Source organism: Mytilus trossulus, chromosome 10, assembly GCF_036588685.1.
Source record: "Mytilus trossulus isolate FHL-02 chromosome 10, PNRI_Mtr1.1.1.hap1, whole genome shotgun sequence".
NCBI lineage: Eukaryota > Metazoa > Mollusca > Bivalvia > Mytilida > Mytilidae > Mytilus > Mytilus trossulus.
The window spans coordinates 20726483-20798571 of NC_086382.1; the positions used below are offsets into that span (position 1 = coordinate 20726483).

At 31.4% G+C, this 72089-nt stretch overlaps 3 protein-coding genes and 1 long non-coding RNA gene across 4 annotated transcripts; 3 read left to right on the plus strand and 1 right to left on the minus strand.

The window, feature by feature from the left end:
- The first annotated feature begins 2523 nt into the window (after nt 1–2523).
- Nucleotides 2524–37570, plus strand: LOC134687035 (single-minded homolog 2-like). The gene is made up of 10 exons (XM_063546978.1): nt 2524–3208; nt 8663–8844; nt 22340–22416; nt 26291–26380; nt 28119–28227; nt 28891–28976; nt 30590–30789; nt 31816–31922; nt 34623–34770; nt 35577–37570. The coding sequence occupies exons 2-10, from the start codon at nt 8670–8672 to the stop codon at nt 36724–36726; spliced, it is 2142 nt and encodes a 713-aa protein (XP_063403048.1). The 5' UTR covers nt 2524–3208; nt 8663–8669; the 3' UTR covers nt 36727–37570.
- A 9328-nt stretch (nt 37571–46898) lies between these two features.
- LOC134686062 (ectonucleotide pyrophosphatase/phosphodiesterase family member 5-like) lies at nt 46899–52303 on the plus strand. Its single transcript, XM_063545754.1, has 4 exons — nt 46899–47885; nt 48456–48638; nt 49095–49340; nt 51265–52303. Exons 1-4 carry the CDS (start codon nt 46976–46978, stop codon nt 51438–51440), a joined length of 1515 nt encoding a protein of 504 aa, XP_063401824.1. The 5' UTR covers nt 46899–46975; the 3' UTR covers nt 51441–52303.
- A 6603-nt stretch (nt 52304–58906) lies between these two features.
- LOC134687036 (ectonucleotide pyrophosphatase/phosphodiesterase family member 5-like) lies at nt 58907–68953 on the plus strand. Its single transcript, XM_063546979.1, has 4 exons — nt 58907–60110; nt 60733–60924; nt 62654–62899; nt 67244–68953. Exons 1-4 carry the CDS (start codon nt 59195–59197, stop codon nt 67402–67404), a joined length of 1515 nt encoding a protein of 504 aa, XP_063403049.1. The 5' UTR covers nt 58907–59194; the 3' UTR covers nt 67405–68953.
- LOC134686063 (uncharacterized) lies at nt 64476–65660 on the minus strand. The gene is made up of 3 exons (XR_010101523.1): nt 65558–65660; nt 65138–65216; nt 64476–64576 (listed from the first exon to the last, which is right to left on the minus strand). It is a non-coding gene; the product is annotated as an uncharacterized LOC134686063 (long non-coding RNA).
- Nucleotides 68954–72089: the final 3136 nt, after the last annotated feature.

The window sequence follows — 72089 nt, forward strand, 5'->3', positions numbered from 1 at the left end:
GTCGTGGTTTGTAAAATCTATTTTTTTCTACCTATTAATAAGTGTGGTGAATTAAGGTGTTTATCCAATATAACGATTAAAGAATTTATAGAAGTCAGTGTACAAACCCATACATTGCGTTACACTGACCATATGCATATAATTTCGAATAAACTTTCTTTTTAGAAAATTAGAAAATTGTATCAATTTATTTTTGTTTATTCTGAATTCCCAACAAGAAACAATAAGAAAAATAAACCAAATAAAAATTAAACGACTACAAATACTATATACTTGGATTTTCTTTCAAAATTAAAATAATTAATAGATAAATAAGAAATGATAATGTCACATTATTCATGTTGAACCTTCAAAATTGATACATTTTTTTTTATAAATCATTGAATTGGGAAGATAACCTATGTATTATTGGTAATTTATGCAAATATCATAACTGAATAATACATTACATTTATTTAAATAAAACACCAAAGCTGTTTGTTAATTGCTGATGTCTTGCCAGTTTTAAGATAAAATGGTTTTAATTGTTTTGTACATTTTGTGGCGAATATAGAAGAAAAATATAATCAAAACAACAGAAAAATCAGTGTCGCAAAAAGCGAATTTGGGTAAATCAATTCATGCTAATTTGGTAGGAATTTGAAGATTTTTTTTAGCAATGAAAACCGTTCCTAAAAAAATAATATTATTCAAATCTTGAACTTACCATTTACAATATGTTAAAATTGAAAATGGCACACATTGTTGATCCTAAACAAGACAAAATGACAGTCACGTTAATATTTTTTTAAATTCTACAATGCGACATCTTGACAGATTTTAAAAGCAGAAAAGCAAACACTTTGAGTATGAAAGGATGTCTAACCTCAACTACCGTCTGGAAAGATAGACTTCTAGTTTGAACAATTCCCAATCGAAATAGGTCTGTTTACAAATGGTAATTTCACTTCCAGGTTTTGTTGACAAGACAACCAAAATGTCTTGTTTCTTCAAATTAATCTGTTATGTCATGGCTAAAAAATTATCTCCGTTAAATAACACTCTTGAAGGGAGAAAGATGTTTTTACGCATTTGTAAAGAAAGGAAACCATCTGCTGAGACATGATACATTGTTATTAGTAAATAATCGTCGTTAAATTTACTTTCAAATTGTCAAAAATGAATATTACAAGAAACGAAATACCCTGAAGACCAGTAGTCTCACGCAGTGACAACATTAGGGTAATACTTCATTTGGAGTGTGCTACTACCGGCAATGGAATAAAATCAACAACCTTCCAATTCAAATGAACATGGCTGAGCATTGTTACCAACTAATGAAGCGCACAACGGCCTTCCATAGTTGATACAGTCCTTCAAAGTGTGAAGGCTCGCTACATGTCCATATGAATTTGGTTTCTTGTTTGCTAATGAGGGATGAAATTAACAAATCAACTGGATAAATTCTCGTATTTATTTAATAATTATTAAAGATTAATGAAGTCGGAGTTAACTTAATGATTTTCTAAATGATCATTATTCAGTTTCCCGCCAAGATGCGTATTTCATGTCGATAATGGTAAATTGCGGTTTGTTGTCTGCTGCGAGAAAAAATAATAATGTTTGTTTACAGCATGCATGTATTGTCATAATTGTCATATTTCAGAAACGATGATTCTAAATAGCGTTACGAAAAAGGACGAATTTAAATCAGTTTCTTATTTTGTTCAAGAAGGAGATGGTATTTATTATAGAACAGTTCTGTATCAAAATGTCCCAACTTTTTTTTTTTCACAGGAAAGTGAAATAAAAAAAGTTTGAAAAAGGGAATCGTGATACCAGAGTCATATACTACAATTTTAATACAATTAAATGTCTCTGGTGATACATTTTCCGTAAAATTTACTTGGAATTTTTAAGATAAAACCCTCTTTTAAGGATGAACCCTTTTTATTTTATCGACAAAAGATATACAGGTATAAATTACAGCTTAAGAAAATTTCAAAATAAAATAAATTTCACAAAGATTGGTATAAAAAATCAAGACAAAATTGAAAATGAGAACAAAAAGTTTCCCGTAGTATAATTATGCAGTTACGCCTTTCCAAAACATACAAATTGTGACGATTTCCTTCTCTATCATTTCGGTCAAAACGTTCATTTAAAATTATAAAATATTCATTTGTTAAAATCATTGATAGTTGTTAATGGTCTATTGAAATGTCATCTTGACCGTATCTTAATGCTCGTTAAAAACAAAAGAGATATTATTTAATGCAACTTTTTTTACTCAATTTCTTAATCAGCTATGTCTTTTGAGTTTTCATTACATATCAAAATAAAACGTACGACAGTCTATGTAAAAGAAAATAAACAAAAAGGAAAACGAAATAATGTTTTAATCAGTTTAAAAATATCCATATGAAAATTGAAGCGTAAATACCTTTAAAGAATTAAAGACGACCCTATGTCAATGTTAAACTCCTATCGTCCAATGAAAACACAGATAACAACGATATCATATAATTTGATTGATGGGTGTTCGGTTAGTTAGATCCATTTCATTTGTCGTAAACTTTCTTAAGCCAATTAGAAGGTGTGACCGATCCCACTGTTTTAAAATTATGACCAATTTGTAAAAACTGTTGTTAAAATTAGTATCCATTTCGATAAAATTTGGCTCACATAAATATCAAACTTTGCTCGTAAATCCGTGATTTAAAACAAAACGAACTTAATGAACGACGCACCTTTTCACAGTTGCCATAGAATATTAAAATCCTAAAACCACTAAATTCAGTTTTATTTGGGACGTTAAGACACAGTTCCTAAGATCCGGAATAGCCTGTAATTCCTCATTCTCTGTTGTAATTTCGAATGTGACTACGAGTGAAAGTTGAAACATTTAAATACAAGCGGCGCGTGCTTAATCAAGGATACTTTGAATTCGACTTTTTGACACGAATTTGCTAAGAGCTGTAAAGAGGGGTTTTGGTGGAATAAAGCACGTCAAGACGAAAGTGTATATATCAATCTTACTGAAATTTGATATCAGGAAGAAAACGTGCTGAAGACGGAGAAATTTCAAACGTTCTATTCTAACTTATCCAGTTGTTTTATTCATAAGGGAACTTTATCAGTGCTTCCCAAATACTTAGACAAGTCGTGGTACAACCGTGAAGCCGAATAAGTCACGATTCTTCAGACAAGAAAACAATGCTGTTTAGAGGTAAGAGATTTCCTTAATTGATAGTGGAAAATAGATTGGTGTTTATTAATGAGCTAACATGCTGTCAAATGTATTTAATTAATATTCATTTTATCAGCTTCATACAATAGATTATTTGAATTTACTTTGATAAATTTGATCGTTATTTCTCCTCTATAAGAAAAGAGATCTCATACTGCCGTGTTATTGTAAATCTTTTGGTTGTATGCAATAAATTCCTTTAATAAATTTTTCCATAAGTATTTTAACAATGGGTGTATCAATAGGGATTTTTTTGCTTTAGTATTTTTTAGGAAACTTGCATGAGCTATTTTGTTAAATATCATCATTAAGGGGGAGGCTGGTCTCGTATATTTTGGCTGTTGAAGAAACAATTTTGTTCTGAAAAATAGAATTTTACAAAGTAAATACAAATACCTGTAATAATAAATTTACGCATTCTTATATCACCAACACAATTTTTCAAATAGAAATTTTGACACACTTTAAACATTATAAAAACCAAATTTAGCTTCGTATATTTCATTAAGTTTTCAAACACCTGTGCTATCGCTCATCACAGGTGTGAATTTTGACAACATCAAAATATACCGATGTAAAATTTCAATCAGTTTTAATTTTAATCGGACGGAAATTTGATGCGGCAGTTTGATATCTTGGGGTTCTTTTTGTAAAAACTTATATTTTCAATACATTTTTGTCAAAAGTTTAAAATAACATGAATTCTATACATGAATACTATCATCTTTTAAACTTTCAACTTTTAAATTCTTTCCGACAAAAAAGAAATATACATGTAATTTAACCATAAGCCACAAACTCCTATTTCAAGAAAAAATAAATACATCACAAAATACTGGTTGCAATTGTTCATGTTTGCATGAAGCATGAAAATAAAGAAACCGCAAAAGCGAATTCCATTCTATACATTTATTTCCAGAACTTTGTCGGTTTTCTATCGCACACATCATAGAAATCTTCCACTTTTATGAAAATGAATATAAAAAATCATTATATAGAAATAAATGATACCTAGAAGTTCGATATTCAATCAATTAGTTTCCACAACAGTTGATACACACACGGAAACACACACGCCAACGTGTTTTATATACTAGATACACATTAAGAATTATGCATCCAGACAGTGTTTCTCTCAAAGACTTCGCTGATAATTTCTCATGCATGTATAATTAATTTTCAATGTTTCAAATTGAAAAAAGACAAAGAAACTGCAGTCGTACTGAACAAAAATTCAAACAAATTTGTAATGTGTAGAAAAAATATTTTTCCTTATTAGTATTGTTCTTAGAACGCCATTTCCTATTTATTTTTTGCATTTAATGTATGACCATTCATACACTTCGTTCTTTATTCTTTTACATTCTTTATATCTTTCTTATATAAATGAACATTTTTTACTCACTAAATAGTTTGGAAGATATTGGTTAAATTAAGTAAAAGGTTCGGACTTAATTTATTTCTGGATTTACCTTCATCATTTTCGCCAAGAAAATATATATATCGGAAATAAAAAGGTGTCGAATAAAAGACTGAGACAGCAATTATAACAAAGGAAATGTTAAAACCCCAAGTTACAAAACTAACTAAAAAAGAACAATAACGTAAATGCATGCAGCAAATACTGTCTTAGATCGACTTTGGAAGTCAGAAGTTGTATTCTTATTTTATTTCAATATTTCTTAAATGTCACCTCACTTGCGGAACTCATATGCATTCAAAGCTATTAAAAAAAAATAGCGTTTTGGTTTACAAACTTTTAGCTCGTGCTCACCTGAACAAGTATTGTGGGAACTTTTAAAAACGTCATCATATACGTACTTACTATAGATATCTTTTTATTTTGATGGTGAATCAAAATGTCAAGATTTTCAGTTTGAAAGACTTTTAAAAAATGTGTCAATTTTCGTGGGAAATATTATTTCTTTAAGTACTTAAAGCTTAAAAATATATATTAGATATGCATAAAATTGTCAAAAGATACACACAAAGAGGTCGAACCGATGGCCGTGATTAAATTTACACGAAAATATATTATTTTTTTCTGGAAAAAATACATTTCATAATTGATTAACTTCATCAATATAATTTTTTAAAATTGTTATTTTTGAATCATATTTACTTAACCATGGGAAAAGTCAAATAAATCCGTTTACTTTTCTTTGTAAAAACATACCCGTATAAAAATGGTACACAGTTGTGAATTACTCTTTTTTTTTTATAAAAATATAATTGTTTTATGATCCGATTTTTGGCGCGACGGAACGAGCATCAACCATGAAACTTTGATATATTCGAAAAAGCTATTTATTTTTATGAATGATGATGTAATACCCATTCAAAATCATGTTAGTTTTATGTTCATTCAACTAGGATTTAAATAAACTATTATAATAATGAGCAGAGGGGTTTCTTCATACTTAAAAATTAAAATTTTACATAAAATTGAAACTTTTAGAACCCAGTGATTTTTTTTAATCTTCTATAGTTACAAAAGACGTCAATAACTTAAACAAATTGAAATTATGCAGTTTTATGCAGACAGGATTCGCAGTTATGATTTCATTTTTTATATAATTAATGTTAAACTTGCCAGCAAAATAATAAAAATATGCTCTTGTGTAACAAGTCTATTTATATAATTTATATAATTTTCTAACCTAAAATTCAATTATCTACTTATTATTTTAATTTATTCTATGATATTTCTGATGACATATTGAAATTACAGCAATACAGTTCATTATCCAACAAACGAACAACAAAGCATGTTAATTAATTAGTCAAATGACGCGTGTCAGACTCCCAATACACTAATTCAAATGCATTTATGGCATTACACAGCTTCATAACAATTCATTCATAGGATACAAATCATTCGTCTGGCTTTTGTAGAACATGACTGAAGAGAAAATAAAATTATATAATGACAGTATCAATTAGAATATAAGAATCTAAATAAATTATGTTGAAAATATTCATATTATAATTCTACATGAAATTGGTACAGAGGAATTGTTTGAATATATTATTTTCATTTGATCAAGCAAATACTTTCACATAAATCTCCGTTCTTTTTTATAAGTTATATGCCTGTTCAATTCTTCGACATTGTTTTGGTGAACAAATATATCTTATTTATTTTCCAAAATAATATATTTTGCTATCTTCAACATTGATCCCCGATGCATTTTTTTTATTTATTTTTGAACAATTCGACCACCAAGAGTAGTCCTCTAATTTTATTTTATGTGTAATACCGAACTTAATCCGTTTAAAATGACCACTTGAAATCGGATTGAGAGAGCTATTATAACACTTCAAGTTGATCTTCCGGACACAAGACCACTCTAGACTGGCCATCATCATTATTGGAAAACTAGCCAGTATTGTTCCGGACAGTTATATAACACCCGACTCAATAACGGGTAGATATTGTTTATCCGGTTGACAATACGTTAATCTTTTTATAGCGTGAAATTCTAAACTTTTGATATTTTCTAGATAATTTAGCTTAGGCTACTTCAAAGGAAAGATGAATAAAGGTGAAAATGATGTCTTAATAAAGATTTTGTTTACTTATCCGTTATCGTTAACATAAACAAATATTCAATAAAAGCTCATCGGCAGCGAAACTCAAATCAAATTCTAAAATTTAAACTACACAAGAAAATAATTTAATTACCGAAAGGATATTGTCCAGTTATTTACAGGTGGCAATGAGTGTCCTTCAAACTGAAATCTTAAAGTAATACACTTAAGTTCAACCTATCTTGAAATTTTAGTTAGTTTTTGAAAAATAATTGAAACATACTCATGTATTTTTTAACAAAAAGTTAAAGGCATTTATATATATATTTAATACACACATCAAACATATGTATTTGTTTTGATTTTTTAGAAAACACCTTTTAAAATATATATCTGATTAAAAATTTCAAGTATGACGGCACTTGTCAATTTCTAATAAAATTGGTGAGAAAATTTAGATCAGTTATGAATTTTTCACAATAGATCATATGTATCAACAGAATAGAACTGTCAAACTGGGACAAACCTGCCTACCTAATTTATAAATACAGGATTTCATTTCAATTGACAAATGCGTACATCTCTTAGACGTAGCTTTCCAATTCATTTCAATTCATCGAGTGTCAGTTTTACGGCAGAATAAAATACGCTAATTTTCGCTCGATTTGTTACATTGGATATGCACTCCAGGCCACGAATACATTATGAACAGGACAGAAAATTTGAATTAATGAAACAACTTTATCTAAATTTCACGCAGTCGGTTCTCAGGTAAATACATAGAGCCAAGGATGATGTCGGTGAATGGCTTAGGTGCACATTCGAAAACATATGATTAAAATTTAATAATTATAAAACTATTTTTAAATAGCATGCCAAAAGAAAAAAAAATATAGTATTTGATAAAGTTTCAGTCCAAAAGTACATAGCAGTCTTTTTGATATCTTGGAAGATGATAGGATTCATTTGAAAAAGTTGATGTAAATTATTATTTTTTAATTTAAAAATGACGTTGAAGAAACGAGTCTAATGACTTAGTGTTTGATATTCGTATGAAGCTACATATTTATTATAACCAAATTATGACCTTCGTCATTGTTTTATTCTTTGCTGCTGATTTGAATTTATTTTTCAATAGCCTATGTATTTAAATACATCATTCTTTAATACACTTTTCCTTTTGATTCGTAAGTCATTGTTTTTTTCCGGCACCGTTAGATAACACGGGTGAACACAAGAAAACACTATTCTCAATACAAGGGCGGATTCAGGCTTTATAAATGCGCGAGAAGCCTTATTTTTTTCCCTATTTTCTTAGGGTTGAGGTTAAGAAAAAGGGAGGTGTACGCCCTAGACGATTTCCTTGATCCGATCCTGATTTATATACCCACCGTTATGCTATTTCCGTTTTTTTTCTTGGGTTTTCTTATTAATTATTCACCAATTTATTCCTATTGTCCATCCTTTTGTGAGTCTTAAATGATTTAATAATTTATTCTATCAATAAACCAAATTGTGAAATTAAGCTGAAATCAAGTCAAACCACAACAAAACTAAACACGACTGAGTCAGTTTACTTCCGTTTTCTTTGGGACGAAACAGATTTAAAATTCTTACGCCTTTTGAGGACATTTTTAACGTGGAAATATTTATAAGATTTACAAGTAAAAGGCAAACGTATTTGTCAAGACTTCTAACGCTTATACCATTAAATATTCGAAATTTAAAAAACGAGATGTTTACAAAAGAGAAGTGCTTTCATTTAAGCAAATATCAGTAGAAATATTTTGAAATTGACATGAAAGTGTTTATTGCATGTACGTTTCACCTTTCCTCGATTACAAGACAAAGATATAGATAACTGGACTGATAAATATGTTGGAATTATAATGTATATTTCAGTGGAGTTATGAAAGACAAATCCAAGACGGCGGCAAGATCAAGAAGAGAAAAAGAAAATGCAGAGTTCTATGAACTCGCCAAATTATTACCTCTACCATCGGCTATTACGAGCCAGTTGGACAAAGCCTCCATAATAAGGCTATGTACCAGTTATTTGAAGATGAGGAGCGTTTTCCCAGATGGTAAGTCAATATTTTACCTTTTTCTTATTTGTTGAATCAACTTGATTGAATTTAGTTTTAATTCTCGTCCAGTGACAAACATTACAATGCATTTATGACAATGGTCCATTAAAAGATAAAATAAAACGATAACGGCCAGGAATAAAATAAAGACTTTTCAAAATGTCTTCGGATAAATAAGAACCTGTTGTGTAGTGTAAACACGTGTAAGGTTTCTGGCAAAGGAGATGTTGATTTCTTTGTCGCAGACAATATAATATGTGTTTATGGCAATGCTGATATTAGGAGTTAATATTCCATTTTTAGATACAGCGTTAAGTAATTTACTCATTTCTAAAAATAATTTATACCATTGTATCCGTTATTCATTTTTATCATGGTTCGTTATATTCTAAGTTAAGGTTGTTTATTGTAGCAGTTAAACACCTCTTGTCAAAAACACTATATATAATTATTTAAAAAAAATAAGAGCAATTTATATAATTGATATCCGTAAGAAATTCAAACTTGAACACTACAAAAAATATTCTCATCGAAATAAATGTTTTCGAATGTATACGGAAAGAAATTCAAATATGAACGAAATACATGTGAAGTATCGGCTTAGCATATTTTAATTCTGTTTACAACAAAAAAAAAAGTATGCAATACTAATATATTTTAAAGGTAAGAAGACGACTAAAACAGTATGTTATTTTATAAGATATATATGCATGTTCAAAAACTTTATTCTGAACATCTAAATCACTAGTATATATCTGATGTCACAACGACCTCGACCTTCAATCTCAACACAATTCTGTTTATAGTTCATTCGTACCATATCCTAGCAAGATAAAACATGAAAATAAAACTTTGATTCCATTTATTTACAAGTCGTCAAGTAAATGTCAAAGTACTCTGGTCTCTTGTTCTTTTTGAAATTTTAAAATTTGTATTTGAATTAACATTAAAAAAAATCTGCTTTAATGAGGACATATAAGTTTAACCAGTTTCAATCCCCTTCATGATATTCAAATAATTTTTGAAATAGATTCCCTATTAAATGTCATTCATCCTATATGATTTTTGTAAAAGCTAATATTTACCAACAGAACGAGGCTTCGGAACTAAAAATACAGTAGTCAATTAGACGATGGGCAAAGAAATAAAGAGCAAATATCATCGACAAATATAGAGAACGTTGGAACGGAAACATAGCATTCAATTTCAGTTCTGTCAACAGACATTGAGAGTAAAATTCACACCTATGAAAAATCACTTTCAGATCAATGTTTATTACGATAAGATGATGAATTTCGTGGGTCACTGACAGATGGGACTAAAGGTCGTTGGTCCGAAGTCGGTCACCAACAGATAAAGGTCTACGACACATGTGGCTATACCCACGCTTCTTATACTGACCCTTCTATTTATATCAGTACATGATACCCCAGTACCAGTACCTACTGGTCCCGCTACTGGTATAGAGTAAATGCATGTTCCTATATAAATGTTATATAAGAAAAAGACTGCCACAAACAGAGTGCTGTTTGGTACTATACATCAATTGTTTCTCCTGGTCAGATATTTTATATATTGCCCTTCGAGTCTATAGTGGAGAGTTATATCTCTTGCATCAAAACAAAACTTATCCTGCATCCCGGATTGCATAGTGTAATATCAGCCTAGCTCCCTGAAGTAATTTGTTTAACCAGGATTTCTAAATTTTCAAATAATTAGAATTTTAAAATTTATCTGGTTAATAATAAGTTACTGCCCTAACATACAAAAAAGGCACATAAGGGTGTAGCCATTTTCAATGTCGTATATCTATCGCTCTAACTGTTGACCCTGGAACTATGACGCGGAAATCTAAGTCGTGACAGAATGCTAGAGAGTCTTTGTTTATAATCCAACAGTTACGTCATTCCTGTCTCAGTAAACAAGGCTTACAGGAGAATATTTGGAAATAAACAAACTAAACAACCGTACATACTTTCGAAAGTTTCTCTATTTTATTTTTTAACAAATAGTTGAATATCATTAATGTGGTCATTTATATAAATTTCCTGCTTACAAAACTTAGATTTTTTCGAAAAACTAAGGCTTTTCTTATTCCAGGCATAAATTACCTAAGCCGCATTTGGCACAATTTATTGGAATTTTGGATCCTCAATGCTCTTCAAATTTGTACTTGTTTGGCTTTATAAATATTTTGATATGAGCGTCACTGATGAGTCTTGTGTAGACGAAACGCGAGTCTGGCGTACTAAATTATAATCCTGGTACCTTTGATAACTATTTACACCACTGGGTCGATGCCACTGCTGGTGGACGTTTCGTCCCCGAGGGTATCACCAGCCCAGTAGTCAACACTTCGGTATTAACATGAATATCATTAATGTGGTCATTTATATAAATTTCCTGCTTACAATCTTTGATTTTTTCGAAAAACTAAGGATTTTCTTATCCCAGGCATAGATTACCTTAGCCGTATTTGGCACAACTTTTTGGAATTTTGGGTCCCCAATGCTCTTCAACTTTGTACTTGTTTGGCATTATAAATATTTTGATATGAGCGTCACTGATGAGTCTTGTGTAGAATAAACTTTAATAATAATCCTGGTACCTTTGATAACTATTGTCTATGATGCGTGTATTTGAAGAAAAAAATATTTATGATTTGACAAAGGAAAAAAGGGGCCACAAGTGGGACATTTCTACACTATTTAAAAACTTGGCATTTGTAAAACTGTGTTTCTTCACCTCTATTTTTGCAGTCAGAAATAATAAGAAGATGAATCATCATAAAATTATAAACTAAATAGAAACAAGGTTGTAAAATTATTTCCCCCTCTCCTCCTCAACCAATAAACAGTATTTGTTGTTGTATTTACTAGGGAATAGGTTAGGGTATAAAAGATAAATCAACATTAAAAGAATTAAAAAATAATTGGCCATTTTCAAAAAGAAATAAATTAATTCAAATGGTTTATTATTCATTTCTTTTTATATACGTGTATATAGGTGTAAACCACATACCATCACGTTGATTGTGTGGTAACTGTCAACTGTTGACCTTTATTGATATTGTGGGCATCTTAGTAAATTAAAAATGAAATGCACCAACGGTTCATCTTGTTCATTTGTCCGTTTTGTCTTCCCCTTTCTTCTCTTGCGGTTAACTAATATTTTTTTCATTGCATCGTATTTTATTAGAATTTGATTTGCCGATACCAATCATGTGGTGTTTTAAAATGATGTTTTATGTCCCAGTAAAACGCAAGATCTGTGAAGGTAAAATAAAAATATAAGCACTTAGTATACAAATTAACAAGAAATATATACGAACATTGTGAACAAGAATACTGTTCAAGAAGAGAACTTTTAAGAAAAAGAATTATCGAATCAGTATAATTATAAAAGTAACATTGATGGAAAAACAAAATGTGTTTTTTTTTAGTCTCGGGTGTTCTTGAAAAAGGTTGTAATCAGAACCAATCATTTAGATATTCATGATAACATATAAGAACCAAATTTTTTAAGATGTGGGGGAGGGTCATTAAAATTGTTTAAATTTTCAAAAAGTCATCAAAAGTCAGGTCGTTTGTCGTTTTATTTATGCACGTTAAACGTATCGACCTTTAACCTGTATATGTAATACTTTCTCAATGTTGTATGCTGTTTCCGCTTCACCAGCGTGAATCTACAGTTGCGCAATGAACCACATAAAATACAGCTTTTAATAAATGTGCATACAAATTGTATTTAGTTCTGCATGGTCACCACAATTAATTAATATATGTAGATAATATCAAAAATCAGAAAAGTGGAAAAAAAAACCAATTAAGGACAATCTCGCAACTCGTCACCAACCACAGAGCTGTTACGTCCTAATCGAAGGGATACCTGCCCTTTACAAAAGGGGCGCTCTTTGGTTAGCACTAATATTATCTCATTGACTGCCTACACAGGGAGGAGACTTGTTTATGTGTTTAGCCTGGTAACAGATGGAATTCTGTTCAATTTATTATTATCTTTATATTTAACCTTTTAAACTTTCACTTTAAATCTTGAGAACCGAATGCACATTTTGTTTTCACATAATTTTATTACCTGCATCTTCATCCTTGTATTGAAAGTGATTAACTTCAAAAGTCCATGTACGTTTTTGTATTTTATCCTACCCGTTGATACATGGTGCTGAGTTCTAAAGTTTCATCGCCTTTGATGACAATCTACAGGAGCTTATAGCTTGTTGTTAATTCTTATGCTGGTACAAGGTTTTGTTCATTAAACGATGCTTTCACTTCTGTAATAGAAAGTAATCGAGGCTTCCTATTTTAATAACCACTTGTTGACTGCAGGTATTGATTTGTGTTCAAAGAAAATGGGCCACCCTCTAGCTACATGTAATATTTGTAAAAAAGTAATATGATGCAATTCTCACTGAAACAAACACTCCAGCCCACCCAGAAACGTGATATGCAAACCAACATATAAAACAGTAAAGACCCAATCAGCGAGAAAAGAAAAAAAAAACAAATCAACATGTTTTTTAAAAAATGCGTTTGTATCTGAAATTCCGAATAGCTGTATATATAAAGCATCGTCCTTCTTTGACAAAAACAAAAGAAATCAAAAATATACATGTATACCAATTTGGTTTTTATCAACTACAAGTAATATCAGAATCCCTGCAGGTTTATTATCTATATACACGTATTTTCATTTAAAATCTGTTTTTTTGGATTGATGAATGTGTGCATTCAGTTTTGAAATCTATTGATGTGGATTGTCTTATTTGTAACATGCTTTAAATCTCTTTTGTGGATTGAATATAATGTTTCTTTGTTTGAATACTATTTTGTGGATTGACTAATAATTTTTCTTGCTTGGAATCTCTTTTAAGGATTAACTACTTTGTACCTTGACTGAAATCTCTCCTGTGGGTTGACCAATTTGTCTTGTTTGAAAACTCGTTATTTGGACTGCCCAAATCTTGTTAAGTGAATTTGAGATTTTCAAACTAACTGAGGCCTTGTTGTACTTTCTTCTTGCTTAAATTGTGTGACCATAACATTCTTAATGGGATTTCATATTATCTTGTTTGTTTCCTATTTAAAGCATTGTACAAAAATCTCATTTGCGGGTTTTATTCCGTCTTTGGTTCTTTTATCTAATCCTAATTAACGAGAACATTGAAATTTGCATTTTGTTTTTGTTTATTAATGCCCTATAAGAATATAATTATTATAAATGACGTCTTACTTTTTACATATATTGCGCGTTTGTAAAGCAAACGGAAGAATGATATTAACTATCCAGAAGTTGCATTGCCTAAGATCTATATTGTTACTGAAATTTTATGCTGGATACAAAATGTAAGGTTTCATGTCGATTTTGAACAGAATATGATGATGGCAATTGGTACTTAAAATGAGCCATGAAATAAATAATTCTCGGCTCATAATGTTCAGAAAAAAGAAAAGTATTTACAGCGTGTAAACAGATTTAAAGGATATGCTTAAAAAGTGTAACTCGGTACTTTTATTACCTTTTTTTAGGGATCACGGTCCTAGACGTCTTTAACGAAGAATTACCATTATGCTATTTATCGATATTCTCGATAGAGCTTACTTGTTGGAAAGACAATACCGTTTTTTAAGTGCTTCATATTGAAAATTGTATTTTTTTTTGACATATTCTAACAGTGTGTTTGAATTTCCAAAGGAAAATACAAAAAAAAACATAAAACAACAGAACACATTTTCAGATTGAATACAAAAATGCTCACAGGCCACAGCAAATTATTTTCCCCCTTTTTCCATGTGTATATTGCTTCCAAATTTCATTATTTCAATTTAATTTAACTAACAATGCACTCAATTGGTTGAATAAAATCTTTTCTTTATTATAAACCAATCCGAGTAAAGAAAGTTCTGTAACCATAAAACATCATTTTGTTTTTCATTGACTGAATTCCACTGCGCTTGCCGCAGAATTAAACCATAAGTCATTTCTGAGTACGTTTTGTGTTTACGTTTTTTTTTCTAAACTAACATGGAAGAAAACGATACAAATGCATGTCATTAATATTAATGAAGGGCATTCAATTGTTGCTCATGAATGTATCATTCCATCCCATAATCGTTCACTGAGCAATATCCGGTTTTCATTTAGGAGAGCTCTTTTGTGAAAAGGTATGTTATGTGTATGCATTTAAACACCTGGTGTAAACAAATGCACAGGATCACCATTCGTTTCGATACATAGTCTGGAAATTTCACATTTTAGAAAACAATCCTTTAACAATTTGAATTTCTCTAACCATTGAATAACACAAATTTTCGACATGTGGGTTCATTTTGAACGGGTCGTTCTTTTTAAATGTAAGGTTATAATGGGACGGATTATCGCATTATAGACTTGTCTTCTTTATTTACATTTCAAACCTTTAAAGTAATAAAACACTCGTGAATGACCACCTATGAGACACCTGCGAATATCTTAAATAAAAAAGAGGCTTAGAATGGGAAATCTGTGCAGTAAGTTGGGAATTTACCAAGCCACTTTCCCTAATAGTGCCTTTCAAAATTACCGTTTATACATAGTAAAATAAAAACATGTCAAAAATCCATATTTTAGGGTTTTGATTTATAAATGTGGGTAAGTACTATCTTTAAATAGACAAAGAAAACACAAATGACGATATGTATCTCCTATATTCAATATTATGATTGCCATTCATCTGTGATTGACAGTTTTGTTTTGACTTATCCGACTCAGATTGCCGTTTCATTTTGACATTCAGCTTGTTGCCAAACTTTTATATGCATACATTTATTTATTGATATTGGATTAGAATATTTAAAACAAGAAAAACGAAACTATACTTGTCGACAGATGACTTAATTTTTCATTACATCGGAGAGTAATACTTGACATAGCCTTTCTCTATCTCCTTAAAAAAAAGAGTTTTCTGTGCAAAGAAAATGAATAAAAGATATATTTTGAGCAGTCAAATTGTATTGACCGTATATATTCATATGTGATATACAGTCACTGACCGTATATCACCTTGTTTAAGATGTATGTTTCTACTGGCATCCATTACTTATATGTGTGCACACCTTATCAATTGATTATTTGCTTTTTACACAATCCCGGAAACGTGTATGTCATTGAAAATTGCACACAGGCACTGTCTCAGAAATTTTTTTTCCTGTATACCTTATTATAATACAATAAAGTACATAGAATAACAATGTCTGAGACAAGTGCCTGTGGAATAGCATGGCAAATTACGGAGATTTTACCTTCATATTACATTTTGCACAAGTTAAATAAGTGTGGTTTTTTTTATTCATACTTGATTTTTTTCCCAATAATTTTTTTTTTTACAAAGGGGTGTATTTTGACTGAGAATTAATTGTGATCAGCATTACAATCGAGCGAAAGTTTTTTGTCAGTAGGGAATCCTGGTTGTCTCTTTTTCGATATTGTGGTCTTGAACTCTGCTCCTTTGTTCTCCAGGGGGTTCCAGTGACGTCAAAAGTTCAAAATGATACAGCCTCTCGTCACCTTTGATCTATGAGGAACTTTGTTGAAATCAACACATATGTTTGTATCAATAAACAAATAGAAATTAACACCTCGAACGTGACCAAACGCAAAAAGATCATCTATATGCTACTTTCGGGTTGTATCTGTTCTTTTTGCACCTGGCTTCTGTCATTAATCACACATAGAGAAAATAATATAATAAAAATAATAAAGTAGCGGATGATTTTTTAAGATCGGCATTGTCAATTTTAAACATGTGATGGTAACGCAAATGTAAAGAAAGATAAAAATGCAAGCTGGTTTCTATTAGAAAGTATATATGCTCGATACATAGTAAGGAAACATCAGTGTTACTTTAAACGGCATTGTAGCTTGTATTCGAGTCAATTCGAAAGAGTAAAAGAGGAGACCGTCCCTGGCTATTATTTAGTTTTCAATACACATGCATGCTTCATTCCGATCCATGAAAATCAGTTTAAATTTCATCACAATTAATGTACCGTTTATACCCACATAAATCACTACGCATTTTTGCGATATTTGAGCAAGGTTATAACCTACAAATTCATTACTTCTCAAAGGCTTTTTAATTTCATATAAAAATGATAAGAATGATTATAACTTGAAGTCTGAATTGCTGTGCATCAACTTTTATCTTAAGAACAGGCCAGTAAGCTGTTTTCATAACATCAAAACATATTACATGCCATATAAATTATTTATCACTTATCATATAATGAGCAATTTTCTTTCTTCAAAAACGCAAATTTTTATTTATGTGTTAAATCACTCTCATATTTTGAATTTTTGTAATGTAATACATGTTAATATAAGAAGTACAAGTTCAACGAAGGACAGATTTCCGTTCAAGAGCTTGTCTTTTCTGGATCAGGAAAATACGTATAGTTATACTATTATCGTATTGTTGTTGAAAATTTCTGCTGAATTTTCAACTTTCAGTATAACAGTTCAGTAGGTTTTTTCCTCTCAAGTCTTGTATTGAAAAAAATATGTAAATAATATTATCATGGCTGTAAGTGGAAAATATTTCTATAGAAAGTCAGTATTTAAATGCATTCAGTACAGACTTATTCCATTCTATTCTGATGCTGTGCATTCTTTTCGTTTATAATTTTCATAATTTCAAAATTGAGGAAAACATGTGGAAATTTTTACTTTTCTCTACGCATAATTCTCGGCGTATTGCTGTACTTGGTCATAAGTTTTTATAATTGTCTATACCAAATTAAGCTTTCAAAAAAGCACAGTTTGGTATTCGACTTAACATAAAATCAACCATTTTCGCAATTAGATCGGATTATATGGAAAATAAAAAAATCAGATCAGTATTTATTGCAACATTGTAAAATTGCCACTGAGCACAACATAGATTCTTCGATGAAATTTTTTTTAAATTATTTAGTTTAAAAATATTTTTAAAATGTTATATAGAAAATGTTTAACATTTTCCACAAAGAAAAATGTGCTGGTCCTACCTCGAATTTTATATATCTCAAAAGATATTTTGAAATTCTAAAATGGTCCAATGGAACCAAATTAAATTTTATAGAATTTTCAAAACGCTTTCGCAGGCTTCTTCTTTCTTTGGGTTTAAATTAATCAAAATACAAAACCAACTTTTAACCACACGGTTTTCAAAATTTTAAAATTTTGCATGATACAGGGATATACACAAGTATCCTTCGTATAAGACCAAACTCCTGGAACCCAGTTAATGGAAGTTTACTTTGAAAAAATAGAATAAAATGACACTATTTTATAGCCTACATCAAAGAAACTTGAATTATATATTTTATGGTAAACATTATATATTTATCATAAAATCAATGAATAATACAAAAACCTATTTTATGATACAGTGTCGGCGAACATGTAAAAGTCAAATATGTCTGTTTATAGGGGTTGCTTAGTTTATTCTAAATTATTACAAGCATATTTAAGGCTATTTATCTTGAACTATATCAACTCTCATACCGATTTTTTTTGGTAGCCTGTATGACAGAACTGGACACCTTCATCTCATTTTGACAGAGCATTAATTCAAAAAAAGAGAGAGAAAAAAAGACGTATAACTTCTATAATAATTGTGAAATTTATTTAATCATTACTTTATTGAATTTTGATAACCTGCAGAAATATATATACAAGAGAGATAGCAAATATATGTACATATATTAATTTCATAGATTTTGGCTGTGAATATATTGCATTAGTGCGGCTTTTACTTGTTGTGTACATGTTTAAATGCTCAGTATTGAAAATTTTAAGAAACTTGTAGAATTTGAACTACTTCAAAGTGTTTTAAATATATTAAGCAATTTTTGTACCCGAATATCCTTATAAAAGCAATATGTCATTATGTTCTAAAAAATTGAATACAGTCTTGAAAGATATTGCAAATACATTTGTAGTATGACTGACTTGATAAAAACTTATTTCAAATGTTACACAAGACCATGATAATGATATCATATAAAAAAGAAGATGTGGTATTGTTGCCAATGAGACAACTCTCCACAATTAAGAGACCAAAATGACACAGAAATTCAAAAAATACAGTAGAAGAAATAGAACATTAATCATGATAATAGAATAAGAAGATAGCTCTCCCACAAGCAAAAAACAACAAACTGTAAAATTATAAGGGCATACACTACAGGCACGGGGAAACATTCTACTGAATCCATGTTTATCTGAAAAACAAAATTAAGCATGTCTGATATTTATATTGAATGCATTTTAGTATAGGGTGACCTCTTGATTCCGCTTTTTCAACACTGTATGCCGAAATATATTAAAATCGCAGATCTGTTATTAAGCATTAATTTCAGAATACTGAAAAACGCTCAGTCATGTGACACTGCTGTACGAATCTCAAAGTTAAATAACTTACATGAAGCGTTTATTTACTTTGATTTTTCGTAAAGATTAAAGGTATTTTTAAGAATGATTCTTGATAAAAAAAAATCGAAAAAGGTTTAGCAATCGAAAGTTACATGTAAGTGTTATAGATTACTCCACACTAACTAAGCGCGCACTAAATTTAGCCTTGTCTATTTCAAATGAATATTATAATTTATATAAATGAAAGCGTATCTGTTACGTAATATGATAATTCAGTGTATAACAGTCTACATAATAAACTATCTCTTATTATCTCAGCTATTTACACTTATCAAAATCTACACTGCGCTGAACTAATCATATGCTTGATAATATAAATTGACGATCTGTTGTGAGATATACGTTTCAATTAAGTCCATAGTTTGTCTTATCATGACAAATTGGTCAATACAGACTTACGATTAGATAAAAAGTTGTAAATTTCAATTGGAAGGTATTTGTTAAGTTTCCCAAGGTGTCACAAATTTCTTACTTTCACACCTGTGACCAACCAAATTGTAACAATCAGTGTCTGAGGTATTACCAATCACCAAGACGTAAAACTTCTATCGGGTCCTGCTGGTTTTACATTGTTTATTCAGGTTTTGTGGTGTAGGGGCCTTGCTGAGCAAATGTTACGGGTATCTATGTATCTTGATAAGGATATATATTAATATTTAGAAAATAATATTACTTTATTTGTGGAAAGTAAATGCGATTAAATGGAATGCTTCACAGGTGTGGAAGACCTGCCAACTTTGTACTGTGCGTTCTTTTTCCTAATTATTTTAAGAGAATATAGGTTACAAAAAATGAAGATAGTTTTTGTTTTGATAAACTGAATGAGACAATTTCCACCACAAACCTAAAATTATATATAAAACAGCTGTATTTTATAATTTTAAATTGGAAATATTGTATCAGACGTTTGTGGAAGTCGAGAATTCTTAACTTTTTTTTTATTCTTATGTAAACTAGATTAGGTATCAACCATGCATTGTTTCAGAGAAATATATATACATGTATTGTATGACTCTAATTGTTTTAAGATTTTATGATTAAGTATGGTTACATCACATCTGCTATTGGTTTTGTGATACTTTTGTAACACTTTATGTTGATATTTGGTAAGAAAAATATCTCTATCTATCCACCTGCCTCTGACAATTTCTGTCTCTGAATTCGGTTATATCAACTCTCCACACATTTGCATTGGGGTATGTATTTGGAGGGGGTGATCAAATAAATAATGGGGTTTCTTTTTGTCCAATCTGTACATCAGGCAGCATTGTAAAAAACATCTATATCATATATGTTAAAGCTATTGGTATTAACATTTTACAGGATTGATGTGAATGCTTCAGGTTGAATGTGTTATTAAATAGTTGAGTGCAATATAAAGCTAAACTAAAACAAGATGTTTTTAGATGACAAAACATTTAGCAAATGTAAGGTTCAACACACCGAGATGAGGAAAAAGCAGTGCGATGTATCGCTAACCTGCTAAGCTTCAGGCTGGATTCCGGCCAATTATTTCCTCTCTATCGTGCACCAGACGTGATAACAATATGGGTGACTAATTGATTGGAATCTCATTATCGAGATTTAACGAGATTGGGTGGTATTTCCTATTGGGTTTTGCCTCCTAATATGCTATTTACAATAAAAGAAACTGTAATTAAATAGAGTTTTATTTGAATGAAACAACGGGCCTTTTAACTGACTTTTTCTGTGTTGGCTCGTGTCAGTATAATTGTTATTATCCGACAGTTTATGGTTTTTCGAACGTGATATTTTAGTTTGTATTTCCACAGAAGTTTGTTTGCTTTGATAGTACACATTGTTTTCTTAAAACATTGCAAAGAAGTTTCTATATTCATATTTGACCTTCACTTAAAGGGTATCATAGCATTTTAAATTGAAAGACAGGAATATACTTGTGTAAATTAAACAAAAGCACTAAACGTTAATTAAGATTTAACACAATTTTCAAAAATTCAATGAGATAGGTTAAATTCTAGAAGATATGGCAATATCCGAAACAAAAACAGATCAGGCCATGTGGTCATAAAATCGTACACAGACTCAAGAGTTCAACCAATCAGAATTCTGGATTTTGTATTTCGTGCACATGTTTTGTACTCCAACCCAGACTGCACGAAACCAACTCTTACCTTTTAAAAAGAATCAGAAAATTCTACATCCTTAAACAACCATATGCGACTTTATCATAAATAGAGATTTGGGCTATACACAAATGTGATTTTAGCGGAAAACAGTCTTCAAAAATAGGCTAGTGTCTGTACCGTCCGTTAAGCGATTTTTATTTTGCCCATAGTCCAGACTAATATTTTAAGCCATGAACAATTCTTTAACTGTGAAAGGGGAACCGGTTTGATTTAGAACCATAAAATATTTTACATTGTATGATTGATTGATTATTATTTAAGTAACGCTCAGTCACAAAATAGTTATTTTAAATGAAATGTAATAAGAAAAGTTTTTTCTCGGAAAAAGTTGAGAACATGCCTTCGGGATGTTCAAATGCACAGGTCCGCTGAAATTCAACATAGTGAATTTGCAATTTCAATAAAATAATTCATTCATTGAGAGACTACGTGGTCACTTTTTCTGAAGGTTGCTTGAACCTTTCATGTTTGTTTCTTTTAAGTTTTAAACAACAGTTTGTTAGGCGTTACAGCGCCATGTGATGTCTCAATTTTAAAGTAAGGAACAGCTACTAGGTTTTAAAAAAAAATATGCTATTGCTGAACGAGAGTTAACGATTGAATTGGTTTGTTCACTCTCGTTCAATTACAACCTATATATAAATCAACGTTATCTTTAGGCTTACTATATCTGTTTATACTCTACATGTAAATGTCCTTTTGTGCCTACTATTCTGGAAGCCCGCCTGAGTTGACAGAATCATATTTGTTTGAGCTGTTTTGGAACTATTTCGAGTGGAGGTAAAAAGATTTCAGGAATAAAACTTCTTACAAAAGATATTTTAATTGCTAACAATATTTTTTTTGTATTTTAGGTCTTGGTGAAGCATGGGGCCACAGATCTCCACCTAAGTCTCCTTTAGAAAAGGAACTAGGTTCACATCTTTTGCAGGTAAGTTTTTGACATTTTTCTGAAATATAAGATTTTATTTATTTTGCAACCTTTGTTGAAACCACAACAACCTTCAAGACGGCAGCAAAATACCTTTTTCATTTTCGTATATCTACTGCAGGAGGAATATGAAAACCGCCGTTATATATTTATAGAATATCGTTGATCATCTCAACGAGATTGATTTTCTCGCTTGAGCTGGTACAGCGAAAGTGAGAAAAGCAATCGAGTTGAGATGACCAATGATAATCTGTTTATCGCTATTTTACCTATGACGACGTTTTCAATTTCAATGTCAATTGCGTTAGCAACGCTACGTGCCTCCTTAGTTTCTAGCGATAATGGTTTCATCTCAATGGAGAAGAATGATATGAAAATTATCACAAAAAAAAATCAAAACAAAAGAAAAATGCACAAAATAGCAATAAATCTTTTAATTTGCTTTTGTTTTATGTAGAAAAAAGTAAAAACAAAATGCTCTTTTCTCTGGAAAAAAATCCGAAAACAAAATCCAAAGAACTTCCGAAATTTCATTTTATATTTGATTTTATTTGAAGTCAACCTAGATTATCCGATCTCCATCTATTCTATATCTAAATATAATTTGATAATATATTAATATGCGTGTAAAGAAACAAAGTCAAATTTAAAAAGGTTCACTTATATACGTGTCCTTTATTGCTTGCTGTTCGGTGGGAACCAAGGCTCCCTGTTCAAGGCCGTACTTTGACCTATATTTGTTTACTTTTCCAAATTGTGACTTAGATGGCGAGTTGTCTCATTGGCAATCATACCACATCTCTTTATATATATGATAGACCAGCCTTGAAACTCGACAACCTCCAAAAGCTGCCTGTTGAAATGTTTCAAGGTACTACCCATGCCACAACGAAAAGGGATTTTCAGTTTCTTTTTAAAAAAGATGGAACAGCAGACAACACGAATAAAAAACTTTAAAAAATCGTCACGATATGATTAATCTAGAAATAAAGTTTCCTTTTACATATTTTGTCCATATGTCAAAAGCCGCAACACGTCAAAAGAAATCTTTTATGGAAAGATAGAAAGAGTCATTATCTCTTCAGAACAGGACACTTCCGCTCGTGCCGAAGCATAAACAATCATGTTGATAATCCGGGCAATTGTAAAACAATTTTATCTTGTGTTTAATTTGTTGATTGCCTCTTCAGTATTGATAATTATGTCTGAAATGGAAAATTCATAATCTTTTCGCTGTTTTTGACGAGATAATCGGATGTATTACATTTGACCTGTGTTTCAGTCTCAGCAGACGTTAATTGGATATTCTAGTGATAAACAGTGCAGCTAAGCTGTTACTATATTATTTTCTACAAATGAAAAAAAGAAAAACAAAACAAATGCAGCAATCTGTAGTTTTTGCTTTTAATTACTAATGACTTCTTAATAATTTAAGTATTAAAAATACTATCTGCATTATATTTTAATTTCCATTACATTTGATTTCTTTTTCCATGATATTATATTATATAATTGTACATTTTCTGTCCATTGTAATTGATTTTGCCATTTAAAAGGAGAGGAATTTGTATAAGTGACTTGTCACTTGTTTTCCAATCCATTGTATTGTATTTATGTTCGCATTTATTTATCTGTTTCTGAATAAAATATTGTTTACGCTAAGTATTTGAAAGGAAAGGTCCGTTAATTAATGATTTTAGAATTAAACTGTTAAATATAGAAAGATTTGAGGTTCATACAAACATACTACCGAAGTAATAGATATTGAGAACTAAATATTAAAACATAAGAAAAAATTAGGATGAAAGAATGAGAACAAAAAAATACTTTAACTGAATTTAAAACTAAACAGGAACGAACCAAACTGTTTCGAAACGGTAGATGCAAAAAATATAATAATAAAAGACAGAAAACACCATTTCAAAAGTTGATAAATATGCCTAACTTAATGCAAATGTTTGCGTTATATCGCAAAGATGGGAATAATAATAAAATAATAAGTGTGGCGCTAATACGCTTTCGTACTATTTCTTGTTCTCCAATTTTGATTTAAACTTCAGTAATGATGCTCTTTGTGCTATAGCCTTTTTATATTGACCAATAACACGAACACATACGACATCAATACATTTGTAACATTCAAATTTGTTTTGAAAATCATCTGATGGCGACACTTAATATATTGTTAGATGAGCTTCTTAGATTTTGAAACTTATTTTCTTAGGTATGAACTGAAGTGTCCATTTAAAAAATAATAAGTTTTCTTAAGTGCACTATTCCATACATTTCTGTTTTTTTTTTGTTTTTATTATTTATTTTTTTTATTGTTGAAAGTAAATTAGAGTATGAGATTTTCAAAACAAGACACATTTCAGATAGAGAAAATTTAAGACGAAACGTCGAAATCATGCTTGAAATACATAAATACATGAACAATTTATTAACATATATTTGTAAATCAGTAATTGTCTCGTTTTTTTCTTTCATTTAATTAATGGCGGTCATCATATTCTTCTTCATCAAAACTCTTGATAAGCTAGGGTTAACGTACTAGAATTCAAGTTCACCAAGACTTATCTGTAAAACAAAATTACATTTTATATAATGTATATATCGGTATGGGAAAAAATGTTTTGACACATTTATGCAAAACGCGGTATTTATTAATAAGCTTTCAGCAGCTTTAACATATCAAAACAATTTTCTTGTTCATTTCTCCGATGAAATATACAACGTTTTTATCTGAATTTTTGACAGAAATTACTTCTAAACGTCAATTAATATTGCTAGAAAACATGTAAAGAGCATCAAACAATTACCTCGCGATAGTGAGCTTAATTTGAGCCACAAAGCACCGGAATTGGCCCATTTTTAATTTCCTTCACGCTTTTTATACCACCAAATAGTAATCGGTTTTGGCGTCTTGTATTTCCTTATAATTTAAATGGTAATTAAGAAATCTACTTTCCATTTCTTCTTATCCCGCCATTTGGAAAGAGACTGATAAAAGTAAAAGAAAGTGATTTTACGTGTATCTAATTTCTATTCTAATCATTATTCAGTCAAGCTTTTCAAATTGACAGCTTCAGTAAGAAGGCGCTTTAATTGATTTTCAATTGACTAAGCTTAAGCTCGCAAAACATCATTTATTTTTATCTTACTAGGCGGATAACAGAACGGGATTTGCCCGTAATTTGTTTTTATTTTATTAAACGACATCCGATAATGCCATTTTATTAAGAACAAAAGAGATTTCCATATTGATGCTGTCGCTTTGCTGGACGGATGGTCTTTTGTCTGATATGAAAAGGAAAATGAAAGAACTTTATTTTGGCATCGGAAATTAAACAGGCCTCATTGTATATAATTCATGAATAAAAAAAAAACTTCAAACTCTTTTTTTTCAAACTCTTTTATAAGTGGGTTTTTTTTGTTGCTTTTTACCCTTAATTATTTCAAGCTTAAGGTTGAATTGCCTTTCCATTTTGTTCTTGTTACGTTTTTTTGAAGTTTTCATGGTAGTATTTGGTCATATTCGTTATCTTGGATGTTTATTCTTTGTTATAAATACCTTTTCCAACCGATGTGTGCAAGTGTTATATACTGAAATGACCAGAACGAAAAAGACCAACGAAAAAATGTTGCGTCAGTCATCTCATTATATCGTTTTATGTTCTAGACTTCCTTCATCAATCGAATGTATATATTAAAAACTCACTTTTATTACATATTTTAGGCCCTTTTTAGTGCACCTAGCATTGGATTTTTGTAACTTAACTTTGTATATTGAAGTTATTTTTATTGCAGCTCATGAATATATTCTATAACTTCTACTCACAATTTTATTTAAGTGTTATCGAATTTTATTTTTCAGACGTTAGATGGTTTTATATTTGTGATAGCGCCGGATGGGAAAATCATGTACATATCTGAAACAGCTTCCGTCCATCTTGGATTGTCACAAGTAAGTAATCGAATCTCAAAATCACGCCTCCTTTATTATGATACCATGAGCGATATTAAAATGATAAAATAGAAAACTTTAGTTAACATTGACAATGACATTTAACTACAATATGATATTGACAATACAGATAAATATTATACATACGGCCAATTATTCTTACTGATATTCTGATATTCAGCAAGCATCGAACAGTGTATGTTTAACACTTAAATTTTAGTGATGACTATACATTTGTCATGCATTTTACGGTTGAAAAATACCATAATGCTTACTTTGACACTATTCCATCCAAATTACGCAAAATGCAATGTTTTAAAGTGGTTTATTTTTAGCTAAGTTTAAATTTCTCGAATTTAAGAGCCAAAGTTGAACGTGAGGATATATTTTCGCGATTTTCATGTCGCATAGTCTCTGGTTTCCGATTGATAAAATATTCGTTGCGATTTCCATTTAAATAAATTTATTATAGAGAGATACAGTACAAATCTCCGCTAATGTTAATGATCCTGCATAATGTTTGGTGTAAATATTTTATTTGGAATGACTTGCATGTATACATGTATATGTTGTGTACAAGATGTAAGTTTGTACAAATTATAATTTGTACAGGGTTTTTGTACAAGTTGTTAGTTTTTTGACACATACCTTTTTGCACCAGGTGATACAGGTTTATCTTCTAAAATGTATCAGTTTACTGTCTTTAGTTCCAATTTATATACTTCAACCTAACATTAAGTGTTATTCTCATTGTCTTCAAACTGGAATCAAGGATACCTGAATGGTTTAAACTGTAATTTTATTTTTCTCCTTATATCAAAATCATATCCATAGAAAATCTTTTTGTGTTTTTATAATGTGTTTTGTATCAATGTTCAGTATTAAACTGTATCATGTAGTCATGGAAATATGACATACATATGCGAAACAAAAGACTGTGTGTTTACATCATCCAAGTTTGTTAAGCAGTTCTTAAAACACTGATAACTTGTACAAAAAATCTGTACAAATTATAATTTGTACAACATTACAACTTGTACACAACATATATACCAACAACAACAAAAAACAATTCACTTTAGGAATTAGAAAACAGTGAATTAACCACTATACAAATTCCTTCCTAATTCAATTTATAGAATTATAAAACAAACATTTTAACAAAAAGATGCACATTTATAACATTGCAACTGCATTGAAACTACTTTTATTTGCAAAAATGTTTTTTGTATTTGTTAGTTATTATTTAAACAAATATAATGTTTGATAATTTGGCATATTTCAAACAAAATTTGTATGATAATTACTCAAATTGAATTTAAAAAAAAGTTATTTTGGGGTCTGTTTGGTCTCTTTTTAACTCTTTTATGAGACTAAATAAGATGTGTAAAGCAACTTTGCTTGTCTGTTTGGATCTTACAAATTTACTTCATATGTATTTTATGTGAGTGCGATGATTTATCTGAAAAAATATTGTGTTAACAAACTCTTTTTTATTTCATACATCCATTGTAAAATATTAATGCTTGTCAGTGTTTTAGTTTAGTTTTAGCATATTGCATTGTCTATAACAAACGGATAGGGCATATATTATTAAATTCAGAATCGGCCTTGTCGAGTGTTAACATTAGTGTAAAACAGAAATGAACGATTGAATTATTCAAACTGACTGCAGTCATTTTCTTAAGCTATCAAAGTTTATTTTAAGCATGTCTATTAAATCAGCAACTATTTACAGGTTGAACTGACGGGAAACAGTGTTTATGAATATATACACCCGGCAGACCACGACGAAATGACCGCTGTACTAACACTTGCACCGCCATACCAAGGACATTTTGGTCATGGTAAGATGATTAGCAACTCACTCAAAAACCAACAGATTTGCTAACTATTTTACTCCCTTTTAACAAGAATCCATCATATTACCACAAAAAAAAACCTATTACATTTACAACATAATCATAATGTCGTCAAGAATACAATCCATCGACAAAGAAAGATATCTGAAGGTCAACAAATGTTATATATATGTATACAGCAGATCAGAATGTTTCGGTCTGTTATAGTAATATCAGTGGTATATGGCTGAATCGGCCCACACACCAGGATTATGATATCGATGTGTTAAAAACAAATTCAGATCTTTAAAATTTTGATAGACAACTGCATGCCCACAACTACGAAATCAATTGTCTCTATAAAAAATCAGTATGCGTACTTTCCCCTCGACAGTTTCATCGATATCCTTGCCATCGCTTAAACACAATATAATGATTTCTCTATGATAGTCTTTAACTTTTTTATTGGTGAAAGAGTAAAGCGTTAATATCGGATTTTATGTTATACGAACAAAGTAGCTTTAACACATATGCGTTATAGGAAAGTATAAGACATACACAGAAACTTACTTACATTTTTACCGTTAAAAAAGCTTAGGAAACTTAAGAAAAGAAAATGAAAAGAAAAAAATTCTGTTCAGGTTTTGATATTTTTTTTTTATATTTCAGAATTTGAAGTTGAACGTTCATTCTTCATCCGAATGAAATGTGTTTTGGCCAAACGAAATGCTGGTTTAACGTGTGGTGGATATAAGGTACAGTATACACTTTTTACTAATCTTATATTTAACTGATAGTTAGTTTGATGAGTAATTTAATGCATTAAAATCCTGTTATTTATTTCAAATTAAAAAAAAAAAAATCAAACATTCAATTTGTTGTGGATTTGTGGTCCTTCTTATGATGTGCTTTTACCCGGAATCAAGGAAATAGAAAATAAAAAAAAGACTTATGGATGATCAAAGAGTAAGGGGGAAAAGGGAGTCAACAACAGGAAAATGCATTAAAACATGAAAAATCTGCGACAAAAGAGGATAGAACCCTTGGACTCACCTGTGGTAAATACTCTTGTCCATTAATTGTGAAAGACAAGTCATCATCGTATGTGGATTAGAAAATCAAATAATAGTTATCAAAGGTACCAGGATTATAATTTAGTACGCCAGACGCGCGTTTAGTCTACATAAGACTCATCAGTGACGCTCATATCAAAATATTTATAAAGCCAAACAAGTACAAAGTTGAAGAGCATTGAGGATCCAAAATTCCAAAAAGTTGTGCCAAATACGGCTAAGGTAAAATCAGATGATGCCAAAATGTTGATTAAATTTTCGATAAATTTGAATCCTTATTATATATTTGTTATCTAAAAAATCTAAATGATATTTTGAGATTACACTTTGTCAACAATTAGTCTGTATTCCTATGGGAACGAATTGTGCTTGTTGACCTCTTCTTATTTTCGTTTGATTCAGAGTTCCTTTAAACACTAATCAAACACAAGAAGATCATAAAAGCCAGATAATTTATGTCACATTCAGATATCTTGATGATATTCTTTCCTTTAACAATCCAAACTTTTCTAATACGGTATCATTAATTTATCCCCCAGAACTACAAATTAAAGAAACAACATACACAGCTTTCTCTGCCTCATTTTAGACTTATAACTTAAATTTGATGTAAGCAGTCATCTCAGTACCAGAAGTTATGACAAACGAACAATTTTATTCTGAAATTATCAAATTTCTCCACTTTATTAGCAATATACCAACTTCTCTTGCATATGTGATATACATTTTCCAACTCGTTTGGTAGCCAGAAGCTTGCAGCTGCTACTCAGAATTTTTAGAACATCACCAGTGCATGAGAATAAAGTCCACGAGCCAGGGTTATGTCAAAGAACGTCTCGTCCTTTTCTAAAAAACAAAATCATCGGAAGATTCATAGACCTTGTTGATAAATATTCCGTTTCAACTTCACAAATAATACACAAAGGTTTCGAAATATAAATTCTAGGTACGGACGTTGTCCGTCATCTTAAGTCTGTTTTGAATTTTCTCGAAGTTCGGTATTTTTGTTATTTTACCTTTTTATGAAATAGATAGACATGACATGCTTGGTATCATTTGTTGTTGTTGTTGTATATTCGTTTTCAAAAGTTTTTATAACGTATTAAGTTGTTTAAATTTTGTAAGCTGATTGCCTGAAACATTTAAACAATATATGAGAAAATGAATAATGCAAAGATAAAAAAAAAAAAAGCAACAAAATTATGTAAACTGTAAAATAAGATATAATGCACTAGATTTAAAAAGGATACGAAAATATCAAGAAATGATTAAACTTTTAAATACTTTCTTTTTAGGTAATCCATTGTAGTGGCTATTTGAAAGTAAAACAGTTTAACATGGAGATCTCACCATACGACAGTTGTTACCAGAATGTTGGACTGGTTGCCGTTGGTCATTCTTTGCCACCAAGTGCCATAACTGAAATCAAAATGTTTAACAATATGTTTATGTTTCGTGCAAGCTTAGATCTCAAACTTATTTTCTTAGATGCCAGGTAAATATATATCTATCTATATAAATAGAATTAAATTTCAAAATGCTCTTAAGGTGGTATGGGTGTCTTCCTCCATCTTGGATTGTAAAAAACAGAGAACCAAAGGTCCATATTTTCTATCAAGTTAGCAAAATTTGATGCAGGAATGCAGATATTCAATGTGAATTTTCTTTTAAAAGAATCAATTTATAGGAATATAACTTATAAATATTAATATTTTTGCAAATGTTGATTATTTTTGGTTTTTTTTTTTTTTTTTTTTAAATTGGCATTTTAAGGGGAGGTAACTCTAAAACAGTGCATTTTCTGAAGGATTCTACATGGAATTTTCCTATTTTTGTATTTTAGCCGCAAAAAACCTACGGTGACCCTATATTTTCTTTTGATATTCTCAAAGCATTGTCTGAAAGCTATCTTTTCCTTAAGTAATTAACAATTCTATCATTTTGTTTAGTTTCTAATCACAAAATGGTGTTTTTTCTTTTATAATCCATACAAAATTTGTCATTTTGTCACGTCCTGTAGCTCGAAAAAATGCGCGGTGACCTATCATTTTTATTATATTTTTCAACATATATCAATAGATACTACGTTTTGGCAAAGTATGAACAAATTCTATCATTTTTATTTTAGACTCCCATACCACCTTAAAGTCCTTTAATCTTCTACATTTTTCTCCAACCGGTTTCACATCTTTGTGATAATCATGGATGAATGTATCTATATATATTTATAAGTTATTTTATCTAAATTCAGCAATAGGAGTTATTAGATACTGTTCACCTAAGTTCTTTATTTTTCTTTTCTTTGAATTTTTTTTACTTTATGTATATTAACAAAAAAATAAAAGGGAACATTAGGGAAAGCATTATAATATGCAAATCAGTCTGGTTCAGGGTATTTTCAAATTTTTTCTTCTATGATACAAAACGCAAATTGAAATCAATGTTTTTTTTATTTAAAATTGAGATATACAAAAAATTGAAAAATGTATGCTTAATCTACATTCGTTGTACTTATTTGCAGGGTGGCTGCACTCACTGGCTACGAACCACAAGACCTCATAGAAAGAACTCTGTATCATTACATTCATGCATTTGATATTCTTCACATGAGAATTGCTCATCACACATGTGAGTTATATTTATTTACAAAATATTATACATTAGATTGATAATATAGATGATGGTGGAGTTTATGCTGCCGAGTCTTCAGTTTATTATTGAATGTGTTGTAAACAATTAACTGTTGTTGTACTTTCGTCGTTTACCGCCTTTTGTGCCATGATATTGTCAGTCTGGCTTCAACTTATCATTTTTGATTCTTCCTTTGGGGTCGTCCCCTATATCTTGGATAGAAAGAACCTTTTCGTCCTGTGTATTGAGTCGCAACCGATGTCGGTCTTCACATTTTACTTTATTCAGAGCTTGGATAACACTAGCTCCATGGCATCCCGAAGGCTGATTATGACTTCCAACATGATTTTAAAACATGTCATTAGCCATTAAAAAAGCAGAAACTAAATACCCATTTTGAGTATCATGTTCAAATTCAATTTTTTTTCAACCATGTAACAGTAATGTTTTGATGACATTGGTTTGTCATTTTGTCTTTTATTTATTTTGGGCATTAGCGTCTGTTCCCCGAATTATGAATAATTTTGAATTTTGTATTGCCATTTCGACATCTCCTTAAATAAATATTGTAATACACTTATCGAATTTTTGCATTTTTTATTTACAATTAAAAATGGTGACATTTATCGTTGTAAAGAAAAAAATGCAGATAAAAAAAAAGAATTTTCATCATCAGTTTTATATCTTTTTCTCGTTTTGTTTTAAACTTTTTTTTTTCTCAGTTTTGACTTCATTCTGCATGGACATTTCCCCCGGTGTTTTCAATTAAATAGAGATAATATTTTACTAATTAACCACGTTGACAACAATGTGTATCTCCTCTTATATTTGAAATTATCACCAAGTTTTGCATTTTGAAGTTTGAAAACAATGTAATATGAAAACATATAATAATCAACGTGGTGTATTCTTTTACATCTTGTACTGATGGGACAATTAAATACGTATATTTTCATTGAAACTTGTTCCAATCCGTCTGATCTGGCGAAAAAAATGTTTAAAGCAAGATCTAAGAAGAAAGAGGTTAATCAAAAACCAACATTCATGAAAGTCGTTGTCCACTCTGTCTCAGCGATGTTCTCATGTTTATTACACATAGGCATTGTCTTTTTTTTTGGTTGCTTTAAAATGTATAAAGGTAAAAGTGAATAAATGAGCACAATCATAACATAATATTTGAACAATTGTTTTGTAATAAAACTATTACTATCAATGGAAAAAGTCAAATCTCAAAATCTGGCGAATTAAGAAAAATAACATTTGAGTTTGTCGCACAAACATAACACATCGTTTTCAAATCTCCGTTGTTTTGTGGACATTTACTAACAAAATAAAAATGTTAAAGAAAAACATGAAGGAAAGCTAAATTTCCCAGTCAATAATATTTGTATTATAATTGTAATTTTTTTCAAAGGCATATTTAAAAACTAAATGTTTTCTCCCAATTAAAGACCTAGTCACTTGTGAAGGAAATAATTTGATATTATTCATACACATGTTTCCAAGAAATCTGTAATCGTACTAAAAAGACAGAAAATTACATACTGCAGTGAATACAAATTTGAAAGACAATTGGGCAAGAATAATTCTTGTAAAAATTATACCACTGACAGAGGACCAATTTATTTCTATATACCTGTTGAAGATACTGCAGTGAATACAAATTTGAAAGACAATTGGACAAGAATTAAACCTTGTAAAAATCATACCACTGACAGACGACCAATTTATTTCATAATACCTGTTGAACACCTGTATAGATCAGTACAGAATTCAGGTAATGTTAGTCGATGACGATCCCAGCGTGAATAGGATTGACGTTTCTAACAATAAATGATATAATATAGATCTTTGACAGAGGTCGAGGATCACGACTATTAATTGAGATTGATTTCCATTACAACAAACCATTTAAGTCCAAATTGCCGTGTTCAGCTCGTAAAATTAAATGGCCACGACATTGAAAATCGATTTTGATGGGGCTTAAAATGGATAAATTATTTTGGTAATGTATATGCCTTATTCCTGTCTATTTACTTGATCTTCTTGTTTCGAGGTTGACATGCTTCATTATTAATGTAAATATAGGGGGACCTTGTTAGCACGTGAAGAAAAAGAACATTTTTTTATTTTTGAATTACAGGATTCCAAAAAGTAAATAACAAAAAATACCGAACTCCAATGACATTTCTGAATGGGAAGTCCTTTACCAAATAGCCAAATCAAAAGTCCAAACACATCAAACGATCTAAAATAGCATTCATATTCCTGACTTGGTATATACATTATCTTATATATAGAGAATTTTTGATTAAACATTTTTAAAGCTAGCGAAACCTCTCACTTTTATAGTCGCATGACAACAATGTTTGAATAATGCAAACAGACATAACTTAAATTTATTTAAAAACTTAAATGTAAGAATGTAAAGGCAAAAAAAGATACAAATCTTTACACTCTCGCCAATTCACTGGAGAATTGAATTATGACTGTATATCTACATGTGTCATATCGGCGCCACAACTGCTTCCAGCAGTTAGCAGACAACCTGTGTTAATAATGAAACAGCAGAAGTAGAAAAATATCAAATTGTTTTATTGGATATTAAGTCAAAAATCATTAAATTATATATAAAGTATTAATATTAATTCTTTAATTTCATACTAAGTCATAATCGAATTTTCTGTTTACTTTCAGTATTATTGAAGGGGCAGGTGACAACTAAGTATTACAGATTTTTGTCGAAGAACGGTGGTTGGGTTTGGATACAGAGCTACGCTACAATAGTCCATAACAGTCGATCTTCAAGACCACATTGTATTGTCAGTGTCAATTATGTACTTAGGTAAGTGTCAGTAGACAGGACCATAATAACTGATCTTCATCGATTAAATCATCCAATGAGATACAGGTTTCCTGTGTGGAGTCCTTATGGTGGAACGAACCAACGCAAGACAAGGAAACTCCCAACCTTTTGAAGTATCAATTAATATTAACCGGGGACCACTTATTCATTATCTGAAGATGCAAGACATAGTTTATATAATTATGATAAATCAGTTAAACTATATGTTTCCTTTTTATTGTTAGTGACATGTGTTATAAAGGTGGTACCCAACACTAAAATTTATTTGGCTCGTTTAATTTTCATAAAATTTTGTCAAAGTATTTAATTTTCAAAATTTTTCAAAACCGTTTTGTCAGAAAAATTACACTGGTTATATATTTTACACTTGACAAAAAACATTTTTGATCATTGAGAAGCTTAATATTCCTTTTACAACACAACGTAATTAAAACGTTTAGGTGACTTTACAGAGTTATCTCCCTGTAGTGTTAGGTACCACCTTAAATCACGAAAGGTCTTCTTGTATGTTCCATACCAAACAATTATGTACATATACATGAAAACCATTTGAATATTATTTTCAAATTCGTCCAGAACAAAACTGTAAAACTACCAGGATATAATAACATAAAGATTAATGCTTATTTTTATTGCTAAAAATGCATAACAGTAAATTATTTCAATGATTTGAGTTTTCATACCATCATAAAATCCGCAGCTGTTAGTATATACAAATGCTGGTGATAATATCTAAGAGAACAAATATATAAAAAGTGGTTTGATATATATAATTTCTTTTTCAGTGATGTTGAAGCTAAATCTTTACAGATTCAGATTGAACAAACTATTAATAAAGATATATTGCCTATTGATGTACTTCAAAACAGGCAAAGTAAAATGAGGACTCCTAAGTCAAGGTCACGAAGATCGTCTCCATATCCTCATATTGCAGAAAATCCAGACTACACCGGACTCCCAACTTCCGATCGAATCGAGTACGTCCCGGATATCAGTTCTCAGGAATACGTTAACTCCATACAAACTTGTGAAAATTTTGATAAATATAGTGGAATATATGGACCACAATTTAATATAAATTTCATATCTGAAATGTTACCATATCAGAACTACCATCGGTTAGCTGATGAAAAATTTCAATACAAACTTAGTGACCAAAATAAGTTACATCATTTCGGATATCAAAATGGCTACCAACTCAGTATTAATGACGTCAGCAGTCCTCGTCTGACTCATTATGGTGAAAGTACAGATACACCATCGACCTCTCCTCATTTTGACTATCGAAATTTAAATCCATGTTCAAGGAGTAGTAGTCGAGAGACGTCTTTCGGAACTGCTCAAGGATACAACTGCCCATATAGTAATAGATCTGAGTCGTCCGTTTCTGATGTTGATGTAGTCAACGAAGAAGCCGACAAACGAAATTCAAATCATCAAAACAAATATGACAGTATCTATGATTCTCCCCGAGTGAAAGAAGAAACATTTGGATCTCCCAAAAAATCATTGGAAGTGCAAAACAGGACTTCTCCGCATAGAGATACAGTTCAACAATCTGTTATAATGAGACGATCCGATTACTGTGTAGAATCGGAGAAAACTGATATCACTCCACCTACCGGAGACCTAAATCAAAACAATCAAGATGCATCTAAGTGCTCTGGATCTAATAGTAGCTGCTATATCAATGATCCAACCTCTTGCAATAAATATGCTGAAATACGTGCCATAAATGACAAAGCTCTAAACACACAAGACATTTATTCTCACTGTCTTAGGGCTGCATGTGCTTATGATTCTTATAATTCAAATTATGAGCAATCATCAATAGCCTCGAGCCCAAGACAGTATCCAATGGTACCTCAAGCCGGATATACCAGTGTTATAGTAGATGCCCAGCAATATAACATAACGAACGGTTTTGTACATTAAATCATGCAAAGTTTGTAATGGGAAGACAATTGATCTTCGGTGCTTGCAATCAATGATAACCGTTGCAATATTTGCAGTATTATAATATTTGCGAAGATATTCTCTATTTATTCTAGAAAAAGAGTCTAAACGATATCATGTTTCAAAAGTCAAACAATCCAATGGCCGAGCAAATATATTTTTATATTTGTTAAATATTTGTATTAGTTTTTATCCGTTCTGATGATAAATGTATTCTTGTTAAACAATTTCATGATCATTAGAAGACCATTAAAATTGTCCATGCGAATAAGAATATCAGATAGGATGCAGTAAGAAAGATGTTTTATAAATTTTCCGTCGACATTTACCACGGTTTTATTAAATGAAGAAAGGGAATCGAAATATCAACATTGTTATCAGATTTGTTATTTTTATAGAAGTACTAGAAAAAAAACATTTGAAACGGATTTTCAAAAAGTGACAAAATCATGTTTCAACCCTTGCAATCAATTTGAAAGAGTTCACCATCTATTTATTTCTCGTAAATTTCATTTTTTCATTTAGCAATGCAAGAATAGTATAAGTACGATTGTTCCTTTCATCTCATGAATATTAAAATCCGTGTTGAAAGTTTAAGTACTTTTAGAGCTCAGTTGTACCCTCAATACATTTTTTTTTATCGATGGTTGCAAAAACGCTGCAATACTATTATTTTAACCATTTTAACCCTAGCATGTCTAGTGCAATTGTACTTACACAGTTATATTATACACATTTATACAGAATACAAGATTATGTGTGAATTGTCTGTTGTTACTTGTAAATTGTTATCAATAAATTATTAATGTTTGAAGCAGGAAAACGTGTCATACTTTTTTTTACATATTTAATGTCTTACACAGTCAACTGGTGAATACCCAAATGTAAATGGCGTCAACTATACCGCAACATCACAAGTATAACTTCAAAGTTTATGCTGAACTCTAAAACTCTGGATCTCTAGAACTATGAACCTGTAAACTATTTTTTTGTGCGTTAGGTTACTTTACAAGAACTTCGACCAAACACCATTGTCCAAGTTTTATAAATACATAAATGATATCAGTTATATCCTCGAGTCAAAGTTTATAGAGTAGTGTAGTGAAAGTTAGTAACCTTTTGTGTAGTTTGCTGAAAACAACCAGGGGACAACACCCGCCAATCTTCGTTGGAATAGCCTTAGATTTGTCTCTAATAAACTCATCAGAAATACAAGGATTGAAATTTTAAATCTACGCCAGACGTGCGTTTCGTCTACATAAGGCTCATCAGTGACGCTCGAATAAAAAAATGTTAAAGAGGCCAAATAAAGTACGAAGGTATATAAGCTTCTGACGTCATGCAAAAAGTAAAATCACAAAAATACTAAACTCAGAGGAAAATCAAATCGGAAAGTCCATAATCACATGGCAAAATCAATTGACAAAACACATCAAAAACGAATGGACAAGAACTGTCATATTCCTGACTTGGTACAGGCATTCTCAAATGTAGAAAATTGTGGTTTAAACCTGGTTTTATAGCGCTAAACCTCTCATTTTGTTGACAGTCTCGTCAAATTCCGTTATATTTACAATGATGTGTGAAATTAACACACATAATACATAAAATAGTCAAAATATGGGTACAGCAGTCAACAATTACTCTTTAATAATGACGTCAAATGTTTTAAATCGTGATGCAATATTAAAGGTTGACAAATTTGCATACAATTGTAAATACGTCTATTGCTGTTGTTTAAAAACCAACTATTATTTTAAATATCGTTAATCTTAGTTGTTCGGTGTTAATAAACAAAAAATTTTGAAAATTGATATGCAAAACTGTATTATCGAACAACTTGATTGCCATTTTCAAATTACGAAACTCTTATATTTTAACAAGTTAATCAATACCTACTGTTTTTGGTACTGCCATGATTTATTACAATATTTTTAAAATTATTTTTTTAATATAAAGTAAAATAAAATAAAAAATACCGAATTGCAATGGAAATTTAAATGCAAAGTCCTTTATAAAATGGTTAAAATCGAAAGCTCAAACACATCTTACGAATTTAAAACAAAGTCACATGTTCCTTTGATCTTGTTTCTCTTGTCTTGTTCGGTTGTCTTACATACTTAGCTTTGAAACTGATCCAGAAACGAGCTTCAAAAAGTGGTGTTCTCATTCACTTATATGCAATACACTTTGACAAAGGGAGAATACTTTTTATTTATAAATTAAAACTGATATAAATGTTGTTGAACTGATTAAAAAAGAAAGACGAAAGACACCATACGGATATGAAAATTCATGGGTCGGAAAAAACTGACCAGCCATAGCTAAAAAAAACGAACAAAAAGAGTATACTCAACATAAAAAAAAACTGAGCAACACGAACCCAACCAATGGATGATATAATCCTTTAATACTTAAATAAACAAAAGGTTTTCATTTTGAATGCTCAATAAAGTTTCTGAAAATATTTCGTTGTAGCTCATCAAAACGATCGTAGCTCCACGTGCCATATGTAGTCATGTGAAGGTCAAATACTTTTTAATTTTATCGACTTCTAGTTCGTTTTAAGGTTGGTTCCAATGATAGAAAGATATTGGTCACAACCTCGTTATCAGTCATGCTGTTTCACCGAGAAAGAATTAAAGGGATACATATATCTAACCGAGTTGAATCATGTAAAACGTAACATTTCAATCATACTGAACTCCAAAGAAAATTCAAAACGGAAAGTCCTTATCGAATGGCAAAATCGTCAGCTCAAACACACCAAAACGAATGGACAACAACTGTCATATTCCTGAGTATGTATAGGCATTTCCTTGGTTATTAAATGATACATAAAGTCTGTTTTATAGCTAGCTAGCCTCATACTTGTACGACAGTTATAAAACATTCCATCATGCTGACAAGAATATGTGAGCAATCTAATCATGCATAATATGTCAAAACGTCAGAAGTTAGATACAGCAGGCAATATTGTGTCATAATCCTAATGACTACAATAACAAACAACTATTTAAAAAAACGAAAAACAAATGATATACAGACAAAGTACATAAGCAAAAATGAAAGACAAGAAAACAAAAATGTCAACACAATAGCACAACGCCAGGATGTATAAATACATCGTTATGTCAAAAGTATAAGCAAGTATGGACTTAACAGTTAAAGTGGAAACATACAACGAAAAATACAAAGAACACTATAGAACATGATTAAGATGTTACAAAACGTCAGTACCTAAATTCTATACGTCAAGACCGTAAATTATTATATGTGAGTTGATATGAAATATTTATCAACAAAGTCATGGTATATTTTGATGAACTAGACAAAGGACGACACGTTATTTGGCATAACCCATAATCATAAGCAAAACACTGGTGACGTTTTATAAAGTATGAGCTGCAATTTTTAATACCGAATGAGTTGCGAAATGTTGCGAAATGTAAATCCCATATGCAGGTAAAGTGGAATATTGCTGCTAAGGTTGGGGAAATTCATATTTCAAAATTAAAATCGTCTCGCTTGTAATTGATTTTGGTACTGACATTGACCAAATTCGGGGTACAAGTCTCAAAATGAGGCGGAGAAAAGCTGTGGCTTTAGTTTCATTAATTTCTAGTTCTTAAATATTCTAATGTAACCCAAACAGAAAAGTTTGAATATGTTATGGAAAGAACAGCTTCAATAAATTTGAATGTGAAATCAAGTGATCTGGCTTCTTTGATCTTCTTGTTTTGGTAAGTATCTTTTAATACTTATCAAAGGTACCAGGATTATAATTTGATTCGCCAGACGCGCGTTTCGTCTACACAAGACTTATTAGTGACGCTCATATCAAAATATTTATAAAGCTACAAAGTTGAGGAGCATTGAGGACCCAAAATTCCAAAAAGTTGTGCCAAATACGGCTAAAAAAGATAGATGAGCATTATTTGTTTCAGTACAAACATATAAAATTCGTTTATCTTTTATTGATTTGATTGTCGTTTTCATTTTTGACTTTTTAACGTTTGGCTATAACATGATACATTTATCTTTTAAATAGGGTTACATGGAGACAGATGTAAGGGTTTTCTGGGGAAAATGGTATTTATAGCCTACAGGTCTGTATCGCGAAATATATAGTGAGCGCACTATAGAATAAGCAGTTCGTGTTTGCTTTTGAAAAGCAAAATTTTCTGACCGAAATACACAGCGAACAATAACACTCCTCACATATTTAAATTGTGAATACACATCAACTATTCAATTTTCATTTACTACTGGCGGTGTATAAGGACAAATGAACATAATGGTTTACTTTTACAAATAAAATAAGGTTGAATAATATCAGATGGAATATGTTTATTGCTAGAGGTTGGTTCTATCTCATCTGCATCATTCAAGTTTGTTCTCCACCTGTAATGATATGAACTGCATTCTGCCAATTAGTATCGTTATTGTTCTGTGCCTTTCTGAGTGTTTTTTTTTCTATGCTATGCACCATTTTGTAGGACTTAAATTTTTTAACTGCCCGTTGGATTTTTATCTCTCTTTCAGCTTTAACCAAGAAACATAGATTTGAAAATAGATTTAGCAAATCTGTCGTATGGTTTGAAAGTTATAAATTTACAACAAATGTACATTTATGCATCCACTTAAGTAAACAGGAATCCGCTGGTATTACGCTACACTCAAAATATGAACAAATTGTAGTAGTCAGCCGAGAACCAGCTTACCACTTAAAGTGGCTCATGTGTCTTCCTCCATCTTGGATTTTGAAGTAACAGATAACGTTGGTATAGATTTTTGATGAAATGTGCAAATTTTGAGAGTAGTGTATAATTAATGTTCAAAACGTTTGATGTAAATATAGAAAATTGTGTGTTTTATCATAATTATGGCTGTAATTTTTTCAACTTTGCCAAACAAGGGGAAATAACTCAGATAAAGCAATTTGTATAATAAAAAGTGTTGTGAACTAACCTTTTTTAATATGTATCAAGAAAAGAAGTTCGTTGACCCCATTTTTCGTTTTCTTATCTGAAAGCATGGTATAAGAGCTATCTTCTCACATTTTATCTTAAAATTCTATCATGCAGGTTTTTTTATCACACATAATCTATACAAAATCTGACAATTTTGCATAACATGTAGCTTGGAAAAAAGTCCGGTGACCCATACTCTTTACTAGTATTATATTTTTGAAAAAAGCATGATTAAAACTTTATTTTGACATATTATCAAAAAATTCTATCGATTTTAATTAAGACGCCCCAGCCACTTTAAGTATTAAAAAACCAAACTGCAAGGTAAAAAAAGGTACGAATAGTTAGCGTCTCTGTGTAACACTAATCAGGAGCCAAACTCTTGTTACATATTCATTTTCTCGTCATGAATATGAATTTGATTTGCCACTGAACGTTAAACAGCTATTCATCCACCCACTCATGTAATAAGCCATGGAACTTTATTTAGAATTTGATCTATTTATCTGATAAAGGGGAGACTATCCAATTTCATATATATTTTAATGTATTGCGTATTAAGTTTAATTCTGGTTATCTCCCCTGTAACATACATATATTTAAGTCATAGGCAATCAAATAAAGGACAGGGAACCATTCTAGTTTAAACTCTCATACCGTTTTGAACTTTCACAGTCGTCTAGTTCTGACATTTCTGACCGAAGTCAAAATAACGCTGAGAGCATATTTTACACAATTGTAAAAGTTTTGAAATTGTCATCAAACAAATCAAAGTTTTTAGTTCAGTTAAGTTAAAACTCTCATTAGGTATTGTGCTTCCACTGTCTGACCGAAATTCAAAATCACGGTGAGAGTCTTTTGCACAATAATATTAATTTTATAATTCTAATCGTGCAGATCAAAGTCTTGAAAAAATCCATAAGTGAAGTTTCAAATATAAAAAAATTAAATTTCCAAATTCAAACAAATATTTCATGCTTGCCTCTTTTAAATTATACGATTTTTGGGATCTAAACAGAGTTCAATATGAACATAACCAAAAGGTGATATATCATGGTAAAAAAATCAAAGACCTGCAATATATTGACTGGAACCATGTATTTAAATCAATTGTGGATTCCATTTAGGACTACGCCATAGCATGGGCTAAACTAGAAGAAGTAGAACTGGACACTTTATCAGAATGGGTTAAAACAGCCGGGTCTCTTATAAATCGACGAATCAAAAAGTTGCAAAACAGTGTAAATGATCGTCCGTATTCAGATATTAAGAAGCTGTGAGATGTCTATTGAATTTGATGTTGTTTCTGTGGACAAAGCTCTAAATGATATCGTTATGTTAAGTGTTCTATTATAAATGTCTTGTTAAAGAATTGGGAATAAATGAGCACTCAGGAATTCCAAATACAAAAATATATCGTTTAACATCCCTGGATCCCTTTCTGAAAAATGTTCTATCAAATTTATGCTACACCGAGGGACAAGTGATCTATATTCGGAGTTTCTAATTTTTGAATTTGTTAGTAGACTTTTTCAGCAAATTGTAGACATTCCTATGTCCGACCTCTTTCTATTTTCATATAATATTTTCATTCTTCGGGGAGTTGGAGTTCAATCAGACACTTGTCAAACACAAAAAGATCAAGGAACCACATCATTTAATTTCACATTCAGATATATTGATTCTGTTCTTACCTTTAACAATCGTCAATTTTCTGATTCCATTAATATATCGACCAGAACTAGTTGAGTTTGACATGACAGTCTTTACAGATGAGACGATTTAATCAATTTGGAAATATAAATGTCCCTGACCTTAGCAGTAATATACCAATTTCAACCGCAAATGGGATATACATTTCTCAAATATACAGTATCAAAGAGCTTGCAGTTGTTGCCCAGACTTAAAAAAACGTCACAAATGTCTGAGCAGAAGGTGCAAGAACCAGGTTTATATCAAGAACGTGTCGTCCCTTTTCTAACAGATACCAGGACCTTGTTGCTAAATATTTCGTGTCAACTTCACACATAATACATAAGAAACAATGGGCTTTGCTCATTGTTGAAGGCCATACGGTGACCTATAGTGGTTAATTTCTGTGTCATTTAGTCTCTTGTGGAGTTGTCTCATTGGCAATCATACTACATCTTCTTTTTTTATATTGAAGCATATAATCTATGTACTGACGTTGGTTATCGTCGTAATTGAGTGTCTTAGTGTTCTGTGTTTTTATATATCTTTAACATTTACTGTTAAGTCCGTTTTTGGAAAATATCCTTTTGATGAGGCTCGGTATTGTGCTAATGTTTGTTGTTTTTCTGGGGTTTTTTTTTGGTATTCTTGTCTCTTTTTTAACGTATGTGCTTGGTCTATGAAATGACTATACACCATTTCGTTATTTTTGTTGACACAGTAAATTTGCTTGTGTACGAAGGATTAAGATTATGACAGAATGCTATATTAGCTGTAGTATCCCTATTTCTGGCAATTTTATCCTATTACACTGTATATCTGTTTGTTTTGATCACACATTGTTATCAATTAAACTGATTTTTTGGCAACTGTCATACAATTGAGGGCTACAGCTAGCTATAAATCTAGGTTTAATCTATCAATTTATATACAAAAGGAAATGCCTGCACTAAAGCAGGAATATGTCAGCTTTGTCCATTTGTTGTTAAATTCTGATAAAACGTGAGTAACTTCACTCGAGATCCTAAGTTTTCACCTTATGTGGAAATGAAGACCGTTAGGTCTGCATTAAGTAGCTGACTTCTGCATGTAGTTTTAAAACGTTTTAAATGAAAATGTAATTTACAGTCTCCACGTGGAGGAAACGGGAACAACCAAACATTTTCAAGTTTTTTTTCGGAAACTATAACAATACTGAACAATGTCATCTATTTGTTGTATTAGAATCGAAATAGTTCCTTCATGTCGTTATCTATGCTTATTTTAACATGGGTAGGCATTATAAATAAGTTGACCATATTATACACCTCACTAATGCTCATAGTAAATAATTGACAAATATAATGCTTAAGATGAACATACAGCATGATATGAAGGAATAACTTCTTAAATCAAAATCATAATTCAAATAAAAACACCAAATCCACGACCAATAAAAAGTAATCAACGACTAAGAGACTACAATACATTTAACAGAAAACTAAATGTCCCGTGTCAGCTGTCGTAGAAATAATAAAACAACAGCTATTTTTAACTGTAAAAGGTAAACTAAATGTTTACACGTATACAGGTGAGTAAACTTAATTTTATAGATATAACTTTTACTTGTGTGCATTTGATATATGCAAATATTAGTTCAACTTATTTAATAAATGTATTACATGTAATTGCAACACGGAAGTTGTTAATGAGGGTCGTCAATGACGTTTAATGCGACGTATACAAAATCTATAATATAGGGTTATTGCATGAATATTGGGGAATATTGTCCCGAGTAGAATTTTATATTGCACGAGCTTGCGAGTGCAATATATGTTCTACGAGGGACAATATTCTCCAATATTCATGCAATAACCCTTTTATTGTATAGCAATATAATATTTGAAAGTAAAAATTTGTTTAAACAAAGATTTTGTTGTCGATGACATCATGATTTTGAAGATTTATTGCACTAGTGCAATATTATAATTTATTGCATGCTAACTTTTGGTTACTTTCTGTGGGGAATATTATATTGCTATACAATAATATGCTTTATTGAGGGTATCTACAGTTTGGATTGAAGTCATCATTGATGTTTGCTTCACCATGCTTACGTCCTAATGTCTATTTGAAATTAGGTTGATCACCTCCGTAAAGCATCCAGTATGGCTTCGGAAGTATACAAATATCAACATTGTCAAGAATTTCAATAACAGCCGGGAAACAGACTAATTTGACTTTTTAAGGTTCATCATAAGGAATTGAAAAATATGGCTGTGTTTACACCTCAAAAATTACTATGAGTACAGACAAACTGGTACATCCAGGAAAGTTTTAAGGCATGGCAGGAACTAGATATATAAAAGTTATATGAAGTCTACGTTTCAAAAAATTAAAAACTTACCTGGATTTTGATGTCCATTTTTTCCCAGTCTGCAGAAGATAGGAAAATAAACAAACACCCGAGTTTCATTTGATACGGTCCACTCAGTGACTCAGTTTAAACCTGTTAAATCACCTGTTGTTTACAGGTGTCTATTGTTCATTTAAATCAGTACTACTCACAACATTGATTATATGAGGGGAGCTTCTCAATCGTTTTCACTACTTAGTTAATTTTTGCACCTTCTGCAGGAACGAAAAAAAATGGATAGCAAAATCTAGAAAAGTTTATAATTTTCTGAAACATAAAATGCATTTAAAATTTATATATCTAGTTCCTGCCATCCCTTAAAACTGTTACAGGGTATAGGTTAGTCTGTACTCAGAGTAAAATTTGGGGTGTAAATACGGCCATTTTAGCCAAAAGGTTATGATGAACCTTAAATTGTTACTTGGATGGAGAGTTGTCTCATTGGCACTCACACCACATCTTCCTATATCTAATTTGAAATGAAACGGGTTTTAACAGTATATTGCACATTCAATTTGCATTGTTAACTTTCCCACGCCTTCACTCCTTGTCGATATTTTTTTTAATTGTGTTTTTTCTCAAAGGCTTATATTGAATATATTGGTAGAGTTGCACCCAAAAATGTTCAAAGGAGTTATGACCCTTGGAAATAAAGATATACGAAAAATAACATTAATAGAGATTTCATACCTTCATTTCTTATAAGATATTTATAAAAAGTTAAAAAGAAACAAAACAATGTTTTTTGTTATTGCCCAAGTATTTGACAGATGAAATATTTGCAATGTGTGGAACATGAAAACTCTATGTTTTTGTTTTTGTGTTGAGTAGTTGAATTGATTACTCTTTGGCGTATAAACCATTCATACACAATGCACCATAGTCCATAACACCTTCATATGTGTGCATAACACATAAGGTAAATTGTTGAAAGAGGAAATTTTTTTAAAATTATTGCTATACGACAAATTGAATGTCAGAGTTTCCCTTACCAAAATCCAGTTATAATAAGCACTGTTAGCCGATTAAGTTATTATGATTATTATTGTTTATGATGAAATTGTTATCATATTTGTTTTACATTTAGAATTTAAAGGCGGCTGCAAAAAATTATCAAAAGACACTTAGTATTCAGAAATACAACACATTAAACTTAGTGAATTAAACTATGAATCAACATACATTTCATGACTTGTCATACTTGTTGCTGCTCTGGACAACAACTTCAATGTCTTCATCACTAGGTGGGAAAATCCCAAAGTTAATTCTTATTTCGATGGATGGTTTTAGGTACGATTATTTAGATAATGTTCCGTCAGAAAAGATAACTAATTTCACCAATCTGATTAAAAATGGCGTGAAAGCAAAATATCTAGAAAATGTCTTCCCGACAGTTACATATCCAAACCACATGACATTAGTAACAGGACTGTATCCAGAAAGCCATGGTGTTATTCATAACAGTTTTTGGGATCCATACCTAGAAGATGGATTTTCGTTGATCGATTTCAGACGGAATTTCGAATCAAAGTGGTTCGACACCGGCGCAGAACCAATATGGGTAACTAATTTCAAAGCTGGATCGTCAAGAGACAGTGGTGTGATATTGTGGCCAGCTGGTGTGGCACAAATTAAGTCATACATGCCACGTGTTATACCGGCAGGCGACGACTTCAATGAAACTAACTGGAATTTGAGAGTGGACACTTTAGTCAAGTGGTTTCAGAATGATAAATCAAATATTAGACCAATTAATTTAGGAATATTGTATTTTCCTGATCCAGACGAAACAGCTCATGGGTTTGGTCCTGATAAAATTGATGGAACTATTACCGACGAAGTACAACAGAAAATTTTTCAGCTTGATGCTTCATTGGGTTATCTGAAGAAAAAGTTGAACGAATCAAACCTATGGGATGAGATGAATATAATAATTACTGCCGACCATGGTCACACAAATCTTCTGTCTTTGGAAAAGGGGCAGATTAACTTAGATAAATATAATATTGATAGAAAATTTTATAAAACCGGAAGCGACATGAAAAACCATCTTGTGGTGAATTTAGAGCCTACTGAAGGTAATTTACTTTTATATAAATTGTTTGAACATATAAGTCTTACTATGTCATCCATAAACATCAGATATTGGCTTTGATATACTTATTTTGAGAAACCGATAATAAACATTAATTTTGTATAAACACTATTCATAAATTTACCTATTTAAAACCTTTCAACGTAGAGTTCATATAACTGTATAAGTATCTCATACATCATTTGGGACTGTCGTGTACACATACGTGCATGATCTAATTATATATAATACGTAATGAAAAACACGCATGAATTCTCAATTGACAAAATGCAAACATATGATGCGAATACCATCCTGATAATTGATGGAGTCATTCACATGCTAATACTCCACGAAAGTTCAAGACTGGTACTTCACAAATATGGCAATTTAAGAAATCATTTTCCTTTGAAGAAATAAACAGGGCTTGAATAACAAGTCAACTTACACTCATTCAAACTAAGTCAGTACATGGAAGTTAAAACAATGTATGCTCTTTGCAGTCGTAGTTCATTTTCTAGATTTCTTTGCGTTCGATAAATGCGCATATTAAAAATAGTCATTCTGTTAATAGGCACCGATGTAGAAAAATTATATCAAAATTTAAGTGCTATTCCAAAGATGCATGTGTACAGAAAATGTGATGCTAATTTGACAAAGTTGCATTATTGCAAGAACAGAAGGATCATGCAGTTTGTTCTAGAAGCAGAAGAAGGATATTACATTGGCAACACTGACACATTAAAACATATTTCAAGTAAGTGTTTGAGTTTTATTTTCTAAGGGTTTTGAAAGGGTTGACAGAGTAGGTAAAGAAGAAAGAGCCAAACAAAATAAAGAATACAAAAAGTTATACCAAATAAAATAATAAAGATTAAGGGTCCTTAAATATGAGGAATAAAAACATATCGTAACTAATACTTAATAGAGAAAAATGGCTATATAAATGATGATTTTCTGTGTGCAAAAGTACTGAATAAAAGCCTTAAAAATAGTCTGAACGGAGTAAATAGATAACCAGAACATTTGATCTCAGTGTTATGTTTGTTAAATCTATGAATTTGACCTTAAGTTTTCAGAAGTTTCACTTCTGTCAAATAAGAATAATTATCCAAAACATTGACGTTCAACCAATTATAAACACCACCAACAACTTATATTGAAATATTAATCTGTATATTTTTTGATCATCCAAAAATTTTCTGAATTGTAGAAGGTGGCCATGGCTACGACCAAAACAAAGTGCCAAATATGCGACCATTCTTCATCGCCTTTGGGCCAGCATTTAGAAAAGGCCTTATTTCAGAGTCATTTGAATCAGTCAATATTTATCCACTTATGTGTCATATACTTGGGATACATCCAGCTCCCAACAATGGATCTCTAGACAAAGTACGTCATCTGTTAATTCAACAACCTTTTATTCGGACGGAAACGTTCCAGCTTACACTGATTACTTGTAAGTCTACTCAATTTATCTATTAAATAATTATATTGTTTGACATCGATTTCTTGTTTTCAGTCTAATATATGAATAATATACAATGTAATAGCTTTTGTAAAAAAACAATCAATATTTGAGAATTCAAGTAGTTCATATACTGTATATATTTAAAACTAGATTTGCCATTGTCAGCAATAGCGTATGTCTCCCCATTACTCTCATTGCCACTAAACGGCAGCCATTTTGATTTTCTTTTTACCCTTACTGCCATATATGCATGACAACACCTATTAAGGTTATTTTTCAATGACCTGGGAGCCTCTGACACGCCAAGCGACACTTTTAAATTATTTTTTTTATGACCCAGGGGTAGGCAATTTTCTATGTTTTTTTTTGGCCCCTCGGGCCTCAAATTTCCTAAATCATTCTGCAGTTTCTAGCAATTTGGAATATTTAGTACATATTCAGGATAGAACACACTACTGTAAGTTTTCTTGAGATATTTTTGTTTTTACTAGCTTATATTTATTATGCTGTGGTACAAAAAAGCAGATTAAGGTGTTGTGGCTTACTTTTGGGTTATCGAAAGGACACAAATACCCCATAGATAATATCCAGACAGGATCTTTGAGTTTCAATGACTGCGAAGAGAAAATATAAGCACTTCTTAACAATTTAACTTACAAATATGCAAATATTATGAATTAATTTTGTATCTAGGACTTTAAGTAAACTATGCATACTGTAAACTGTAAATTTATGCTGAGTCATCACATTGAAGGCACAGGATTCTTCCAATCTTCATTAAATATTTATAAAACTTCATATTTGAGTTAATTTCTTTAAAATCTGTGAAATAAAGCAAATTTGGTTAAATTCGGAATGTTCCCCTTTTTCACCCTATATATACTTTCGTAAAGTTTTGCTGTTTCTATAATCTTACATGTAGCATAGCACTATAGTTTTATTGGGTTTGATTTACCATATTTCAAAGTTTGAAAATCCAACTTTAAAGTTTTCCGCAAATGGTTTAATGGTAAACTTTTCCTCTGTTTCCAAGGTAATGGCGGCCATTTAAGAAATCCAACTATTAAAAGCACATTTACACATGACGTTTGGGGGACATAACAATTAAATTAAGAATACGTAACACTTTAATATCAAAGAAGTATAATACTCACACCGAGTATCCCGAAATTTGACCGCCAAATATTCTTATTCCGAGGAGCAATCGATGAAACTGAGTTTGTAAAGGTGGGTAGGTCAATCTGGATATGATTTTCACGGAGGAAATGTATTCGCGGATTTCATATAGAGATGCCCAGTGTGATAAAAAGGATAAATATATACAACGTTAGCAAGTGATTCCATGTAAATACGATTTGATCGGTAAGAATTCTAAAAATATGAAAAACAAAAACGCTTCTTTTTTTTCGATTTTGATTAAGAGAGTGTGTAGTGGTTAGTGCATCGGACTACTAACACAAAGGTTCCTGGTTCGACTCCCGTTTCGGGATGAAATTCCAGGGACTGATTTTCAGCTCTCCCCTGACACCATTTGCGAGTATGGTCTTGAGGAAACAATGATAGTCCGTCGGGGACGATAAATGGCTGACCCGTGTTAAGAGAGAGCCATATATCTTGCACGTTAAAGACACCCTTGTAGATTTCGAAAAAGAGCAGGCTAATGACGCTACAAGGCAACATTCGCACCCGCAAAGTGGAAAGGGATTAATATAAGTTGCAAAACTTGTTTCCCAATCCACTATAAATAAATATGTTTAAACTAAACTAAAGAAATGGGCGCAAATACATAATGTCGAACTTCATCCACGATCTACTTAGATTGACAGAAGAAGTTTTTTTTTAAGTTTTAGGGCATTTAAGGACCGCTTATTTGGTGTGCTATATCTTAATTATATTGTTATCTGTTTTGTAGTTTTAACTGTGTTCGTTTTTGCTACATGCATTGGTGGTCTATATTCTATCGGAGCGTTTTATCAGGTAAGATTTCGCCGACGGAAGAGAAAAAGAGGCAGTCATGGCGGCAAGGAATACAAAAAATCTTTACTCAAAGATGACAAAGACGACGAAGAAAGTTGCGATGAACTTTAGATGATCAAACTGTAACTGACAAAAAAACAATTTTCGTTTCAAGCAACAAATGTTGTTATGCATACCTGTAAGTGCGTTTGTATTCCATGTAATTATGTCACCTTCAAATAGGTGTTATCAAAACTTGCATGTTAGAATGATTGAATTTAAATCGAAGGCAAACAAACATGCCAATCGTTGGAGTTTAGTGTCATTTTTGCACTCTTATCAATATGATGGCGGTTTTTATTCCGAAACCTTGAGGGGTTTTTTACAGATAAGAATACGCAATATTTTTCTAGTAATGATGAAGACAGTGGTGTTATTCTATTGTATTACAAATGAATGTAGGATTTTATATGCAATACATAAATTTGTTGCATCACAAAGTCAACGTGTGGATGGTTGTCTCGTTGATCCTCATTGGCAATCATACCACATTTTTTTTTTATGTGCATATTGTCAAGAATTCCAGTTTGCACACATTCTACAATAGAATCATTTCACTTTAAGGTTTCTTTTCAATATTCTATAATTGTGTGTGCTGTAATATCCTCCCTTCTCGAAACTTTGTATCTCATGCTAGATTACAATGTTTTGTTTTTTTTAGGTCAAGGATCAGTAAATGACCAGTCCATAGAATTTTTAAAAATTTAGAACTCAATTAGATATTGAAAATATGCATCAGAAAATGTGAAAAATAGTATATGTCACCGACTTCGTTTAAAATATTGCCATTTTATCAAGTTCAAGTTTAAATACTTATAAAATCATTTAGATAGTTACTCATTAATACATGTATACACATTTTACCCACTCAAAATATACACAAAATGACAAGTTGGTTGAATTTACTTGCATACAATATTTTCAACATAAAAAAAGACAGGAATTATGTTTGTTAACCATATTGATATTATTATGTAATAAAAATCTACACGAAAATCTGTATTTTGGTGACATAAATCAATTTTTATTCAAAACTTGGTCTGGTATAATAGATCGGATGTATAAAATCCGGTCTGTTAATTGGTCTGTTATAAGAGCTATGAATGGCGATAGAAGTATAATTTGATTGTTGTATTAGGTGTTATTGGAACAAATGAATAGGCTCAAGATGAAGGGCTAAAATATACGGAAAGAACACACGAATAATTAAACACAAATTAAGACAATGGAAACTGAAAATTCATAAAAATGGTTTCAAAAGTGTAAAATGAACATAAATATTAATTTCATCAAATAATGGTCGCATATACCATGTGGATTCTGTTTTATTGTTTAAATGATGCCAATTTGCCATCTTCATAGGTAACCAGTAAATAAATCAGAGATGAACTTCGCGCCATAACTTAACATCAGTAAAAAAAATATTATGCATTTGTTGTGATTTCAAGGAAAATAAAATATTCTTGTTGTTACCCATTACAATTAAGGCAGCACCAACACAATTTTTTTGTTTACTTATGTCACATTTATTTGTTTAGAACCACGTCTTTCTAACGAATATAAAACAACAGTCATATTCCTTACTTGGTACAGAAATTTCATTTGGCAGAAAATGACAATGATGACAAGGTAGAAAAGACAATGCATATAGGAAAACGCGAATTTACCAAGCTGCATTGCAACACATGAAAGATTCATAGATGTTGCAGACTTTGAACAGACACAAAAGTAAGGTTGATTGTAAACGTTAAAAATAAATTCATGTATATTCCAGCGGCCAATACATATCACGCATAAAACAACGCAAAGGAGAAACATATATTATAGTACCTCAGTATTCATATTTTGAAAGAAGACATATTTGTGCTTTGTTCATATTTCGTCAGGCAAGACGCTTAACGTGTTCTGTTAATGTCGCGTTAAAATTATTATAAATGATACATTCAGTATTTTGTCTAACTTTATACGTATGTATGTGAGAAATTTGACATTGATTTTGCGCATTATATGTTTTGTTTTACATGCCGTACATTTAGTTTACCTAACTGTTCTATTGTTATAGGGGTAACAGCTGGATTAATCAATAATCGTACATATTCTAAATCACGGTAGATATAGTGTCCGGCTTGAATATATTTGATCGGGTTTTTTCGAGTGTTATAACTTTTATTTTCAGTGAATATGATAAAAAATATAAACAAACCGAGTTTCTGCATTCCTATCTGATGAAACGTGATAAAAGTTGCTAGAGCCTTATATACAAGATCATAAAAGGTAAACTAGTATTAAAAAAAAAGATATTATTTATCAACCATACTTTATTTTCTTTTAAAATCATTTAATTTAGCCTTACAATGCTTTTTTTCAAAATATTGGTTCAAGACATTTCTATGCCCCACCTACGATAGTAGAGGGGCATTATATTTTCTGGTCTGTGCGTCCTCCGTTCGTTCGTCCGTCCGTCCGTCGTACCGTGCGTCCGTTTGCCCCGCTTCAGGTTAAAGTTTTTGGTCAAGGTAGTTTTTGATGAAACTGAAGTGCAATTAACTTGAAACTTAGTACACTTGTTGCCTATGATATAAACTTTCTAATTTTAAAGCAAAATTATACTTTTGACCCCAATTTCATGGTCCACTGAACATAGAAAATGAAAGTGTGAGATTCAGGTTAAAGTTTTTAATAAAGGTAGTTTTTGATGAAGTTGAAGTCCAATCAACTTGAAACTTAGTACACATGTTCCCTATGGCATGATCTTTTAAATTTGAATGCCAAATTAGATTTTTTAACTAATTTCACGGTTAATGGAACATGGAAAATGATAGTGCGAGTGGGGCATCCGTGTACTTTGGACACATTCTTGTTATACACGTACAATACCAATACAAATGTCAACCGACATTTGCACCTATCTGTACATATAGACAAGTCTAAATGAAAAACAACGTTCAAACCTATGAATGCGTTGGATAAAAACCGCAATATTTAAACGTGTGTATGTAAACAAATTTCGTTGAAGAGGGTTGTAAATACAGCACAAACAACATTTTCCAAAAGACCAAAAAAAATGTGGAAAAAAAACGCACTTGACTAACAGGTCGAACAACTGATGTTCTTAAACCCTGCTGACTGCTATTGACGATTGTCAAATAAATTGACCGCAAGATGTAACTAAACAGAAACAATAAACTGGCGACAAAGATGGTAAACCATAAATATGATGTTCTAAAATTTGTACACCATATCTGGATTTCGACAATTAATGTTTTTTTCAGTGATATTAGGGATCGAAAAGTATTTGGAAGGCCATTTAATTTACTTCTATTTAGGACACACTCTTGAATTTTAAAGAGTCGAAATAGGACGAATGGATTTTATAAACCGGAGGAAGATATAATAAAAGCCCAAACGATATAAATATAAACAAGTCTATACTGAAAACAACGTTCAGACCAATGATTGCGTTGGGAAAAAAAACGCAATTTTTATACGTGTACATGTAAAACAAATTTCGTTAAAGAAGGGTCTAAATACATTTTCAAAAAGACTAAAAAAAGTGAAATATAACATTACCCACTTGACTAACAGGTCGAACAACTGATGTTCTTAAACCCTGCTGACTTCCATTGACGATTGCCAATTAAATTGATCAAAAGATGGATCTTTATATTAATTTGATATTAAACAGAAAACAATAAACTTGCGGCAAAGATGGTTAACCACAAACATATATATATATGTATACAGATAACTTGCAAAAAATCTTCGTTTTGCATTGAAAAGAACAATTTGTTAAAAAACGAACGTTTTAAAAGAGGGACGAAAGATACCAGAGGGACAGTCATAGATTGGAAATAAGCTGACAACGCCATGGATAAAATAAAAAGACATACACAAATAATAGTACAGGAGACAAAACAAAGAACACTAAAGAATAAGTAACACGAACCCCACCAAAATCTGAGGGTGATCTCAGGTGCATCAGAAGGATAAGCAGATCCTGCTACACATGTGGCACCTGTCGTGTTGCTTATGTTATTACAAATCCGGTAAAAAGTCTTATTCGGTAGGTCACAATCGTGAAAAGGGAAGGGTATTGTAGTTACAACATAAGGAACATATTCGATTTTATCTGTGAAACGGTTATTCCATAACGGTCAACCAACTAGTGACGACGTCCGTAAAATTTACGAAGGAATGATTTCAACTTCACCATTTGGAACTCTTGGTTTAATAACTTCCTTGTGAGCAGCAATCCTTTATCAGGGAAATCATGATCGGAAATACAAGCCCGGGAATATCGTATTAATTGGGAGATATATACTCCGTATGCAAGCGCTGCTGGAATGTTGCTACATATAAATGAAAAGTTCACAATTGGGAAGCTGAAATCAGCTCTTTTGTCGTAAAGTTTTGTTTTCAACCGACCCCCGTTGTCAATTTCTAGATGTAAGTCAAGATATGAGACAGACTGTAGCTTTTGAAAAAAACACGGACAATACAACACACTATTTTGTAAGTGAACTGCATTTAGAATAAGATGAAATGGCATGAATAAAACTATTATATAAATAGCAGTAAATCGATATGATCACATGTAAATTCACTCGAAAAAATCTGATCTACATTCGAAAACACGATCTCAGCCGGACACTATACCTACCGTGTAAGTTATGGTTTCATATCAGTGGTTTGTAGTATTAGATCTTATAACATCATAATTTATTTGCCTTTTTAGTCAGAAATGTTTAGATCGATTGTAAAGCAAGGTGAACAATCGGATGAAATATTGACACACCATGTTTATTGAAGTGGTTTTTTTTGGTATTTTTATTAATATATCAAAGATCAAATTGAAAATGGAAATTGGGAATGTGTCAAAGAGACAACCCGACCATAGAAAAGACAACAGCAAAAGGTCACCAACAGGTCTTCAGTGTAGCGAGAAATTCCCGCACCCGGAGGCGTCCTTCAGCTCGCCCCTTAACAAATATATATACTAGTTCTGTGATACTGAACGCCATACTAAACTCCAAATTGTACACAAGAAACTAAAATAAAAACAATACTAATAAAGGCCAGAGGCTCCTGACTTGGGACAGGCGCAAAAATGCGGTGGGGTTAAACATGTTTATGATCTCAACCCTCCGCTTAGTTTAGTTTAAACATATTTATTTATAGTGGATTGTGAAACAAGTTTTGCAACTTATATTAATCCCTTTCCACTTTGCGGGTGCGAGTGCTGCCTTGTAGCGGCATTAGCCTTCTCTTTTTCGAAATCTACAAGGGTGTCTTTAACGTGCAAGAGATGTGGCTCCCTCTTAACACGGGCCAGCCATTTATCGTCCCCGTCCGACGGACTATCATCGTTTCCTCAAGACCATACTCGCAAATGGTGTCAAGGGAGAGCCGAAAATTGAGTTCCTGAAATTTTCATCCCAAACGGGAATCGAACCAGGAACCTTTGTGTTAGTAGTCCGATGCACTTACCACTACACCACGGCTCTCTCCTTATACCTCTAGCCAATGTAGAAAAGTAAACGCATAACAATACGCACATTAAAATTCAGTTCAAGAGAAGTCCGATTCTGATGTCAGAAGATGTAACCAAAGAAAATAAACAAAACGACAATAATACATAAATAACAACAGACTGAGGTGAGTACTGTAATTTTTGTGCTTTATAAAGAATATTTGAAGAGCCTTTTTCATGAATATCATTAGTACAAATTTAGAGTACCAAGTTACGAGGGGAGTGTGTTTCGTATAAGCCCAGTTAAATCTGGATTACCCCATCCCCGATTTTTCACAGATAACACATTTTTCATATTGAAAAAAATATCTCTGTACAAAATAGTCGAAAGATAACGAAGTCATTATAACACGCAAAAGAAGAAAACGGAAATTTGATAGAAAAACGAACAAAAAAAACCGAACAAAAGGCAAACATACAAACTAATATCTTATTCAAAAAACCATGGGTGATCTCAGGTGCTCAGAACGTGTACACAGATCCTGCTTTGCATGTGACAACCTTTGTGTTGCCGCTAAATTAAGTACACATCTGATAATACAGTAAGCTCAAGCAGGTACAAACTCTGTAATTAAGTCAGTTAGAGTCTGCCCTTGTAAGTTGAATTTTATAATAAACCTGTTCATGTAAGTGCAAACTCTTTATTAAAGGGTAATTCGGTTGGTCACGTTCGAAGGAATTTTTGTGTCGTGGTTGTAATTCATTATACGAATTATTTTAACATGATAATGTCAAACATTTAAAATGCAAGGGGACTGCATATTTGTTTTACGTTAAAAAAAAACCTTTTAAAACACATCAAAAGATATACCAGATTTCAAATTTTAATAATTATGGAGCATGTTTATCGTAGTTGTAAAAAAATCACCTTTTTTTTCTTCATATACATGAAATCCGGTAAACTTTGTGGAGCGAAGCGTAACGCTTTCAAATTTCGTGTAAGTTTCCGAATTATAAATAAATTAAGAACATGAATAATGTGAGTTTTCTTTAAATATTGACGAAATCACAAATCGATTAATTCAGTCGAGATTTCCCTTAGTTCCAGTAGTTTGAAATTCTTTGCTTGTCTTTATCCAACCAAATCCGTTAATAAAAAAATAATAGTATTAGAATTATCAAGCCTTGTTGAATTAGCAGTGGAGAAAATTAGTCGATCGTGCTTTTTTCGACGGAGGCGGCGTCTACAGTTTGCTAAAGTTTGTGAAACTGTCAATTGAATTAGAAACACCAATGGTTGTTCAATAATAATATTTACATGTAGTTGTGTCAGCCTTGACACAGTTGCACCGTCATATTGTATAGTGTAGCTATCCAAATAACATCAAGACGGAACTCAGAGAGACGGAACATTTAATTTATATCTGTCCACGGATTACCTATTACCAATACAATGACTTCTACATTCAAGTTATTGCACTATTTATGAGGAGCATGCAAGTACCAACTTTAAAGAAATATTTAAACTGTTGATTTTTCTATAATTCTTAAAAAATATTTTTTTCTTATCCCAGGCATAAATTATACCTTAGCCGTATTTGGCACAACTTTTTTGGAATTTTGAATCCTCATTGCTCTTCAATTTTGTTCTTGTTTGGCTTTATAAAAAATGAGTCTTAAGTAGACGAAACACGAGTCTGGCGTTCTAAATTATAATCCTGGTACCTTTGATAACTATATTATAATATCTAAAATCAGAATGGAATACAATAGTAATTTATAGATTTTTAATAATGAAAACACACAAAATTTCCGTGTAGCTACACATTATTCAAAACTACTAATTTTCGTTTTCTCATATTTTTATGTGTTTTGCCCATCCTTTTCTATTCCTTAACGCTCATTATTTTTTTGGCCTATCTGTCTCAATTCTAAATATGTTTTGTCTATTTTTCTGGACTATTGGTCCATTATTCTCTTATTTGTAAAACTCATCTAGACCCTCTAAAATGTACATTTAATTTCAGGATGTGTGTAACAAAAATAATTACACCTAATATATTTACCTTTTACGTGTTTTGTGGATTAAATGTTTGAAACAGCTACTACCTGATATTTTTCATACGTTTATTTTGATTCTGTGAACCTAACTGATGATGAAATGTCTAATTAACAGATTAAAGGGCAAACTTAAGGTAATTCGTGAATGACCGCTAAATAGTGTCAGTTGTTTTTTTGTAACAGTATTTTGTGGATTTATTTATTTATTTGTTTTTTCATTGATGTTTAAAATACCTGTGAAAACATTACATTAGAATAGGAGTGATAACTCTGTTTCAACTTATGACATGTTATCATGCAACTTTATCATTTTCAAGACATCGTTCAAGTAACCTTTATACTACTATTATCTGAAATGGTACCAGTCTGCTTTTCGAAAGAAATACATCTTCCTAAACTAATTCTTATTTCTATGGATGGCTTTAGGTACAATTATCTAGACAAGCTTCCTCTCGATAAGATAACTAATTTCACTTACCTAATTAAAAATGGTGTGAAAGCCAAGTTTATCAAAAACGTATTTCCAACTGTTACATACCCGAATCACATGACGATAGCTACTGGTCTATATCCTGAAAGCCATGGTGTTGTAGACAATGTATTTTGGGACCCATACTTAGAAGATAAATTTGACATAGGACATTTTAGACAAAACTTTGAATCAAAATGGTTCGACAGCGGTGGTGAACCTATATGGGTCACCAATCAGAACGCAGGATCGCATAGGGATAGTGGCGTCATATGGTGGCCAACTGGTGTCGCAGCAATCAAATCATACATGCCACGGGTAATGCCGGCAGATGAATTTAATGAAACTGTTTCAGACTGGAAAGTAAGAGTTGATACTTTAATCAGATGGTTTAGAAATGATAAAGAAAATATCAGACCAATAAATTTAGGAATATTGCATTTTTCTGATCCCGATCTCACTGCGCATAAATATGGTCCAGATAATGCGGATGGTACTATCACAGATGAAGTACAACGAATAATCTTTAAACTTGATGATACATTGGGATATCTTAAGCATACATTGGTGGAATCAAATCTTTGGGAGGAAATAAATTTGATAGTAACCGCTGACCATGGACATACGAATCTCCTTTCCCTGAAAGTTGGTCAGATTAATTTAGATGATTATAATATAGATCCAAAGTCTTATACAACAGTTAGCGGTGTACACAATGTATTTACCTTGGAACCAACTGAAGGTAATTAATTTATAGTACGTGTTTTAAGACACCTGCTCTTAATTTTCTATCCCTACTTATTAATTCTCTTATACTTATGATAAGAACAATAAGGCTCGGAAGAGTTTAAGTTAGTGATTGAAAATAAGAATAAGAGAGTCTAATGTAAATAAAAAAGATATCGTGTATCTATAGGGGAAAGTAGGGTAACTCGCCATTATGGGTATATCGCCACCTTTTACGTCTCCATTCAACAAAATTACTAAACACGCACTTTAAAAAGAGAAAAACGTGGTTGGAGAGAACTATTATTGCTGTTCTTCTTCTCTAAGACACATGAAGTTTCCAACATAGAGCAAACTATTCTAGACGACTACTGCAAGGTTTGAGCGAACTTATTTGCTAGATGTTAACCATGCTATTGTTGTTTTAAGGAACCCATCTGTGAAGAATGGACAACAAATTATAAATCATATCTCGTAAAGAAATCTAAAATAAAATACTGTAATGTATTGCCTGACAATCGCACTTCAAAAATATAGTATAAACCAATAAAATTATTCAGATATTTCAGAATACATACAACTTTCTTATCTTATTGCAGTGTAGATTTTGTTATAACAGTATGTTTTTTTGTGAATAGGTACAGACTTAGATAAATTACACAGGAATTTAAGTGCAATACCAAAGATATATGTCTACAGAAAATGTGATAAATATATGAGTCGGGTACATTATTGCAATAACAGAAGGATAATGAAATTCATCTTGGAAGCAAAAGAGGGGCATTTCATTGGAAACACTAAAAGTTTAAGTCTACTTAAAAATATTTCTAGTAAGTAAAAACAATTTTCAACTTTCTTATTGCCCTTATTAAGAAAAGTCTCGTCTTCTTTAGCTCACCTGGCCTGAAGGGCCAAGTGAGTTATTCTCATCACTTGGCGTCCGTCGTCGTTAACTTTTTACATATTGAATTTCTTCTAGAGAACCACTGAATGGAATGGAACCAAATATGGCATGCATTTTCCTTATGAGGTGCTAACCAAGTATTGTTTCTTTAAAGTCGATCTATAATCTAAGGTGGCCGCCAGTGGGGGACTTAGTTTAACATAGTGTGATGAACATGGTTCATCAGTTTTATTTTACTAGGGTTCATCTTATTTCTTTTATCAATCTGAAACATTGTTATACGAACTCGTTATGTTTGAAAGTTGAACAGTTGTCTACTTTCGATTTTGTTTTGTTTACAGGGAAAACGGTACTATTTATTCTGCCATAGGCGACAATACTAACATTTTCTAAATTTACCAGTTTTTATAATAAAAACCTGGACAAAACAGTTATGTGTGGTGTTACAACTTTATTATTGTATTCTAAAAATTAAAGCCAAATAGTATCATGACCAATTTCCAACGGAGCTAGTTTATGTTATCCATGCCCACCGTCATTTTGCACCAAATTTTTGAAATTTTGTAAGCCTTTTCGAATAATTCTCTAGAAAATATTTCAATAGGTTTTAAAATTTATTTTATAAATTTACACACTGCAGTTATTCATAGATAAATAAAAAAATATATTGTACCCTACATCCAATCACAGCGCTCCTAATTTGACTTCCTTCACCTGTCTTGGGTACACAAAAGGCCAACCTAATGCTGGGAAAATTAAATACTACCGTTTTCCCTACATTGCTATGGATATTTATAATATTTAGAATCAGTAACGGACCGGTCGTTGTTAGCATACCCGGAAATATTCCGATCGGTAGTCGTAAACATAAGGGCCGTCATTCAAACGTTTTAGCATTAAGGGTTAGGTAATTATAAACACTCATATGAATAAGACATATGGTATCGTCCAAATTAAATGGTATGGTCCAAAACCTTAGTATATAAGCTGATGTGCTGTCAGAACAAGGGTCGCTTGATGGATAATCCAGACGCCTTAAAGAAGGGAAAAGGTAATTATTTACACTTTATAAAAGAATTAATAGAATCTGAATAAGAATCTATCTGCGTACCTGAATAAGGTTTGCAGGAGTATTAAAGTTGTATTTACGCACCGGGTAATAGGTGCATAGGCGACTGTGCGGAAATACGTGCACTGGTTAGGCAGTGCACAGGCTGAATAAGCCAGATAGTGCACAGGATAGCGGTGCACAGGATAGTAGCGCATAGGTAGACATTAGCAAGGTTTGGAATAGTGCACAGGTTAGCACTGGTTGTTGCTTAACACAAGGTCTGTTCAAAGACAGCAACACGTCCAACAAATTGTTATTGTGTGTCAGAGGCAAAAGTTAACAAATTAAAGATAAAAATATAAGAAACGGAGCAGCTTCCAATATCCAGGGGTAAACTTTGGTACGATACCCAGAAGTCACTACCCCGAGTACGTGACAATAGGACCTTATGGACAAAACATACAAATGTCTTCCTTTAAAGAACCACTGAATGGAATTATTTACTGTGCATTATTCTGTTGTTCCTGTAAACATAGAAGATGATTATACTTTTAGATATATATTGGTTATAACAATTGTAATCAGTACATGCTCTTATTTTTAGAAGGCTCGCATGGCTATGATCAAAACAAAGTACCGAATATGCGACCCTTTTTCATTGGTTTTGGACAAGCTTTTAAGAAAGGGATTGTGTCAGAGCCATTTGAGTCGGTTGATATTTATCCACTTATGTGTCATATACTTGGAATACAGCCGGCTCCAAATAACGGATCTTTAGATAATGTGCACCATCTCTTAGACCGAGAGTTTTCAACCCAAGCGGACCAATTCCAGTTAACAGTTATAACATGTAAGTGAGAATAGAATTTAATTTCAACTTGAAGTGTCTACTTTTTAATGCAACAAGGTATAAAATAATCTGTTTAACAGTTGGAGACCACTGATGAAAACAAAACACAATTCAGCACACCCGCCCTTAAAAAAACAAAACGCAAACTTACTTGTATTGCTTTATTAACAAATCCGTTGCTATAGAAACAGCCTTCAATGAAGAACCCCGAAATGAAATTTCCCTTTTAAATAAGTCTGTTAAAAGGTTTAGTAAGCTTTTGAGGTCAATGACAATTTGTTTTGATTTAAAATGTCTCTTCGATGATGTTCGACGCCAATATTGTTGAAAACCAAAACATTTGACAAACCGAATAGCCGGTTTCAGCTCTTACAGTTATGTCTTGCCTTTGTTTTGTTTGATTGCTTTTTGTAATATTTACCAATCACAAATATACTTCAAATTACTTAATTACAAATACTAATTTATCATCATAATATAAAAAAAAAAGATGTGGTATGATTGCCAATGAGGCAACTCTCCACAAGAGACCAAAATGACACAGAAACTAACAACTATAAGTCACCGTACGGCCCTCAACAATGAGCACAGACCATACCGCATAGTCAGCTATAAAAGGTCCCGAAATAACAATGTAAAATAATTCAAACGAGAAAACTAACGGCCTAAATTATAAACAAAAATGAGCAAATAACAAATATGTTACACATAAACAAACGACAACCCCTGATTTGTAGGCTCTTGGCTTGGTACAGGCATATCCATACAGAATGTGGCAGGGTTAAACTGTTAGCGGGATCTAAACGCTCCCCCTAATCTTGGACAGTGGTATAACAGTACAACATAAGAATAAATTATCAAAATCAATTGAAAATAGCTTAACTGATCAGATGAATAAAAATACAAGTGGACGTGGACGGGTACTTGTACATCATCTCAACAACAAAAATACACTAGGTACAGATATGAGAGTACTCGAAGTTAATTGACAGCTAGTTCAAAGCCTCTAACAAATAATACAAAAATCATACATCTAAGTCTAAACTATCAATCCGTACACATCCAACATCCAATGGATTTCGTGTAAAGACGTCATAAACAGTCTAAACAGAGAAAAACATGATCGTGTGCAATGCCAAAATACAGGTATCGACGGATTGTAGATCCATGAATGTGTATATGTATATAACATACAAGTAATATTTAATTTTCTTTTTATTTACTGATAACTAAATCAATATTTATACCAATAAAAACAATATTCAATGATTTTATCATAATCTCTATTATATGGCGAGTAGAATTATTTACTATGAACACCTAAATGTCAAATAAACGTAATGTAATTTTTTTCAAGCATAACTGTCAAGTATTGTCTCAGTCAGAGCTATAGTTTCAGAGAAAATAACTAAAATGTAAGGCCATATCCTACGGCAATTTCAGTCTAATTTCTTCGAAAAATCCTAATTTCAGTGTATTATTATAAAACGCAGTGTTGACTAATATCTGATCATATACTCATGATCTATGCATTCATACGATTAAATAGAATACAAAAGACAACTTTAAGATGAATTTTATTGCACCTTTTAGAGTTCATTTGAAGGTCTGTTTTGGTCTGTTTTGGTCCATTTTTCCTTCTTCCTTCTTTTTCCATCAAAACTTGATATCTTCTGTCTAAAAAATAAAACAAATGTGATTATTTTCCAAAAAAAATGAAATAAATGTAGGGTTAAATCAATAATTAAAGTGTTTTAGCTGAAAGAACTGTCTCTATAAATGTTAACAGTCTACACGGAAGTTTCTATAAGCCCTTATGTGTAACTTGAGTTTTTGGTCTGTTCCCCTAGTGTGACAAATAACGGTTCCCTTTCAGTCAATCATTTATTGTTACTGGTATAAAAGTCTTTTTATTTACTCATAACAGTATATTTCTAATAGATTTACACAAAAAGTCCACTTTCTTGTATTTTACATTAGAAAATGGGGAGAAAGAGTAATAAAAAAATACCTCAAAATGTTTTTAAAAAGGGTCCCTTGAAATGCTGGTAAAAAAAATATGGTAAGAATTATAAAGTTTAAGTATGTGAGACTGGATTCTGATGTGTATAAATCCAGGGCGAATAAGTGTTTGATGATTTATTGTCAATGCAAAATGCAGACGGCACAATGGCAAATTGTAAACTTTTGCGGCCAAAAAAAAACAAAAAAAAAAACATGACATTAGTTGATACATACTTTAATGCTGAAGTGTCATCTGCAGACCAATTCACATATAAATTTTTTCAACAGAACGCTCTTCAGAACATGGTTAACACTGAAATAAAAATTCACATGTTGTATAAAAAAACTGTAAGGTAGATTTGAAATTTGACACAGTAAACTGAATATGTACTCCACCCATGAAACTTAGCAAACACCCGTAAACCCCCATTTCAAGGCAAATTTACCTGAAACGTGCTTTCTGTGTCTCAATCCATTCCGAATAGTCCATGTTTACAATGAATGAACTGGTTTAGTAATAATTTTTAAAAATGAAAGTACAATAAGGTCACGAGTGCACATGTAGTTTCCCTAAATAGGTGTAATACCACCATTGATTTTTCCCAATTAGTCTTTGTTAAATTGGCACTTTAAAAAAAAATGTACAGTATTTACCTTTATTTCAACCAAAGAAATACTTTGAATGTATAAAGTTTAATCCTTTCCAGTGCTACAGTGAAAATTTCACACTACATTTCATTGCATATAAGAAAGTAACCATCAATGGAAGTAAACAACCCCATTTTTACACTGTTATTTGCTGGTTACCTGCTTTGGTAACTATGTAACCTTAACGTTCCAAAATATTTTATAAGACCATCATATAAAAAAAGAATGATGCTTTCAGACACCCAACATACATGTTTATGACTCAGAAAAATTTAAGAGCATTGAAATGCAGGGTTAATTTTCTACAACTGTTAAATTCAAGGGAATATTTTTTTAGGCCTACTTTCGTATGTGACGTACCATGATTTGGTGGTATTACACCTTAATTGAAATGTGAAAAGCCATTCTAATGAGATTCGTTTTCTTTAAATTATTGCATGTACTCGTGACGTTAACAATATACCCATCGGTCCAGTATTAACGATATTAAGACCAGATGCGGTTGCTGCACAACACTTTTCGAGGTGTCGCTAGAAGGGATGTTGGTGGTTTAGGACGTCTAACTCTTTCTACACTATAATATTTTGATAAAATGGCCCGATAAAGCATTTATGTCGAAATGCATTTCGTTTAGACAGTTATAAATGAAAAGTTTTTAAATCGCACTTTCGCTTTCAAATTACATTTTGTTACAAAATGGTGTAATAAAAGTAATTTTTTTCAGACAATTTTTTATCAAAATTATAGAAAACTTGAATTCGTAAGTGTGGCAAATTCAGACGTACTAATTATTAACCTTTTTCAAATTGACCAAATCACTACTTTACTTTAAATACATGACCCTTTTTTTTAAATTGTAACTTCACCCTCGCCCTTCTTGTTATTTTTGGCATTAAACATGAATAAATACATTTGAAAGGGGTATGAAAAAAATGCAAGTAATACACCGTTAACACCAAGGAATATACATGTATACTATGTTGACTAATTGCAGCAATTTGAACCAACTATGAAATAAATATTTGAGCATTAGCTATGAAAACAAATAGAATATGATTTTATTTGTTTCAACCATCAAAAAAAGTGAAATTATGAAATAATAATTCGTTTTCATTAGCCAATTTAGTTCAATTTTGTCAAAATTAAGTAAAGAGACATCGGGGGTGAATTATTCACTTGCAAGGAAATAGGAAAAGAATGTAAAAATTGAAAGTGAAACATATGTGAACCGTTTCGTTAACTGATTCGATACACAAAACTGTCATTCTTATAAAAGCAAAAACGATGATAAACGTATTTGTTAACCTATAACATGAAATCAACAGACATAGAAAAGTCTAATTCACGAGGTCGCTATCTATTTATATTTTTACCTTTATGTTTATATCGGGTTTTGTGACCGTCGGCAGTCTTAGGAAGTAATCTCGTATGTTAACTAGATGTCGTCTAAACTAAAATTCACACAAAATTCTGATGATTTATTTATTACTACAAAATATTTTATTGAGTAAATGCATTGTTAACTGCTTACTTCAAACTCGTTGTAATTTAGGTATACGTTTTAGTATGTTTATAATCAAATATGAGAATTTGAGTCATATCCTAGGACCTGAATTTGAAAGGTAAGGCCTCTTTTAGTTTGGTTTCAGTCACTAATCTAATGTTTTTTTTTTTGGTTTTTTTTATTTATAGTGGTGGTTGTTTTTGCCGTATTGGTATTTGGCCTTTTCTTCGTAGGTGCTTTGCGACAACACAAGCACCCTAACAGAAAAACAACCGATCTAACTGTTGGATTGTCTCCCTTGCTTGCTGATGACAAAGATGGCGAAGAGAGCAATGAGGAGCTTTTATAGAAACAACGAACAGCTGTAACAGAAGTATTAGTCATGACGTCCAGACGAATAAAATGGTCAACTGTAATGCTTTACAATAAAATAAGACTTATACTTAAGACTTTTTTGTTACAAAATCAAGATATATAATGACACAAGGGCTTCATACACATTCTCTTATCTTTAAAATTGTAGGTATTTCGTTCATGAGATGAAGATGATGTTTTCGCTTTTAATTGGAAAATGTTTTTTGAATAAAACCTCAACTTTTACCGATATGTTAGTTTAGATTATGTCTCAAAATACATATTTTGGTCTTTATTGAGATGGAAAAAAGGTGACTACTTTCATCGATTTTTTTTCTTAAAAGAACAACCATTCGACCTGAGTTATAGCATGCGTAAAAATGGAACTTGCTGAAGACTATATACAATAAAGCATGAATTAAATTAAGGATATGATCCCATTTACACTTTTGTTAAAAGTGTAGTTATTTTGTAGAACACTGCCTATTTCGTTATACAATGAAATTACACACTTGTAGTTTATTATCAGTCCAAGAGGAGAAGCACACATGCACTAAACATTTTAACTAGAACGGTAGACAATTCCTTCTCTGCAATTGTGAACCACACTGCACACGCGAAAATGTGAAAAGCTTTATAAAAACAGTAAACTTGAGCATATATGTGATGATATTTTACACAGACATGATTATTTTTCACCTTAGTCATGAACCGTAAAATGTTTTAATGAATAAACAGGAGATATTGGGTATAGGTGGCACGGTAGTATTTCCTGGCCCATAGGGATAATGGTAGCCTTTTTAGAATTTTCAACACTTTCTAACACTGCAAAAAATTCTACATTCACAGTTAACTGAAGTACTTTCATTTTACTATTCAGAAAGGAATTTGAATATGTATCATGACCGTTTACTTTTTTTGCTATTTTTGAAAACCTAAGGCCACTAGTACTTTTAGGTCTTTTATGGTGCAGTGAATAAAAAATTTAAAAAAATTCTCAAAAATTCATTTTCATCTGTATGTAAAACTATTTCATATTTTTCTACACCTGATTCATCCCTCAGTTTGGGAAAGTATATTCAGTTGATACTGTATTTTTTTGTCCAATCACACTGTTTAGATACATTAACCTAAGTAGGGTACACACAAGAGCAACCTAAATTCTGGAATGCAAATACTACCCGTAACCGTGCCACCTATAAGACCTTTTCAACAACTCTCGACACCGACAAATGACACCTACAGTTTACAGGTACATTTGAGGGGTCGTCTCAAAGACAAAAACATCATGATTATCATATACACTGTCTTTAACCTATAGCTACAGAAGGTATATAAAACAAACAACAATGATAAATATATTTCTCTCTGTCATATACTATTCGTATTGTATGTATTTACACCACATTTGACGTGGAATTGATTAAAATGTTGATTGGCTTTCTCTTCAATTTTTGATAATGCGAGTCTTCCATCAAAGATTGTGCCGCATGACAATAACGATTTAAATGTTTTTGTAAAATTTTTAATGAATTGTCAAAATAAAAAAACAAACATTATAACTGGTCTGTCCGTCCGTCCGTTACACACTTGTAAACACGGTCGAGTTGGTGTTTTTCGACCAATCTTCACCTTACCTGATATACATTCAATTTCGGGAGGGGTACACACATTTGGATTTCAAAGGTCAAACAACATTCATTATTCCTTTGTCGTAGAGTTTTTCCCCCGTTCCCGAAAACGATCTTTTGGTTTCTCAAACTTTGTTTAATAAAACATCAACTGCAACAATACATTGTGTTTGTTTTCTTCCCCCAAACAATTGTACAAACATAGCTAGAATGCCCAACGTCTAAAGGTGAAATGTGATTTAATGCCCAATCTTTTCTTCACACTAAATTAATTTTAAAAAAAAACATTTCGTTTGGACTTTGTTGAAAAGTTGAATCATTGCTTATCAAATAAATTTCTAGCAATAAAATCTATTGTGATCAATATTATTATTTTCACTTTTTACTTTTGAGACGACCCCTCACATCTTACCTGTCGTAGTCGTTCTCAACTGAAGGTGTAGACAATTGTTGAAAAGGTCTAATAGTAAATGAGAAAGTGGCCAACGTTACATAAACAATCAAACGAAGTCAATATAATGGATTTTTAACCAGTAATTTTTATTTGTAAGGATTAAGTGAAAGACGAAAAAACTTCTGTAATAACCTAATAATTTCTAATGAATAAAACTTTGAATAATTGTGCTTTTCTATAGACTTCAGTTTCACACCGACTATATATAAAAGTTTAATACAAAAGAAACGACTTTTCGTTCCCTATTGTTATTTTTTTTTAAGATGACGTTTCTTTTGCCACTTCTTACGGTGTGTATATTTCACAACCCGTTTGTTGTCCCCGTATTTGGCTCGATGATTTAGATTTCATTGAATGCAAAAGACAGAAAAGAGATACCAAAGTGACATTCAAACTCATGAGTCGAAAATAAACTAGCAACGCCATGGCAAAAAAATAAATTTAAGACTTAAAAACAAACAAGAGTATAAAACACAAAGAGAAGTAAAGACTAAGCAACATGAACCCCGCTATAAACTCGGGGTGATCTCAGAATTCTTCCGAAAAGGTCCTACTTATGGCAACGGTCGGTTTGCTCATGTAACTACAAACCCGGTGATTTTTAAGGAATGCAATCTCCATATATACATAACTTTTAGTAATAAATAAATCATCAATTAGTCGTGGATTTCGTTTCCACAAATTACTAAAACTTTATTCAATATATAAAGTAAAAGTGTTGCATTACACTAACTCGTCGTTTGCTTAGTCTTTAGTTTACAGGGAAATAACTCTGTAAAATTAGCTAAACGTTTTAATTACATTGTGTTGTTAATGAGATATTAAGCTTCTCAATGATCAAAATTAGTGTTTGTCAAACTGCTATATGACCAGTGTAATTTTTCTGATAAATTGGTTGGTTCAATTTTTTTGAAAGTTATATATTTTTGTCAAAGGGTCAAAGTAAATATTTTGTCCACATTTTATGAAAATTAAACGAGCCAAACAAATTTTAGTGAAGGTGTTGGGTACCACCTTAACATCCAAAAGGTCAAGCATTGGTTCGTAAATGGGTCTTTTTCAAAAACCTTTTCAAAAAGCTCAAAAAATCAGTTCTTTTCATAAATGTAAATAATATTCTCCAAAGTAAGCCCATGTTGGACATTTTGTCAAAATATGATGATTTTATGCAATTTTCAGACCTAAAAGGTTTATGAAAACCTTGGCCGCCACCTCCGACCCAAAATGCTTTGTAACCAAAAGATTCCAATTTTGTTAAAGAATTCGTCAATATAAAAACTTTACGGATCGTGAATGACGTCCAAAGTTAATTATGCCTAAAACAATTAAAATTTTGGAAATAATTTACCAAAATTGACCTTAGAATTCAAATAATGTGTATTTAAGGGAGTCATAGCTTTATAAACTTTAATGGACGGTGCCCAAACAATGCATTTTTGTCTTAATAGTATTATCACAAGTATTTCAATGTCTAACGTGTAATTTTTTTGGCTCGATTTAAAAATCATTAAAAAAGTTAGTGCCAATCTAAACCCGTCGTGAACCTTCTCCTTTGGCTCATCAATAGACCTCATCATGTAGAATTATCAGATGACACTTTGTATGATTTCAGCGTCTCTTTTAGAAGTTATCTCACTTTTAGGCAGTTTTTGTCGACATGCCCCACCCCTTTTCGTTGTTTTAATATAACATCATTTAATATGACATCATTTTGACAAAAAGATAGATCTCTTTATGAGTTATTACCAAATGAGGCTGCATGGGATTGCTGTCACCACCTTTAAGATTTATATTCCTTAAACAAATCTCTTTAATTTGCATATACCTTAAGAAACGTAACAGATAAACTCGATCTGAAAACAGCAACATGTCCATCACCACATTCAATTTTAATAAACATAAACAATTATTGTGTTATCCATCCTAAAAAAAAAATATTTCCCTTGTAAAATTATGGCCATTTTTTGAGAAAAAAAAATTTTGAGAGTCATAGAGACATCTTCCACTATCTCAAGTTCATGTGACCCTTCATTTGAATACATAACAAATATCATACTTCCGATCTCGAATATTTAGGTTGATAGGGTCAAATGATAGGTTACAAATATCAGACTTTGAAAACGAAGACCTTTTAAACAATCCTTTTAACAAACAATTGAGATAATAGTTTTTGTTATTACTTTTTACTATTAGAGTTAACTCCCCTTTAAGTGGCTAAGTGAATCTACAAAATATAACATCTTTTAAACATACATATATACATACACACAGGCAATGGGATGGTGTTTATTGGCACGAAAACAATACTGCGAAACTATCAGGGGATTTGGCAAAAAGTATTCTAAAAACTACATAATAGTATGTAAAGTTAACAGGGGGTTTCATAAGACCAATAACTAAAGTATACTGATGTTTGATGAGCTAACCTAAAACAGTCTATCAGTATTTCAAACAAACAAATTTAATTTGTGATAACAATATTATGTATCTTCAATGTAATGATTAGATAATTATGTTCTTAAATATTCAACCGTGGTGCATGAGGGATATTTATTATTTATCTTTTTGGATAATACATCATAGTCATATGTCACT

What these genes read in the sequence shown, in the direction of transcription:
- LOC134687035 (XM_063546978.1), top strand. Translation starts at nt 8,670, where the DNA reads ATGAAAGACAAATCCAAGACGGCGGCAAGATCAAGAAGAGAAAAAGAA. An exon ending in CCAAGGACATTTTGGTCATG is followed by an intron (nt 28,228 to 28,890) that starts GTAAGATGATTA and finishes TTTATATTTCAG; the next exon opens with AATTTGAAGTTGAACGTTCA. An exon ending in CTTATTTTCTTAGATGCCAG is followed by an intron (nt 30,790 to 31,815) that starts GTAAATATATAT and finishes ACTTATTTGCAG; the next exon opens with GGTGGCTGCACTCACTGGCT.
- LOC134686062 (XM_063545754.1), top strand. Translation starts at nt 46,976, where the DNA reads ATGAATCAACATACATTTCATGACTTGTCATACTTGTTGCTGCTCTGG. An exon ending in GAATTTAGAGCCTACTGAAG is followed by an intron (nt 47,886 to 48,455) that starts GTAATTTACTTT and finishes TTCTGTTAATAG; the next exon opens with GCACCGATGTAGAAAAATTA. An exon ending in CCAGCTTACACTGATTACTT is followed by an intron (nt 49,341 to 51,264) that starts GTAAGTCTACTC and finishes TCTGTTTTGTAG; the next exon opens with TTTTAACTGTGTTCGTTTTT.
- LOC134687036 (XM_063546979.1), top strand. Translation starts at nt 59,195, where the DNA reads ATGCAACTTTATCATTTTCAAGACATCGTTCAAGTAACCTTTATACTA. An exon ending in TCTACTTAAAAATATTTCTA is followed by an intron (nt 60,925 to 62,653) that starts GTAAGTAAAAAC and finishes TCTTATTTTTAG; the next exon opens with AAGGCTCGCATGGCTATGAT. An exon ending in CCAGTTAACAGTTATAACAT is followed by an intron (nt 62,900 to 67,243) that starts GTAAGTGAGAAT and finishes TTTTATTTATAG; the next exon opens with TGGTGGTTGTTTTTGCCGTA.